Genomic DNA, 72089 nt, shown 5'->3' on the forward strand with positions numbered 1-72089 from the left:
TTTCCTGATCACCCAACCCATCATAGGACTACAATCATTAGTTTTTACATAACTTGTTTTATTTCCGTCATAGCTTTTACAACAATCTCAAAACATCCTAACTAGTGCTATTGTTTATTGTCTGTCTATTCCTGTAGTAAAATGTGAGCTCTAGGAGGGCAGACACTTCATCTCACTTGTCTTCCTATTGCTGTTTCCCCAGCGTTAGGAACAGTGCTCGTCACATGGTGGGAACTCAATATATTTTTTAGATAAAGGGCTATACAAAGTACCATGACTTGTTTTTGTAGTGAATGGAAATCAATTAAATTGCACAGAGTCATAGATCAATTAGCTGAAGGATCTTTATATCAATTTTCTAATAGAACTGACTTTTTAATAGAACTTACAGTCATACTTAAATACCAGGAGATTATATTTATTTCATTTTGCAAATGTGTATATTCTTTGTGAAGCCATATTTTTGAAGAGTTGGTTTAACATTACACTACTATGCTTTTTTAAAAATGTAGCTGTCTTCTACTAAAATGGCACACATACCAGTGCAATATCCAGGAACTAAAATCAACAGCTAAATTATTTATTTGGAAGATCATCCAGGAGTGCAGGCTAAATTAGAATAAGGTATATCTTATGCTTTATGTCTAAAGCACTGCCTTGATTTTACTATTCCCTGCTTCTCAACTCACAGTAGCAACTATTGCCAGCCTGCCTTTGTCAATGGTGCATACTATCTTTTATTCCTATTTACCAATTTTCTGTCAGTTTATATTCTGTCACCCCAAACAGACATTAAGCTTTTGGTATGCTGCACTGGAGAAGTAAGTTCTACCAAAATCAATTATTTAGAGACTTCTCTCAAACTACCGCACAATTGCACTCATCTCACACGCTAGTAAAGTAATGCTCAAAATTCTCCAAGCCAGGCTTCAGCAATACGTGAACTGTGAACTTCCAGATGTTCAAGCTGATTTTAGAAAAGGCAGAGGAACCAGAGATCAAATTGCCAACATCCGCTGGATCATCAAAAAAGCAAGAGAGTTCCAGAAAAACATCTATTTCTGCTTTATTGACTATGCCAAAGCCTTTGACTGTGTGGATCACAATAAATTGTGGGAAATTCTGAAAGAGATGGGAGAGCACCTGACCTGCCTCTTGAGAAACCTGTATGCAGGTCAGGAAGCAACAGTGAGAACTGGACATGGAACAACAGATCAGATCAGTCACTCAGTCATGTCTGAGGCTTTGCGACCCCATGAACCGCAGCACACCAGGCCTCCCTGTCCATCACCAACTCCTGGAGTTCACTGAGACTCACGTCCATCGAGTCAGTGATGCCATCCAGCCATCTTACCTCCGTCGTCCCCTTCTCCCCCTGCCCCCAATCCCTCCAAGCATCAGAGTCTTTTCCAATGAGTCAACTCTTCACATGAGGTGGCCAAAGTACTGGAGTTTCAGCTTTAGCATCATTCCTTCCAAAGAAATCCTAGGGCTGATCTCCTTCAGAATGGACTGGTTGGATCTCCTTGCAGTCCAAGGGACTCTCAAGAGTCTTCTCCAACACTACAGTTCAAAAGCATCAATTCTTCGGTGCTCAGTCTTCTTCACAGCCCAACTCTCACATCCATACATGACCACAGGAAAAACCATAGCCTTGACTAGACGAACCTTTGTTGGCAAAGTAATGTCTCTGCTTTTGAATATGCTATCTAAGTTGGTCATAACTTTCCTTCCAAGGAGTAAGCGTCTTTTAATTTCATGGCAGCACTCACCATCTGTAGTGATTTTGGAGCCCCGAAAAATAAAGTCTGACACTGTTTCCACTGTTTCCCCATCTATTTCCCATGAAGTGGTGGGACCGGATGCCATGATCTTCATTTTCTGAATGTTGAGTTTAAGCCAACTTTTTCACTCTCCTCTTCCACTTTCATCAAGAGGCTTTTGAGTTCCTCTTCACTTTCTGCCATAAGGGTGGTGTCATCTGTATATCTGAGGTTATTGATATTTCTCCTGGCAATCTTGATTCCAACTTGTGTTTCTCCCAGTCCAGCATTTCTCATGATGTACTCTGCATATAAGTTAAATCAGCAGGGTGACAATATACAGCCTTGACGTACTCCTTTTCCTATTTGGAACCAATCTGTTGTTCCATGTCCAGTTCTAACTGTTGCTTCCTGACCTGCATACAAATTTCTCAAGAGGCAGATCAGGTGGTCTGGTATTCCCATCTCTTTCAGAATTTTCCACAATTTATTGTGATCCACACAGTCAAAGGCTTTGGCATAGTCAATAAAGCAGAAATAGATGTTTTTCTGGAACTCTCTTGCTTTTTCGATGATCCAGCAGATGTTGGCAATTTGATCTCTGGTTCCTCTGCCTTTTCTAAAACCAGCTTGAACATCAGGAAGTTCATTGTTCACATATTGCTGAAGCCTGGCTTGGAGAATTTTGAGCATTACTTTACTAGCGTGTGAGATGAGTGCAATTGTGTGGTAGTTTGAGCATTCTGTGGCATTGGAATGAAAACTGACCTTTTCCAGTCCTGACTGGTTCCAAATAGTAAAAGGAGTACGTCAAGGCTGTATATTGTCACCCTGCTTATTTAACTTATATGCAGAGTACATCATGAGAAACGCTGGGCTGGAAGAAGCACAAGCTGGAATGAAGATTGCTGGAAGAAATATCAATAACCTCAGATATGCAGATGACACCACCCTTATGGCAGAAAGTGAAGAGGAACTGAAGAGCCTCTTGATGAAAATGAAAGAGGAGAGTGAAAAAGTTGGCTTAAAGCTCAACATTCAGAAAACGAAGGTCATGGCATCTGGTCCCACCACTTCATGGCAAATAGATGGGGAAACAGTGGAAACAGTGTCAGACTTTATTTTTCTAGGCTCCAAAATCACTGCAGATGGTGATTGCAGCCATGAAATTAAAAGACGCTCCTTGGAAGGAAAGTTATGATCAACCTAGATTGCATATTGAAAAGCAGAGACATTACTTTGCCAACAAAGGTTCGTCTAGTCAAGGCTATGGTTTTTCCAGTGGTCATGTATGGATGTGAAAGTTAGACTGTGAAGAAAGATGAGCACCAAAGAATTGATGCTTTTGAACTGTAGTGTTGGAGAAGACTCTGGAGAGTCCCTTGGACTGCAAGGAGATCCAACCAGTCCATTCTAAAGGAGATTGGTCCTGGGTGTTCTTTGGAAGGAATTATGCTAAAGCTCCAATACTTTGGCCACCTCATGCGAAGAGTTGACTCATTGGAAAAGACTCTGATGCTCAGATGGATTAGGGGCAGGAGGAGAAGGGGGCGACAGAGGACGAGATTGCTGGGTGGCATCACCAACTCAATGGACGTGAGTTTGGGTGAACTCTGGGAGTTGGTGATGGACAGGGAGAACTGGCGTGCTGCAATTCATGGGGTCACAAAGAGTGGGACAGGACTGAGCAACTGAACTAAACTGAACTGAACTGGTGGTCCAGTGGCTAAGATTTAGCCTTCCAAAGCAGGGAGTACAGGTTTGATCCCTGGTTGGCGAACTAAGACCCCACATGGCTTGTGGCCAAAAAACCAAAAACAATAGAAGCAATATTGTAACAAATTCAATAGACTTTAAAATGGTACACATCAAAAAAAATCTTAAAAGAAAAAACTAACAAAAAAAGTTACTTAATAGATATTGTAAAATATTATGATGACAGTCATTATAAATCTCTAAACTGAAATCTATCTTATCTTTAGTCCCAACACAATGTGAAAATTAAACTAAAAATGCCAAACAATTGATTTTGGCATTGCAATATTTTCAACTGTTTTTATATGTCTTCTTTATACTTTACACTTATTGACACATAATGAAAAAAAATTCTTTCTGTTCTTTACACATCTTGGAGCAATGATATGTAGAGTTGATCCTCACAGAAACTACTCAATGAATATTGTTGTTGTCGTGGAGTTGCTAAGTCGTGTCTGACTCTTTTGCTACCCCATGGACTGTAGATCACCAGGCTCCTCTGTCCACGGGATTTTCTAGGCAAGAGTACTGGAGTGGGTTCCCAACCCAAGGACCTAACCTCTGTCTCCTGCCTTGCAGGTGGATTCTTTATCACCAGCCACCTGGGAAGCTCAATGTATATTCAGTTCTGTTCAGTTCAGTCTCTCAGTTGTGTCTGACTCTTTGTGACCCCACAGACTGCAGCATGCCAGGCCTCCCTGTCCATCAATAACTCTCAAAGTTTACTCAAACTCATGTCCTCTGAGTCAGTGATGCCATCCAACCATCTCATCCTCTATCGTCCCCTTCTCCTCCCACCTTAAATCTTTCCCAGCATCAGGGTCTTTTCAAATGAGTCAGTTCTTCACATCAGATGGCCAAAGCATCTGGAAAATCAGTACCTACCTTTGTGTGTGCTTAGTCACTCAGCCGTGTCCGACTCTTTGCGACCCCATGGACTATAGTGCCCCAGGCTCCTCTGTCCATAGAATTCTCCAAGCAAGAGTACTGGAGAGGGTTGCCATGCCCTCCACCAGGAGATCTTCCCAACCCAGGAATTGTACCTAGGTTTCCTGCACTGCAGGCAGATTCTTTACCACCTGAGCCACCAGGGAAGCCCACCTACCCTTGAGACTTCCATTAACATAATCATGGTGAAACAAGTGCTTGTTAGGAACTGTAAACATTTGAAAATAAGGGGGTCATTCTAGGGAATTAGTTGCATCACAGGGAGAAAAATAGATAGTACTTCACTGCCTCCACTTAAAAATGCCGAGTGAGTGACATCTGGCCTTACCCCCAGGAGCAGCGGTCCATGGATGCCATGCCACCATGCGGTTTGCAGGCGTTGGGTCACCAAGGCAGACATGACTCACACAGACGCTCACTGTGTGAGTGTCTGTGGTGTGAGCACCACTTTCCTCACCTGGAGGAGGGGCAGAGCAAGGTCCACTTCAATAGTGAGCACCAGTCCCCCAGGCACACCCTTCTTGTGCTGCAGCAAAGTCTTCTTCCCTCCGTGTAGAGCAGAAATAGCAGTGGGCTGGCCAGATGCAGTATCATGCATCCCACTTAGGCAGAAAAAAAAAAAGTATACATTAGATCCAGAACAGGTCAAAGATTCCTGAACAAAGAGAAATGCCCAGCACAGGCTGAGAGAGTTCTTTATCTCTTTGTAATAAAATGTTTCAGGCCCAGGGCCCATCTTAGGCATCTGTGTAGGGATTGAAAGACTGCGCTCATGAGATTGTCTTTCCCAATATAAAATGTAATGACTGTCCTCAGTTTTTATAATAACTGAGGACCAGATAATTAACTGAAGTTTCTCTCTCAAACTCTACCCCCATGCCTATTTTCCCCATTGCTGGGCCCTTTCACCGTTTAGGAAGCAGAAACACCTTTCTGTACAGCTGTTCCTTAGGAGAAAGTTTAATATAGCTATGGGAGAAAAAAAGTTGGTTTCATGGTTTAAAATATGCTCTTAAGAGTTACATCAAAGAAAATAGTCTTAAATGACAAACTATATTCAGCCTGTATGAACCAGATGGTTAAGATAGAAAAGTTATTTTGTTTGTTGGTTTTACATTCCTGCAACTTGGTTTTCAACATGTAGAGACAAATGCTAAAATCAGTAAAATGCAAGGTTTTCCTAGAATAAAATATAAGTTTCTGTTATATTAGCTGTTATAACAAACTCCAAGTTCATATGGCTTAAGGCCAGGGACACTTTCTGACCTGGTGACTCAGGTTCTGGTGTCGTATCTTTTAGCCTTTTCACACTGCTTGTGGGGTTCTCATGGCAAGAATACTGGAGTGGTTTGCCATTGCCTCCTCCTCCTTCAGCCGATGCTGAAGCTCCAATACTGACGTGAAGAGCCGACTCATTGGAAAAGGCCCTGATTCTGGGAAAGATTGAAGGCAAAAGGGGAAGTGGGCAAGTAGAGGATGCAATAGTTAGATAGCATTGCTCAAAGGACATGAATTTGAGCAAACATTGGGAGACAGTGGAGGACAGAGGAGCCTGGAGTGCTGCCATTCATGGGACCACAAAGAGTTGGACATGACTTAGCGACTGAACAGCAACCACAGCAAAGGCCAGGGAAGTTTACTTTTTTGAACATCTAAAAGTATAGTGAGAGTGTTCCCGGTTGGTAACTGGAGGTGGCGCTATGCTCACCATAGTGGATCATGGATATCTGGCTGATAGAGGATTTGTCTTTTTAAACGTGTGTCTTTTTATATCACCATGGGTTTTGATATCTGGCCAAGAGTAAGGAGATGAAAATGTTGGGGTTGAGCCTCTTTAGGTATTTCTTAACTGCTTGGTCTGGGGGGAAAAAAAAGTGAATGTCCTCCATTTACTTATATGGCAGGTTGGCCCCAGCCAGATGGAATAGGAGCTGGTAATAATTCTTTTCTCTGGAAGAGAAATAAGGTGGGAAGTCCACAAACTGATTCGATTCTTAGCAATGAAACTGCAGTAGAGAAGCCCAAAAGAAACAAATACATGGATTGGGGGTTTGGAGAGCTGAAGAGCTTTGTGCTCAAATCCTGTATGAGGTGGTGACATCAGAGGAGGTGAAATCATCTCCTGAAGCCTTCAGTGATAGCACGGTGTGAGGGGCACAAGTGGGGTGGAAGCGGTGGCAAATTAGTTCTAATCAGATACAAAGCTTGAAATAATCCCATCCTCAATCTACCAGCGGCCCTTATGAAGCAGGAAAGCACCTGCTCCATACTGATGGCAAGTCCCACTCCATACTGATGGCAAGGCAGGCTCCTGTGGCTGCCCCACCATGAAAACCAGGACACAGAATAATCAGCATGAACTGTGACTGGAGAATGGGGTGCAGCTTAGACATGAACAGGTCTCAGCAGAGATGTCTACTGACAACCAAGGTTGTGCTTCTGTGGGTGGGTTTAGATTTTTCTCTCCTGAGAAAGTAGCTCATTTAAATAGAGGTGTGTGCATGCTTCAGTTGTGTCCAACTCTTTGCAATCCCATGGACTGCAGCCCACCAGGCTTCTCTGTCCATAGGGTTCTCCAGGCAAGAATACAGGCGTGGGTTGCCATGACCTCCTCCAGGGGATCTTCACGACCCAGTGATTGAAGCTGGTCTCTTATGTCTCCTGCATTGGCAGGCGGCTTCTTTACCACTAGCACTACCTGGAAGCCCTTAAATAGAGGTACAGAGAAAAGTGAAAAAAAAAAAAAGTCATTTGTATGTACAGTAGAGTTTTGGTGACTTGAAATGTAATACCTTCCACATCTTGATTCTGAATAATGCTGCATTAGTAACTGTCTCAGAAACTCTCAGTTTAAAAAAATTTTTTTTTCCATCAAAACTTGACAGTTGGAAAAGAATATGGTTTTAGGTTCACCTTTCCATTTCAGAATTTTATTTAGTAAGACTCTTTAGCCATTAAATCAATACTAGTTTCTGCAGCATAATCAAGTTGAGGCTCACATATATGAGATGACTGTTTTCTGTTCTCTTCCATGACACATTTAATACATTTGCAATTTTTCTCCCAGTTGGCAGCCAAGTACTATTTTCACCCATAAGACATTACTTTTAGCTGATTATGAAAAAGGATTCCTTTCATGGGTGGTGGCCATTTGGGCCTGTCACTCAACTGCCACGTCAGTGGCTCTCAAAGATGTCCGCCTTTAAGTACCCAAAACTTTTTTTTTTCTTAAATTTGGCTTTGTTGGGTCTTAGTCGCAGCATCTGGAATCTTCATTGCTAAATGCTGGATCTTCGCTGCAGCCTGTGAGATCTTGAGTTGTATCATCTAGTTCCCTGACCAGGGAAAGAAACCAAGTCTCCTACAATATGAGCATGGAATCTTAACCACCAGACCACCAAGGAGGTCCCAAGTGCCCACACCTTTCTCAGATGTTTTTGAGAGACTTACCACTCCCTTTTCACCTTCAAATTGACCGCCTTTGAATCTGTCCATGAAGTTGCCTTTTTCTAAGTGCCTCCAAACAGTTGTCTCTGATGTATTATTACCATAGCACTTCTAAACTGTATACTTTAAACAGTTTTTAAGTCAGACCATCACATATAGACACAACAAAGTTGGTAAAAATACATCTGGGTATTTTTCCATGATGGCCAAATAGATAAGAATTTAACAATTTCTGGGTAAATTCACTCAAGCTAATAACCATGTAGCCCATTCCATATGTGTGTGTTGATAACTTTGGATCTTTTCTCTTCCCATTACCCCTTCAACATCAAACCTTTCTATTCCAAGTAATATGTTTCATTCCAAAGCAGATTTCTCTTTTATATACCTTTTTTATTGTGTGTATAAGAAATACCATTTAATTGACTTTGTCATTTCTCTGGGAATTAATTATAAATCGTTACTAAAGATTCTTCAGAGCAAGAGTCATTTTTTATTACTTTAAATCTTTCTAACAGTGCTAAATTGATATCATCTTGCAGACTAATCCGGCCACACAAAAGAATAAAATTGAATGTGGCATTAGCCAGTATGTTACTACTAGCTCCTTTTGAAGGATAAGGATGGATCTATAAAATAGAAGCACATGACTCATCAATATAATTATGACATTTTGAGGCTTTGTGCAAAGCAGTCCTGCTATCAGAATCTGAATTAGTCTTTATTAAATATCTAACTAAGCACATTTTTTGATAAGAGAAAACAAAAACCCATGATCTCAAATGTCATAATTTTTCACTGTAATATAAGTCTAGTGTGAAGAAAAGAGTGATGCAGTATTGAGCTTTTACTCACTCTGCAGGGAGTAGGACTTGAAACTTTCATAGCTCCTTACCCCCCTAAAAAAGATGCTCTTGGCCACAATTTAGTTTCTACATGAAGACTGTTGACAGTAACTTCATAGTACTTGCCTAGGTAATCACCTGCCTTGTAAAAGGAGATGTCTTTTCTTCTAGAGTTTATATTGAGTTCAAAATTTCATATAAACGCCACTAAGACATTGCTTCTCACACACACACAAATTTTTAATGAGCTCGTTCCTCAGTTTATCAGCACCCTTGCTTCCTGACAACTTTCTGCCAGTTGTTACTTCAAAGGAATAGCACTTCTTTAAGGACAGATAGCTTGACACCAACTCAACCCCAAGATACTGACTCGAAAATACTTAACAAAACAGTGAAAACATACTTCTCTTTATTGAGATGTACATACTTAGAGAATAATAATTACAATCCAGATAGAATTAGGAACCATTTGGTGGCAAATGTCAAAATTCATTCCAAACTCCTTAGGTAAAAGGAGAATTTACTGGGTTTATTAATTGTAGGAAGGGAACAGGTAAAAGTTTAATGGCACCAGAACTGAGAGATCAAGGCAAACTGGACACCATTTCCAATTCTCATCTCTGCTTCTTCCTATATGTTGTCTTCATTCTTTCTGATCAGCTTCACCACAAAAGAATGATTGCTGAGGAACACTTTGGCATCAAATTGAAAATTTCTAACTAAGGGCTCTCATTGACATCCCATGGATCAAATACTCACCTGTTGGTGACCAGTGATGACTGGAATAGTAGCAGTTTGTTAATGAAGCCTCTGTCATAAGTAAATGATTAGAGTTGGAATAGGGTTAAGTGAATCTTATTTGGCATAGCAGGTAATAGATGATCACTGTCAGAACTTACACAAACTTGAACTCAGTAATACAAGAACATGTGCATACTCACACTAATAATAAATTGTATCTTCATTTTTGGCTTAGTATTCAAAAAATTAATTGAGTGACACATGTTTGTAATTAACTAATACAGAAAACAGGTATGAAAGAAGATCACTTCAAAGCTGTATGGTGTGATGACCTCATTGCTTAAGTTTTCTGTCTTTGTCCTGTAAAGCCACTGATCGTAACTGTTTAAAAATATGTTTAAATATTAGAATAAAAGATTACCTACAATTTTGTCTATCAAAAAAATGTTGAGCTTAGTAAAGAATTCATATCCTTTGTTAAAAAGATAATGTAAAACAGAAGTGGGCTCTCATTTTCATAGCTATTTAGGAGCTCAGTAAAACAAAGATCTAATCTAAGTAAAAAGTTAGCAGAAAATAATACTCATATTACAATTCACTGAGGTTTCAGTTGTTTCAAAATGATTTTTCTGTTAAGGTCAGGACACACATCTACATGAATAATTATAAACAGAGTATCTTGAAATATCAGTATGGATCATGAATGTAAGAGAAAGTATTTGTCATTTGACACTATATTTTTCTCCTTCGCCTAACCGGAAGGAGACATATTTTCTCATGAAAATTTTCATCAGTGTTTTCCAGGTTGTCTTCTCAACCAACAAATGCCACCTTATTCACAACTGCAGACTATGCAGATTTGCAGATGTTTACTTTTAGAAAGTAAAGCACACTTTAGTGAGCAACTTTTTTAAAATAAAATATAGTTTGATTAACCTTCCTTCAGAAGATTCATTCATCTAGAAATATTGCTGCATTCTTAACATGTACTGCCCTGTCCCAGCTAGAGGTAGAGGGTTGAATATGAAACAGTCGATCAAGATAAAGAGTGTTGGACTTCTCTGGTGGCTCAATGGTAAAGAATCTGCCTGAAATGCAGGGGACGGGGGTTCGATCCCTGGTCCAGGAAGATGCCACATGCCATGGAGCAACTCAGCTTACATGCCACAACACTGAGGCCCGTGCTCTAGAGCCTGTGCCCTGCAACAAGAGAAGCCACCACAATGAGAAGCCCGTGCACCACAACTGGAGAGGAGCCCCTGCTCACCACAACTAGAGAAAGCTCATGCACAGCAATGAAGATCCAGTGCGACCAAAAGAAAAACAATAAATAAACAGTGTTAAGAGAAAGAGAGTCCTTTAGCCTCATTCTGCCTCAAAACATCCCCATTAGCAGCGAGCCCTCTGTGTGATTCAGCTGGTTGGGGCCACAGGGGAGTAGCCAACAGAAGCCCCTCAATGGCTGCTCTAGTCTGATGCTTTGAGAGGTCTTGAATGGCACAGGGAAATACTTAACAAAAAGTGTGGACAATGAGGCTTACTGTTCTCCTCCATCAAATAAACAATCACCAAATCTCTCCTTTGATTTGTGTGAAACTCACATGTAGTCATAGGACAGGCAGACCATTACAATGGGAGTTCAGAATCTGGGGTGCCCTCTTCCCAATTTTGCCAGACTTAGAGTGTGTCTCTAGAAAGACTCATCAGCCAATACTCATTTTTGAGAACTTTTGCTGTCAAGGGCAAGGACAGATATGGAGTAAGACCTGGTGGGAGGGAATATTGAATTTAGATCTATATTTTTTTCTTTTGCTTTTGTTTTGCTTTCTTTCTAAGATGAGAGATCTGACAGCATGTTTGCAGGATTCATGGAAATAATCCATGAGAGAGGAAGAGAGTAATAATGCTGGTGAGGAAATGGAAAACTTCAGGAGCAAATCTCTGAAAAGGTGAAAAAGATTCTGAAGCACATGTGAGAGGTGGGATGTATAGGAGGAGGGGATCACTCCCCTCTGAACAGGGAGGGAGCAACAGGGCAGAGATTGGTACAACTCTCAGCCTCTCAACATGGTAATGGGGAGAGCTGGAAGTGCCCATTCAACAGCTTTTATTTTCTTGTTCAGTGAGGTATAAGACAGCTAGAACTTCTGCAAGATTATGAGTAGGATAAGGGAGGTTTTAGAAGTGAGAAGAAGGCATGCAATAACCAATTAGGACAGTGTTTCTCAAATTATTTGATAAAAGATCATTTATTTATCTTTAAAAATCTCTTATATACTTTTTTTCAAATTCTCTTATTTTTAGTTTTTGTTGGAATATAATTGCTTTACAATATTGTATTAGCATATACTGTCAGTTCAGTTCAGTTCAGTCGCTCAGTCGTGTCCGACTCTTTGCGACCCCATGAATCACAGCACGCCAGGCCTCCCTGTCCATCACCAACTCCCGGAGTTCACTCAGACTCACGTACATCGAGTCAGTGATGCCATCCAGCCATCTCAACCTCTGTCGTCCCCTTCTCCTCCTTCCCCCAATCCCTCCAAGCATCAGAGTCTTTTCCAATGAGTCAACTCTTCACATGAGGTGGCCAAAGTACTGGAGTTTCAGTTTAGCATCATTCCTTCCAAAGAAATCCCAGGGTTGATCTCCTTCAGAATGGACTGGTTGGATCTCCTTGCAGTCCAAGGGACTCTCAAGAGTCTTCTCCAACACCACAGTTCAAAAGCATCAATTCTTCGGCGCTCAGCCTTCTTCACAGTCCAACTCTCACATCCATACATGACCACAGGAAAAACCATAGCCCTGACTAGACAGACCTTTGTTGGCAAAGTAATGTCTCTGCTTTTGAACATGCTACCTAGGTTGGTCATAACTTTCCTTCCAAGGAGTGAGCGTCTTTTAATTTCATGGCTGCAGTCACCATCTGCAGTGATTTTGGAGCCCCCCAAAATAAAGTCTGACACTGTTTCCACTGTTTCCCCATCTATTTCCCATGAAGTGATAGGACCAGATGCCATGATCTTCGTTTTCTGAATGTTGAGCTTTCAGCCAACTTTTTCACTCTCCACTTTCACCTTCATCAAGAGGCTTTTTAGTTCCTCTTCACTTTCTGCCATAAGGGTGGTGTCATCTGCATATCTGAGGTTATTGATATTTCTCCCGGCAATCTTGATTCCAGTTTGTGTTTCTTCCAGTCCAGCGTTTCTCATGATGTACTCTGCATATAAGTTAAATAAACAGGGTGACAATATACAGCCTTGATGTACTCCTTTTCCTATTTGGAACCAGTCTGTTGTTCCATGTCCAGTTCTAACTGAGGTAAATCAGCTATATGTATACATAGATCCCCTCCCAGGTCATCCCATCCATCATCACAGAGTGCCAGGCTGAGCTTCCTATGCTTTCGGCAGGTTCCCACTAGAAGAAACCCTGAGAAAACCATAAATCAAAAGGACACATGTACACCATGGTTCATTGCAGCACTATTTACAATATCCAGGACATGGAAATACCCTAAATGTCTAATGACAGATGAATGGAAAAAGAAGATATGGTATGCATACACAGTGGAATATTCTGTGCTGTGCTATTCTCAGTCATGTCCAACTCTTTGTGACCCTATAGACTGTAGCCTGCCAGGCTTCTCTCTGTCCATGGACTTTTCCAGGAGCTGTTTGCCATGTCCCACGTCGGGAGATATTCCCAACCCAGGGGTCAAACCCAAGTCCCCCATGTCTCCTGCATTGGCAGGTGGATTCTTTACCACTGTGCCACACAGGAAGCCCAGTGGAATATTACTCAGTCACTAAAAGGAATGAAATAGACTCTGTAGAAATGTGGATGGATCTAGGTTCTGTCATACAGTGTGAACTAAGTCAGAAAAAGAAAAACAAATGTATATTAACACATATATGTATGTGTAATCTAGAAGAACTGGTACAGATGAACCTATTTCCAGGGCAGGAGTAGAGACACAGACCAGAGGTAGAGAAAGGACTTGGGGACATAGAGAAGTTGGGAGAAGGGGAAGGAGGGACAATTTGGGAGTATATATATATATATATATATATATATACTACCATATGTAAAAGAGGTCATTTATTTTACTTTCCAGCCCTATACTTTCAAAAAATATAATAAAAATAAAACACTGAATTAAGTTTTTAAAAAGTCAGACAAAATACGAACAAAATTATTTTAACTTCAGATTCAAGGAATTAGACTTATTCCTTAAAATTACTTTAAAAGTTTTCAAACCCTTTTTATCAGTTTCTAAACTTCAATTGTCATTAACACTAAAAAATTGTTCACAAATAAGCTCATGTTTGTACCCTAAGGAGCAGGGATCTAGGAGAGAGAGACTCAGAGCTTACTAGGAATACATTAGAATCTCTTGGTAGTGTTACACAAGTATTTGTTTTGTTATTATGAACTCAAAATAAAGCCAGTTATTCCAATTATGTGATTTTTCTCTGCAGAATTTAGCTGTTTGGGATGTGGACAGGAGCGAAGTGAGTGATTGGATTCAGCAGGCACTGAACTGTTTCAGGTGGGGGACCTCAGAGATCAAAGGTGATAAGCACTTTTGCAAGAGCAAAATAGACCATGGAATATAAATTGAGTGAACAGTGGAATAAAGTTAGAAGAGGGATGGTGAATAGTAAGAAAATTATAGAATTAGTGGACCAGCAGTTTCAATGACATTGAGGACTCATATCAGTGGGACTGATTGGTGAGAGATGTTGGAAAGAGAGTGAAATGTTTGAAGTCATGCTTTCAGAGCTTCTAGGGAAGCAATGGCTAAGATGTGACTATTTTAGCAGCTAACATAAATGAGAGAAACACCACTGCAGAGACATTAATGCCAAGGTGGACAAAGGGTCTTCCTCATGGAGGTGAAGTTTGTCATGAATGACAATGGGAGTAAGATAGAGAAAATGACTTTGAGTCAAGAACTATACAATGAAGAGAAATTCACAGAGAAATGGAAGAGATGACAGTAAGTATTATCATGAGTATCAAAAGAATAGCAAAGTTTTGGCAAGATAGAATAGAAATTATCTGGAATCGGCAATATGAAGAAAAAACGAAACCAACTCCATTTTCTAATCAGAGGTACTTGGAGTGTCAAAACAAAACTAAACTAAACTAAAAAACAAGGCTTCATTCTACAGAGAAAGCAGAGTCCTTAAAACCTTATTAAACAAAGAGCAAGAGTCCCAGAGGGTGTAATGAAAAGTTTTCTATGTGTTTAATTCCAGTCATGATCAGCTAGTTCCACAGTCATGGTCCCTTCCATCCCCCCACCAATGGAACCAGAAATAAAGCAAAACATACTGCTAAAATGTATGTTTAAAAAAAAGGTAAAGTCATGGTTTATGACACTATTCTTCAATAATAACACATTCTGATAAAATAAAATGCTTGAATGCTAAGAGACTAAAGATATTTTATAGTCTAATTTCAATAACAAAGTGACTGAAAAAGATTAATCACATGAATTATGGTGGATAGTTGACATAAGAATTATATATGCACTCAAATAAATAGAGTTTCAGCTAAATAAAGTGTGGTGCTTATGCTGACAAAATGATAAAAAGAATCTTAACTATGTAATTAGTTTTTTCTGTTTACTATTTTACAGATGTTTTGCATTAAAAATAAAATATGATAAATATGATGTTCTTTGTTTTATTATTTTGGTCATTATTTCCCCATCAAACTATAGAAATAAAGCAGAATAATATATATTCATAAAAATGTTACCGAAGTTTTATAAATGTGCCTATAAAATTTAGCAGTGATCAATCCTAAACTCAATATGGAAAGTTAAAACAATTTTCCAATTATAAGTTGAAGGAGAGTAGCTCCCTAATCTGTAAAGTGAGATAATAAAAGGATCAAATTTATAAGATTAGAAAGAGGTTTAAGTGAATAGTCATTGTTACCTACTGAATGTTTGTGATCCCCCCTCAAATTCATTCATTGAAATCCTAATCCCTAATGTGGTCATATTTGGAGGTGGGTTCTTTGGTAGGTAATTAGGTTTCAGTTCAGTTGAGTTCAGTTGCTCAGTTGTGTCCGACTCTTTGCGACCCCATGGACTGCAGCACGCCAGGCCTCCCTGTCCATCACCAACTCCTGGAGTTTACTCAAACTCATGTCCATTGAGTCAGTGATGCCATCCAGCCATCTCATCCTCTGTCATCCCCTTCTCCTCCCGCCTTCAATCCTCTCTTCGCATCAGTAGCCAAAGTATTGGAGTTTCAGCTTCAGCATCAGTCCTTCCAATGAATATTCAGGACTGATTTCCTTTAGGATGGACTGGTTGGATCTCCTTGCAGTCCAAGGGACTCTCCAGAGTCTTCTCCAACACCGCAGTTCAAAAGCATCAGTTCTTCAGCACTCAGCTTTCTTTATAGTCCAACTCTCACATCTATACATGACTACTGGAAAAACCATAGCCTTAACTAGACGGACCTTTGTTGGCAAAGTAATTAGGTTTAGATGAGGTCATAAGATTGGAGTTCCCACGATGAGATTAGAGTCCTTATAGGAAGAGGAAAGGGGCTTCCCCAGTGGAAAGAATCCAGTAAAGAATCCACCTGCAATGTGATCCCCAAGTTGGGAAGATCCCCTGGAGGAGGGCATGTCAGTCCATTCCAGTATTCTTGCCTGGAGAATCCTATGGACTGAGGAACTTGACGGACTGCAATCTGTAGAGTTACAAAGAGTTGGACATGATTGAACTGACTGAGCATGCATGCATGCGGCCAGATATCTCAGTATCTTAGTATTTCTGGCTGTGTATCTTTTTCATGTAAGGAAACAGTAAAAACAGCTATCTAGCCAGGAAGAGGGCCCACACCAGCAAACAAATCTCAGCACCTAAATCGGACTTCCCAGCTTCCAAAACTGTAAGAAATAAATGTGTATCATTTAAGCCACTCAGTCTATAATACTTTGTTATGGCAGCACAAGCCAGTTAAGATAGATATGTAAAGAATGCAATGATATAACTAACATATATCTGTCTATAAAATGTTACCATTGTCGAAAAATTCAAAACTTGAGAAAATACCATAAACCCAATTATTTGCACTATATAATAATAATAATAATAATAAGGGGATTATTTTACACTAGGCATTTTTAGAATAACCATAAAATGATAATAAAAGTAAAAATACTAATAACATTGGCAATTACATACCCACTTAGCAAATGTCAGGCACCATTCTGATTACTTAACTCCTAAAAGCAGTTACTCTCAGAACACCTCTATAAAATGGTATTATGATTATTATCCTTGTTTTATGGAAGAGGAAATCAAGGAATAGAGTTTCTAAGAGTTTTACATGTAGTAGGCATTTAAAACTTTGCTAACAATACTGAGAGATGAATAGTATTATTGCCATTATTTTACAAATGACAGAAGTAAAAAAGGGTTAAGAAAATTGCCCCATATTTTTCAGCTGAAAAATGGTGAAGCTGGGAAATGAACTCAAGGTGTCTGGGTCAGACTTCTGTGTCTAATTACTATGCTGCATCATCAAGGGGCTAATAGTCTGTTATGTCTCTTACAAAAAAAAAAAAAAAAAGAGGAAATTAACACTTCTGTGGAAATGGGCAATGGACCTGAACAGATAATTCATAAGGGCACATCTCTCTTCTCTTCTTTGAAATGCTCATTATATCTACAGTCGATTGCCTGGATAGTTACTTGTACAAAAGTGTAAGTCATTAGGTACAGCAATATTAGTAAAAATAGTAATCCCCAAAGTGGGCTAAAATATTAATGTGAATGTTACAATGTCAGATTACTTATCAAACTGAATGGAAATTTTAATTTATTAAGAACACAAAACATTTATGTTTGTTTTTATTCTTTTAAAATCATTGTTTATTGTATGATCAAATTAATTTCAATCACTTTAAAATGACTATGAAGGTCACTAAGCAGGTGACTGGTTGAAACTGATTGAAATGGAGAAATTTAAATCTATATTTTCCATCATTTTATCCAGGGCATCGATTTCCATTATGCTTGTATTATAAATGATCAGTCTAAAAGGAGATCATCGAATAGTTGACATAAAGTAAAAGATAACATTTAAAAGTTATCTTTTTAATATCATTCCTCTGAATTATTACTTTGTAATTACTAAAATGGACACTCACTTCTATTACTATCATTAAACATAGCAAATTACAAGCTTATGTTTCTTCTTTCATTACCTTCAAAGATATCTTTTATTGATTGGGGACTATGAAATGTAGTAATTAGACGCACAGCAATATAAAAATATTTTTAAATACAGTGAAATTTTACTTATGCCATATGCTGGAAAAGTAGGGAGTAAATAGGGAAAACATTTTAATCCCTGTTTAAATATTATTAACTAATTTCTAGTCAATTATAGAGTAGAAAAAAAGAGATAGTTATGATATGAATTACATAAAATAAATATCTCTTAGAAGAAAAAATATCAAAGTTTATTTTCAGGTAATAATTTGCTGATTTGAATTGGAAGTACCTTGCTGCTGCTGCTGCTAAGTTGCTTCAGTCGTGTCCGACTCTGTGCGACCCCATAGACAGAAGCCCACGAGGTTCCCCCCGTCCTTGGGATTCTCCAGGCAAGAATACTGGAGTGGGTTGCCATTTCCTTCTCCAATGCATGAAAGTGAAAAGTGAAAGGGAAGTTGCTCAGTCATATCCGACTCCTAGTGACCCCATGGGCTGCAGCCTTAGTTTACTGTTTAACAGTAGAAAGAAATCAAGAATTTAGTATGTAACAAATCATTTGTCTATCATTGCACATTCACATATTTATTGAAAAATTTTATTTTTTCAATGTGTTCCTGGTGTTGTTTGACAACATCTGGCTTCCCTGATAGCTCAGTTGACAAAGAATTTGCCTGCAATGCAGGAGAAGGGATTCTCCTGGAGAAGAGATATCCTCCAGATATCTGCTAGAGAAGGCTACCCACTCCAGTGTTCTTGGGCTTCCCTGTGGCTCAGCTGGTTAAGAATCTGCCTACAATGTGGGAGACCTGGATTCAATCCATGAGTTGGGAAGATTTCCTGGAGAAGGGAAAGGCTACCCACTCCAGTATTCTGGGCTGGAGAATTCCATGGACTGTATAGTCCATAGGGTGAAATGACTGAGCGACTTTCACTTGCATTTTCACTATTGTGAGGTAGAAATACACAAGCTAATTGAAAGTAGTTTATCCAGGCATAAAATATATGAGTAAGTGAAATCTTCAAGAAATGTTCCATCTATTTAAATTAAGAGGTTTTCTTAATCTTCAACTATGCCTAAAATTCAGGTTAGTTTTTTTACACAAATCAACACATTTCACTTTCAAAGGCATTGCGTCTTCTTTTTGCTAACAATGAAAAAGAAACAACAAATATTGGGGGGGAAATGGAAATACATTAACTGGACAATCAGCTTCTGAATAGTTGACTCTAATTGACATTTTTGGGCTCTAGTGGAGGTTCACAGCTGGAGGTGGCCTAGTGGTAAAGAATCCACCAGCAATCCAAGAGACACCGGTTTCATCCCTCGTGGGGAAGATCCCCTGAAGAAGGAAATGGCAACCCAGTCCAGTATTCTTGCCTGGGAAATCCCATGAAAAGGAGCCTGTAGCCCACCAAGCTACTCTGTCCATGGGGATTCTCCAGGCAAGAATACTGGAGTGGGTTGCCATGCCCTCCTCCAGGGGATCTTCCCCACCCAAGGGTTGAACCCAGGTATCCTGCATTGCAGGGGGATTCTTTACCATCTGAGCCACCAGGGAAGCCCATTTCAGTGTATTATTCACTAACCTACTGTATATAGACATTTATTAAGACATAATTTCCAAAATAAAACATAATTAAATTGGTACTAAGACATTCAGATAGTTATCCCAATCAAAAATTCTATTGACAGAATCATTTCAATAATATGTTTAACATCTGTTTCACAGTCCATAGCTAGTTCTTAATACCAGCAATTGACTAATAAATCAGTATAACAATAAATAAACTCACTTCAGTCATGTCTGACTCTGTGCCACCCCATAGACAGCAGCCCACCAGGCTTCCCCATCCCTGGGAATCTCCAGGCAAGAACACTGGAGTGGGTTGCCATTTCCTTCTCCAATGCAGGAAAGTGAAAAGTGAAAGTGAAGTCGCTCAGTCATGTCTGACTCTTAGCGATCCCATGGACTGCAGCCCACCAGGCTCCTCCGTCCATGGGATTTTCCAGGCAAGAGTACTGGAGTGGGGTGCCATTGCCGTATAACAATAGTCCCTCTCCTTTCACAACTGAGACAAAAAAAAAAATACTATTTTACAAAGTTGGTACTTTTATAGTCAATTGTCAATGAAAAAGCTCATTTTCCTATAAAATGCCTATACAATCCTATGAGTTACAGTAAACCTCAAGGAAATGACTACCTTCCTTCTTTTCTATCGACTGATCCCATTTTTTTTAAATAGAGACTTATCATTTAAAGTACCGCAGTGAGCATTTTTCCAATTCATTTCTCCTTGGAGAAAAGCTAACATTTTACAGCCAAAAATTTATGTGCCTTTAGTTTTACTTTAAAATATATTTCTTTTCTTCTTGGCAAGGAAATTTTATTAGCTGCCTTATTTTAAAAGTATGTATTACAAATTTTTTTTATCTCATTCAAGGGTTATGTGCTTTATTTATTTTAAAAAACTGAGTAATTCTAAAATGTATCTTTAACTCTTTCAACTCTATTTCTCTGAACCCAATTTCTAGCGCCTGGTAATATGTGCTGCTGTAAATTTACTTAGTACCTTGTGCTTATTTGCTTCAACTGCTTTCTTCAGCCTTTAAGCCCATAACATACACCAATCTCTCTTTCAAATGCTGCCGACATGCTACTAAATATATTATGAGTTGCACAAACCATCTGACTTTATTGACTATGGAGTGCCACAAAGATGGATATTTGGAAATTATTTATACTATCAATTAAACTACATTGCCTGATGTTTGTGTCCCACAACTAGCAAAAATGACATGGCTAGAAATGAAATTTGACTGTTCTATTACTTAATAAGTGTGGTTGGTCATCTATTTGACGTCTCTATATTTTGGATTTGGATATCTGGTCTTCCCTGGTGGCCTAGATGGTAAAGAATCTTCCTGCAGTTAAGGAGATCCAGGTTCAATCCCTGGGTCTGGAAGATCTCCTACAGAAGGAAATGGCTACCCACTCCAGTATTCTCACCTGGAGAATTTCATGGTCAGAGGAGCCTGGCAGGCTACAGTCGATGGGGTCAGAAAGAGTTGAACACAACAGAGCGACTAACACTTTCACTTCACTTTCACCGATGCTTAAGTGTGACAGGTATAAAAGCACTTGACAGACATTCTATAAACAGTCTGGATTTATAAGTGTAGACTCAAGTATATGTAGAAAAAAACACTTTCCAGTATCTCTGTTTACCTGTTCAAGAGAATAACACAGAATAGTCAGCAAGAATTAGTGAAAAAAAAAAACCCACAAAATTAGAACAACAAAGCCTATGTTCTAGGGTCTTCTTTGACTTTAAAGAATGGATTCGTTTTGGCAAATCACATGTTTCTCTGAGATTTTCTTTTTTCCATTTCTAGGTAACAAGGTATCCGTGAAAACATAAACACTCTGAGGTCCCTGTAAATTTAAATTATATATTCAGTTCAGTTCAGTTCAGTTGCTCAGTATGTCTGACTCTTTGCAACCCCATGAACCACAGCACGCCAGGCCTCCCTGTCCATCACCAACTCCTGGAGTCCACCCAAACTCGTGCCCATTGAGTGGGTGATGCCATCCAGCCATCTTATCCTCTGTCGTCCCCTTCTCCTCCTGCCCCCAAATCCTCCCAATATCAGGGTCTTTTCCAATGAGTCAGCTCTTCGCATCAGTAGCCAAAGTATTGGAGTTTTAGCTTCAGCATTAGTCCTTCCAATGAACACCCAGGACTGATCTCCTTTAGGATGGACTGGTTGGATCTCCTTGCAGTCCAAGGGACTCTCCAGAGTCTTCTCCACACCACAGTTCAAAAGCATCAATTCTTTGGTGCTCAGCTTTCTTTACAGTCCAACTCTCACATCCATACATGACCACTGGAAAAACCATAACTTTGACTAGACGGACCTTTGTTGGCCTTTTGAATATGCTATCTAGGTTGGTCATAACTTTCCTTTCAAGGAGTAAGTGTATTTTAATTTCATGGCTGCAATCACCATCTGCAGTGATTTTGGAGCCCCCAAAAATAAAGTCTGACACTGTTTCCACTGTTTCCCCATCTATTTCCCATGAAGTGATGGGACCAGATGCCATGATCTTCGTTTTCTGAATGTTGAGCTTTAAGCCAACTTTTTCACTCTCCTTTTTCACTTTCATCAAGAGGCTTTTTAGTTCCTCTTCACTTTCTGCCATAGAGTGGTGTCATCTGCATATCTGAGGTTATTGATATTTCTCCTGGCAATCTTGATTCCAGCTTGTGTTCTTCCAGCCCAGGGTTTCTCATGATGTACTCTGCATATAAGTAAATAAGCAGGGTGACAATACATAGCCTTGATGTACTTCTTTTCCTATTTGGAACCAGTCTGTTGTTCCATATCCAGTTGCTTCTTGACCTGCATATAGGTTTCTCCAGAGGCAGGTCAGGTGGTCTGGTATTCCCATCTCTTTCAGAATTTTCCACAGTTTATTGTGATCCACACAGTCAAAGGCTTTGGCATAGTCAATACAGCAGAAATAGATGTTTTCCTGGAACTCTCTTGCTTTTTCCATGATCCAGCAGATGTTGGCAATTTGATCTCTGGTTCCTCTGCCTTTTCTAAAAACAGCTTGAACATCTGGAAGTTCGCGGTTCACGTATTGCTGAAGCCTGGCTTGGAGAATTTTGAGCATTACTTTACTAGCGTGTTAGATGAGTGCAATTGTGCAGTAGTTTGAGCATTTTTGGCATTGCCTTTCTTAGGGACTGGAATGAAAACTGACCTTTTCCAGTCCCGTGGCCACTGCTGAGCTTTCCAAATTTGCTGGCATATTGAGTGCAGCACTTTCACAGCATCATCTTTCAGGATTTGAAATAGCTCAACTAGAATTCCATCACCTCCACAAGCTTTGTTTGTAGTGATGCTTTCTAAGGCCCACTTGACTTCACATTCCAGGATGTCTGGCTGTAGGTGAGTGATCACACCATCGTGCTTATCTTGGTCATGAAGATCTTTTTTGTACAGTTCTTCTGTGTATTCTTGCCACCTCTTCTTAATATCTTCTGCTTCTGTTAGGTCCATACCATTTCTGTCCTTTATCGTGCCCATCTTTGCATGAAATGTTCCCTTGGTATCTCTAATTTTCTTGAAGAGATCTCTAGTCTTTCCCATGCTGTTGTTCTCCTCTATTTCTTTGCATTGATTGCTGAGGAAGGCTTTCTTATCTCTCCTTGCTATTCTTTGGAACTCTGCATTCAGATGTTTATATCTTTCCTTTTCTCCTTTGCTTTTCACTTCTCTTCTTTTCACAGCTATTTGTAAGACCCCCTTATACAGCCATTTTGCTTTTTTGCATTTCTTTTTCTTGGGGATGGTCTTGATCCCTGTCTCCTGTACAATGTCATGAAACTCCACCCATAGTTCATCAGGCACTTTGTCTATGAGAGATAGTCCCTTAAATCTATTCCTCACTTCCACTGTATAATCATAAGGGATTTGATTTAGGCCATACCTGAATGGTCTAGTGGTTTTCCCTACTTTCTTCAATTTAAGTGTGAATTTGGCAATAAGGAGTTCATGATCTGAGCCACAGTCAGCTCCTGGTCTTGTTTTTGCTAACTGTATAGAGCTTCTCCATCTTTGGCTGCAAAGAATATAAGCAATCTGATTTCGGTGTTGATCATCTGGTGACGTCCATGTGTATGTAGAGTCTTCTCTTGTGTTGTTGGAAGATTGTGTTTGTTATGACCAGTGTGTTTTCCTGGCAAAACTCTATTACCTTTGCCCTGCTTCATTCTGTACTCCAAGGCCAAATTTTCCTGTTACTCCAGGTGTTTCCTGATTTCCTACTTTTGCATTCCAGTCCCCTATAATGAAAAGGACATCTTTTTTGGGTGTCAGTTCTAGCAGGCCTTGTACATCTTCACAGAACCATTCAACTTCAGCTTGTCTCAGTAGATGCAGAAAAGTTTTTGAAAAAATTTGTGGGGCCACTTAAGACGGACGAGTCATGGTGGAGAGGTCTGACAGAATGTGGTCCACTGGAGAAGGGAATGTCAAACCACTTCAGTATTCTTGCCTTGAGAACCTCATGAACAGTATGAAAAGGAAAAATGATAGGATACTGAAAGAGGAACTACCCAGGTTGGTAAGTCCCCAATATGCTACTGGAGATCAGTGGAGAAATACTCCAGAAAGAATTAAGGGATGGAGCCAAAGCAAAAACAATACCCAGTTGTGGATGTGACCAGTGATAGAAGCAAGGTCCAATGCTGTAAAGAGCAATATTGCATAGGAACCTGGAATGTCAGGTCCATGAATCAAGGCAAATTGGAAGTGGTCAAACAAGAGATGGCAAGAGTGAACGTTGATATTCTAGGAATCAGCGAACTAAAATGGACTGGAATGGGTGAGTTTAACTCAGATGACCATTATATCTACTACTGTGGGCAGGAATCCCTTAGAAGAAATGCAGTAGCCATCATGGTCAACAAAAGAGTCTGAAATGCAGTACTTGGATGCAATCTCAAAAACCACAGAATGATCTCTGTTCATTTCCAAGACAAACCATTCAATATCACGGTAATCCAAGCTTATGCCCCAACCAGTAATGCTGAAGAAGCTGAAGTTGAACGGTTCTATGAAGACCTACAAGACCTTTTTATAACTAACACACACACACACACAAAATTATATATCACACAGTGTTAAATGGATTAGACTGAGGAGGCTCTAACTCCACCAACTCGATTAACGTGAGTTTGAGCAAGCTCCAGGAATTGGTGATGGACAGGGAAGCCTGGTGTGCTGCAGTCCAGGGGGTGGCAAAGAGTCAGACACGACTGAGTGACTGAACTGAGCTGAACCCCATAGCGGACTACATAAGCAAAACAAAATCTAAGCCTGGAAATGCCTCAAGTTTACAAAATCAGAAACTGAAGGATAATCAACAAAAGCCAACTGACTTTAAGCTATGGCCAATCTAATCATTTCCTTTTTTTGTTTGAGAACTTTCTCTACAGAAGTCTCTCCTCCACTCCTGTCACCAAGCCACTTGCAATTTAGTACTGTCATAGTCCAATTTTTGCTCAAATCACTCTTTAAAAGTTTCAGTATTCCTTAGATTACAGTGAATCAGATGATAAAGAATCCACCTGCAATGCAGGAGCCACAGGGGGTACAGGTCTGATCCCTGAGCTGGGAAGATCCCCTGGAGAAGGAAATGGCAACCCACTTTAGTATTCTTGCCTGAAGAATTCCACAGACAGAGGAGTCTGGTGGTCTACAGTCCATGGTGTCTCAGACAGTTGGACACGACTGAGAGACTAAGACACAAACACACAGGTTATCTTTTAACATTTCAATGTCTCCACAAATTAAAGTGGAAATTTTCAGTTGTTTTCCAAGCTAGAAACATAAAGAAGAACTACAATAAATCTTAGAACAATACAAGTTTCTGCATTCCTGAATAAGAATAATGAACTGGCCTTCCAAAAGAGTGTCGTCTAAGGGATGAATTTCTCTCCAAAGACCCAGCATATGAAGAAAATTAGATGTCTGAATTTTTGTTTACCTGGTAAAATAAATGAGCTGTTAAGAGGCTTAGAATTTTAGTCAGACAATAATATACACAATTGGTATAAAAGCTTTTTTACACAGTGGTTTAGGAGCATTTCTATTCTTCAAAGGACCAAACAAAAACAGTTGGCTCATACCCAATTTTCCCATGGTGCCCAGGGTAAGGTTTCAGTTTGAGAAAAATAGTGACCTTAATAAAGAGAGTTCATTTATTTCTCTTCTAGAGTAATAATAAAGACTAATTCATTTCTATTTATAAATATGTTTGTATCTTTTTAAACAAAAAAGTCTTGATTATTTGTGATGTACTATCAATTTATATTCATGTTATATTAATTGAGTATATTTTCTTAACTAATCAAGTTGCTAACAACTGTTAAGTGTGTTCTGCTTGCTATATATCTCTCCTAAAAAAAACTTCAGGTAGAATAGATGAAGGTCTGAGTATAGTGTCAAATATCACTTTGCTTCTTGATCTGGAACACACAAGTAGATATCAATGGATGTGTGTGTATATTTTGTTAATGGGTGTATCTTCAAGTGGAACGATCACAGGCTTTCTTTTCAGTCATGTTTGGATTTGAATATACCATTCTTTATTTAAGTATGGTTAATTTACAATACTGTGTTAGTTAAATTATTCCAAAATTACATTCAGTTCAGTTCAGTTCAGTCGCTCAGTCGTGTCCGACTCTTTGCAACCCCATGAATCGCAGCACGCCAGGCCTCCCTGTCCATCACCAATTCCCGGAGTTCACTCAACCTCACGTCCATCCAGTCAGTGATGCCATCCAGCCATCTCATCCTCTGTTGTCCCCTTCTCCTCCTGCCCCTAATCCCTCCCAGCATCAGAGTCTTTTCCAATGAGTCAGCTCTTTGCATGAGGTGGCCAAAGTTCTGGAGTTTCAGCTTTAGCATCATTCCTTCCAAAGAACACCCAGGACAGATCTCGTTTAGAATGGACTGGTTGGATCTCCCTGCAGTCCAAGGGACTCTCAAGAGTCTTCTCCATCACAATTATTCCATTACACACACACATACACACACACACACACACACACATATGTATGTTAGTTTTAGGATTTTTTTCCATTATAGGTTACCATAAGATATTAAATATAGTTCCTGTGCTATATAGTAGGTCTTGCTATTCATCTATTTTATATATAGTTGTGTGTATATGTTAATCTTAAATTCGTAATTTATCTCTCCCCAACCCATGCTCTCCTCTTTGGTAATCATAAGCTTGTTTTCTAAGTCTATGAGTCTATTTCTATTTTGTATCATTTTTTAGATTCCACATTTAAGTGAAACCATATGAAATTTGTCCTTGTCTAACTTACTTCACTTAGTATAATAATCTCTAGGTCCATCCATTTTGCTGCAAATGACATTATTTCATTTTTCATGGTTGAGTAATATTCCATCATATATATGTACCCCCTCTTCTTTATCCATTTATCCATCAATGAATACTTATCGCTGAACCTGGAAGTTTGCTTCCAGGTCTTGGCTATTGTAAATAGTGCTGCTATGAACACAGGGGTAAAAACAACCTTTCTTGGCTTGGTAATTAAATAAGTTATCAGGCTCTTGAAAGTTTGATTTTTTAATCAGTAAAGAAAGGAAATACAGTTCATCTTAAGTCGAAATTCCAAAGATTAAAGTTCATCCTAACCTCCCTTTCTTCTGTATATCTTCTATTTCTCTCTCAACACCTCTTCCTCCTTACCATGTTCACGCACTCCCCTTGCCTATTGCATATCATTTCTATTTTTCATGTGCCAAAGCCTGAAAAGACCTTTCACCACAAAATAAAACTCTGTTTCACTATTAAGCATCCAGCTTAACTAAACTTCATAGCCTCCCTGGAATTTAGGTGCAGCCATTTGACTGAGTTCTGGTCAATGGCAGATGGGCAGAAGTGAAAAAATACTCCTTCTAGGTCTGTCCATGGAAGACTTGCTGTCATTCTGCATTCCCTTTCCTCACTCACTAATACAAGACCCAGAGGACCTGGAGGAAGATGAATTCAAAGCTATAAGGTGAAAGAACCCTGAGTCCTGAACACCTGCGAATACTGGCATTGAATTCTTATGCAACCGAGGATAAAGTTCCTTTGTATAAAGCCTCTGAGAATCAAGGATTATGTTTACATAAGCTCACATAACTTCATCTCTAGCAGAAATTGGTACCCTGAAGTGAAATGCTCTGGTTGCTATTAAGTCAGGTGGCTAGTGGCAAGAAAACTGCTAAGGAAGCAGGAAACCCACTGTGGTAAGACATTTGGCCAAAACACCACCTGCACTGAAATACAGGGAAACCATGAGCTTGTGGCACCAGGGAAAGAAACTGGAAAAGAAGATGACAGCTTTTAATAGTGATTTTTACTGGCTATGCTTCGCAGTACAAATGGAAGAGATAGCCTTAGGCAAATAGTATTCTGCAAGTTAAAAAAAAAGAAAGGACAGAGTGAGTCAAGAAATCTAAAATCTTACAGAGTTGGAAAAAACAACTTCTTTTACTCCTCAATATGAAATAACACCAAGAAGGATTTTGAGCACCAAAATCACAGTAAAACACAGCCTTGCAGCAAAATACACACTAATACTTCCCTACCCAAGCACATTGTGTCAGAGAGCCCTGAGGTACCACTATTAACTATATAGAAAGATTAAAAAAAAAAGAAGAGTAATCGGTCTTAAGAATTATTCTAAGGAAAGAATTTTGTATGTAGTTACTGGCAAATAGCATAGAGAACATTTCTATTGTAGTTGTTCAGTTGCTAAGTCGTGTCTGACTCTTTGTAACGCTATGGACTGCAGCACACCAGGCTCTTCTGTCCTCCACTGTCTCTAGGAGTTTGATCAAATTCAAGTCCATTGAGTTGGTGATGCTATCAAACCATCTCATCCTCTGCCACCCTCTTCTCCTTTTGCCTTCAGTCTTTCTCAGAATCAGGGTTTTTTTCCAATGAGTCAGCTCTTTGCATCAGGTGGCCAAAGTATTGGAGCTTCAGCTTCAGAATCAATCTTTCCAAAGAATATTCAGGGCTGTTTTCCTTTAGGATTGACTGGTTTGATCTCATTGCTGTCCAAGGGACTCTCAAGAGTCTTCTCCAGCACCACAGTTCAAAAGCATCAATTCTTCAGTGCTCAGGCTTCTTTATGGCCCAACTCTCCCATTCATACATGCTGCTGCTGCTGCCGCCAAGTCACTTCAATTGTGTCTGATTCTGTGCGACCCCATAGACAGCAGCCCACCAGGCTCCACTGTCCCCAAGATTCTCCAGGCAAGAACACTGGAGTGGGTTGCCATTTCCTTCTCCAATGCATGAAAGTGAAAAGTGAAAGGGAAGTTGCTCAGTCATGTCCGACTCTTTGCATCCCCATGGACTGCAGCCCACCAGGCTCCTCCATCCATGGGATTTTCCAGGCAAGAGTACTGGAGTGGGTTGCCATTGTCTTCTCCATTCATACATGACTACTGGAAAAATCATAGCTTTGACAAATGGACTTTTGTTGACAAAGTGATGTCTCTGCTTTTTCAAACACTGTCCAGGTTTGTCATAGCTTTTCTTCCAAGGAGCAAGCATTTTTAAAATTTTGTGGTTGTAGTCATATCCATAGTGATTTTGAAGCCAAAGAAGAGAAAATCTTTAAAATCAATTATATAATCAGACTACATAGGAGTTTTTGAAGAAATTTCATTGCTTAAGAAAACATAAGCCTGGAGGAAATAAACAAATGAAGATAAATATGGCTATTTTGACATTAAAGCAACATTCAGGTCCACAAAATGTTATGACCAAGAAATGGGCTATTAAAGTTCCAAAACCATGAAATGTTTCAGATTTGGCCAAGAAAAAGAATAAACCAACAGATCCTCTCAGAACCCTAGATGAGGGAGGGATGCCCCCAGCAAGCAGAAGCAAGGTGAAGTGAAAGTCGCTCAGTCGTGTCCAACTCATTGCAACCTCAGGGACTATACAGTCCATGGAATTCTCCAGGCTGGAACACTGGAGTGGGTAGACTTTCCCTTCGCCAGGGGATCTTCCCAACCCAGGGATTGAACCCAGGTCTCCCGCATTGCAGGTGGATTCTTTACCAGCTGAGATATCAAGGAATCCCAGCAAGCAGAATCAGGGTCTAATCAGGGATGCTTAGAAGGGACTATACAGACAAAAATCCTTTGGGTAAAGCCAAAGGATTATGGAAGGCTGAGACTTGAACTCATGAGGTTACCTGCTGAATATCTTCAATAAACAGTTACATGAACAAGAAATAAAAAATTATTCTCAAATTTAGTGCATATCAGCAAGCCCCGGACAGCTTGTTAAAAAGAAGATTGCAGTATCCCATCACCTTTGTTCTGATTCAGGAGTTCTAGGTGGGGTTCCAAAATTTGCATGCCTAACAAGTCCCTGGTGGCTCAGCAAGTAAAGACTCTGCCTGCAATGCCGGAGACCCGGGTTCCATCCCTGGATTGGGAAGATCCCCTGGAGAAGCAAATGGCAACCCACTCCAGTATTCTTGGCTGGAAAATCCCAGGGACAGAGTTGCCTGCCAGGCTACAGTCCACGGGGTCGCAAAGACTCAGACAAGACTGCGCAACTTTCACATAACAGGTTCCCAGGTGCTGCTGATGGTGGCGGTCTGGAGACATTTTGCAAATCACTGATGTAGAGGCAGGTTTTTGAGATTTCAGAGTTCTCAGTCATAGTAGCTAGTCTCTGGTTAACCAGTATACAACATATATTTTGTATTCCTTCAAATCCTCTTTCTCCTCAAATTTAGTATTTCCCTCCTATTTTTGCCTCTGTTACCCATTTCCTGTTGTATGCATCCTCTCTATAGTTTTTTGTGTCCACTCCTAACTTATCCTCCTTTCTTAGAAAGATTCTAAACAAGCTGAATTAAAATATTGATATATGCCTTAAACTAAAATTGCCAGAAATCTGGAAGAGTCTTGATTTTAAATACCCTTCTTGAAGGACAGCGGTCGCTAGCTACTTTAGCGGCTATCAACAATTTTAAGCTTTTTCAGAGATTATTCTTTAAGGAATCATCTAATGCTTGCTACTCAAATACCAAAAACTCAGTTTTCTCGGAGGAAGCTAGGATAAGCTCGCAAATGTAAAATGAACCTTAAATAAATTTTCCCAGGAAATGATAGAGGCCCTTGTAATCATCTCTCTTGAAAATGATAGGAGCCCTTGTACTATCTTGTCTTGAAAATAATAGGACTATAAAAGACATTTTTTAAGCTGTATATTGGAACACATATCACTTTCAAAATACTTCCTCTCTGAGGGTCCAAGTAGATGTGTTTAGCAATAAATTATTGCTAAATAATAAATGAGAAAATAATTAGTGTACATGTAAAGGTTTATCTTGTATTCTCCCCAAACCTCTTCTGCTTCAGTAAAGACACAATCTTTTTATTCTGTTTTCTGTGAATATGTAGATCAGCAGGTTAGTGTTTTCTCTAGATATTTTTCAAATATATAAAGACAATGTATACCTGTGGCAGATTCATTTTGATATTTGGCAAAACTAATACAATTATGTAAAGTTTAAAAATAAAATAAAATTTAAAAAAAAGCCAATACATTATACACTTAAAAAAAAAAAGACAATACTTCTGAAGTATATTTTTAAATTATCTCATGCTCAAAATATTAAATCTTACAAAGTTCTACACTGTAATAATTTTCAAAGCTTTTAAACAAAGCCATTAAAGGCCAAAATTATTCATCCCACAATGAGCATTTAACTGAAATTTTAAGGACTAAAACTATTAAGCTCTGAAATGTGTGGTCACTGTTGGAGCTATTTTGATATGTTTTTCACAGTTTCATTTTAATTTCAAACTTCTCATTGTATAGTTCCTTAACCCACATAGGAAAATAAAAGCTCGTTCCAGACCTTGTATGTGAAGCATCTATTATATTGTATGTTAGTTTACTAGAATGATCTATATCTCACTCAACCAAGGCTTAGTGTGTCAGGTCTACATTTCTCTGAATCTCTGTCCAACAGCTCAGATCCCACTTAACAGTCCTGAGACCTCATATCTTGTACTTAACCCTCAGAACACCTTCATTCCATCCAAGCTACTCAGTCATTTCATCTCAAAGTCTTTCTATATTCCTTTCTATGCTATATGTCCTTTTTTGGAACGTCAGCCCAATTTCTTTCTACTAGATTAATGGGAATTTTATTTCAAGAGCAAATTTGTATCTTCTCTAAATAACCCTAGCAATAATTTGTGAGTCAGGCCTGGGTTAAAACTGGGGGTTCTCCCCATATTTTCTAAAAAGGTGATAGTTACAAAAGTGTTAGCTAAATAAGATTTATGGAAACCCACTAAGATGAGTTCTTGAACATCAGGTATTTTACCATGTTTTCCTTGGTATCACTGATGCCTGGCATAGTATAAATGCTTCATTAAATATTAAAACCTTCTTTTTCTTAATTTGGCACAAATATATTGAATCTATACCATAAATTGCTTCCTTTGAATCTCATTTCAACAAAATAATGACTGTATATTTGTTACATTAGATACTCTACCAGCCACTCGCATAGAAGGAAAACAAAAATATAGACCCTGTATTCAAGGAATGTGCCCTGGCAATAACAATACAGTGCCATTAGGATTATGAGCAAAAAGGTAAAGGTTTTTATGAGAGTATTTGAGAGTGATAACCTTAGTTTTTAGGCTGGGGTTGCGGAAGACAAGGAGGCATTTACAATCAAAGAGAAAGGGATATTGCTTCTGGAAACAAAATAGCATGTACAAAAATAAGAGGCAAATAAAGGAGCAAGGTGTGGGTAACAGCAAGTAGTTTAATATGCCAGCCTTCAGCACATGAAGCCAGTAATAATGAGAGGTAAGCACAGAGAGCAAGGCCACTTCACATCAAAAGCTCCAACAGCCATGAAAGAGAGTTCATGCTTTCCATCTTGAGGGTATTTGGAATGTTTGTAAAACTGAAAATGGGATGACATTATCAGATTTCAATCCCTGACACATCAGTCTTTTCTAAGGGCACAGAGTAAGCGCATCCCATGAGAATGTGGAGAATGGAGGGAGCATATTGTATTGACTGATTCAGAGGTGGGCTATATGCATGTTGACTGAATCCTCACCTTAGCTGTGTTTTATTTTACTTATATGTGACCTTATCAATAAATTTTGCTATATGCCTTCCAAAGTAAGATGAAGAGTGGAGGGACTCTTGGTGAGAGTGGATAGGAAAAATAGAAAATGAGAGCCAGCAGAACAAGTAAAAAATTGCTGGGATGATTATAAACTCATGGCTGTGGGAAGGAGAAGTCAGACTCTAAGAGACTTTTTAATTAGTTGGATATTAGAATGAGGAAAAGAAATGAGTCACGGCTTCTAATATTTTAAAACTTAGACTCAGTAAATGGTTGCTTTTAGAGTATATTTAATCTTTACCAGGACTTTTGCAGTGACTCAGTGGGTAAAGAACCCACCTGCAATGTAGAAGAAGCAGGAGACTTGGGTTTGATCCCTGGGTCAGGAAGATCCTCTGGAGGAGGGCATGGCAATCCACTCCAGTCTTCTTGCCTGGAGAATCCTATGGACAGAGGAACCTGGAGGGCTGAAGTTCATGGGGTTGCAAAATGTCAGACACAACAGAAGCGACTGAGCATGCAGGCACGATCTTTACCAACTAAAGTGTAAGATCCTGGAGGTCAGGTATCATCTCTTTCCTGCTGACTGTATCTGGTACAGAACCTCCTAGATCAGGTTCTAGTGCATGACTGGTCATCTCCAGTTCAAGAGCAAGATTGTATTTAAAGTTCTCTGTGTGTTGCCTTCTTCCCTCAGAATTTGCACAGGTCAATGAGGACTATTCTGAAGCAAAACTTTAAAAAATGAACATGAACAGAAAATTGATTGAGAGAAAGAAAAGAGAATCCAGCATGTAAGAAATGAGCAGCATAACTTTCTCTGTCTATGATTGGGATCAGAGAAATGCAGAATGAGGTTTGGGTTACTTTATTAATTTATTAATGTATATTATCATTTATTTTGATATCCTGTCAAATCACTGCCCATATGAAAACTTTGGTTCCTGCTGAATTGTCTTATATATGAAAACTCCATTTTAGATATAATAGCAAAAAATTGGCCAAAAACTCTTCAGTGTAGGCAGTATTTACTCAAAAAAACACCAACATCCATGAGAAATATGTATAATTTTTTCAATGTAACATTATTAGAGGATAGTTTTGAGTGTATTTTGGGGAGGTGGTGTTCAGAACAAAATGACAAGTGCCACAGAAAAGGTGGTACAGAAGAAGTTGTCTTAACTGGCTCCATTTAACCAACCCACAAGATGAAGTTGTATTCTCCAACCTTTTTGTAAACCAAACTCACTAAAGCCTAGGACACCACCAATGCTTATGGCAATATGTAAATGCCTCAAATACCCACATTCTTCAGTTTCTATAAATAGAGATATTTGCTAGAGTTAATTACATTATTTCCTAAACCTGTTGATGTTAATCTTAATGATTTCATATCATTAAATTTTTTGATTGGTTTGCATTACTGATTAATATAATACAGTTACTAACATTTTGAAGAGATTTAATTAATTAACATTTTGTGCAGCAACTTTGAAAAATATTTCAAGATTATAAAAATAAATGAATATAGTTTCTGTGGCAGAGTTCACTGTGTGTGTGTATGCATGCGTGTGTGTGTGTGTGTGCGCGCTCAGTCATGCCTGACTCTTTGTGACCCCATGAACTGTAGCCCACCAGGCTCCTCTATTCATGGAATTTTCCAGGCAGAAATACTGGAGTGGGTTGTCATTTCCTCCTCCAAAGGGATCTTCCACACCCAGGGATCCAACCCACACCTTCTGCATCTATCTCTGGCATTGACAGGAGGATTCTTTACCTGATGAGCCACTTGGGAAGCCCAGCAGAGATGACTGACTTACACCAAATTTTAAACCCTGGCTCTTTTCACAGAAAGAGAGTCGAAGCTGGGAAAGTGGCATCAAAGCTGGAGATCACATTTCCCAGCCTTCTGCAACCTGCATGACTATCTGACTCCATTCTCTTTAAGGAAATGAGAGCAAAAATTATATACACGACTTCTGGGTCAGTTCCAAATTAAAAGTCAAGTTGGTGGTCCTGGACCCCTGTTCTCTTTCCTCTAGGCTGGAAAGCAGATTTTGGACATGGCATAGTGCTGATCACAAAGGTGAGGGCAGTGCCTGAACAAGAACAAGAAGGAGGAAGATTCCATGAGGCAGAGGTGACCTACTGGTTGGACTGTTTTCTGAAAAATAAAATTCTATTGTACTCAAGCCATTGTATTTGGGGGTTTTCTTTGTTATAGCAACTTAGCCTCTATCTTAGCTAAGACAAATTCTTAGCCAGCAATTCCTTTGATAGGAATATGTTCTGAAGGAATAAGTGTACATTGAAAACAGAAATTTTACTTTTGTGAAATTTTACTTTTCTGAGCCTGAAAAAGAGAATATAATATTTTAGTAAATTGAAAACAAAATTTGCAGTTCTGAAGAGGGCCTACCCTAGTAAACACAAGAAAAACTGAGAACATTGCTGTTTTGAATTCTCAAGGAGATTCCAAAGAACAAGACTTTATCACATTCCTGATAAGTTATCTTATGTTGTAAGTTAAGACATAAGTTATCTCTTTTTAGCTGCAGGTACCCTATAAAATTTCCCAGTTTTAACCAATAGTGAACATTGACAAACCAGCATGAGGAAATCTATCTGGAATTATGCAATATGAGAAAGAAAAAGAAAGAATGAGAACACATAGCTTTAAGAAGTTATGTATAACTTGATTATTGTTTAGTCACTAAGTCATATCTGACTCTTTTGCAACCGTATTGACTGTAGCCCACCAGGCTATTCAGTCCATGGGATTTCCCAGGCAAGATTAATGGAATGGGTTGCCATTTCCTTCTCCAGGGGATCTTCCCAATCCAGGGATAGAACATTTGTATCCTGCAATTGCAGGCAGTTTCTTTACCACCAAGTCATCAGGAAGCCCCATGCATACCTTGATTGATTTATCTAAATATATTAGAACTACCTAGTATGATGGGGCTTCCCTTATAGCTCAGTAGGTAAAGAATCTGCTTGCAATGCAGGAGACCAGAGTTCAATTCCGGGTCTGCAAAATCCTCTGGAGAAGGAAGTAGCAACCCATGCCAGTATTCTTGCCTGGAGAATCCCATGGACAGAGGAGCCTGGCAGGCCACAGTCCATGGGATCACACGAGTTGGACAAGACTTAGGGACTAAACCACCACCACCTAGTGTGATATGAATTAGATGTATCCTGAATAAATCAACAAAAGAAAGTCAGTGACTGGAAGCTAAAACAAAGCAAAACAAAGCCCCACAAATTTCAGCTCTACAAAAGGATTATTTCATCTAATGTGCTGGGTTTTACTAGAACGGAGAGCTAACTATCATTAGTGATATCCAGAAGGAGGCTGATTTAGCATTTGATAGAAAGTATTCAGATAGAAGGATGGTATCCAATGTCCCTTGTGGTCCTGAAAATCTGTAATTCTTTGTTGATATGACAGGCAGTTTTTCCTCACCAACATCAGTTTCCTGATTTGAAAATCTTGAATTGAAATTTTTCTTGTGGAATTGTTTCAGCTTCTTTAATCTCTCCTGGTGTCTCAGCTGGTAAAGAATCTGCCTGCAATGTAGGAGACCCAGGTTCAGTCCCTGGATAAGGAGGATCTCCTGGAGAAGGGAATGGCAACCCACTCCAGAATTCTTGCCTAGAGAATTTCATAGATGTAGGAGCCTTGTGCGCTTCAGTCCGTGAAGTTGCCAAGAGTCAGACACAACTCATTTTTTGTTTTGACTTCTTTGTATAGCCAAGAACACAAACTCCAGAGAAGGCTGCTTATTTCCAAATCCTAGATCCAATTTTTGAGAAAATTACTTAAGCTGTGTAATTCTTGGGTTTCCCACTTCCAAAATGAAGTTGATGATAATGTCTAGAGCTTAGGTTTTTAATTTGTGTTAAGTAGAAAAATTCAACTGTTTTGCACAGTTTTACATAAAGAAAAATTAATACCTTAATTAAATCTTTCTCTGTGTGATTGATTTACACATTCTAATAGTCTATCAAGACTATCCTCAAGAAAAAGAAATGCAAAAAGGCAAAATGGTTGTCTGAGGAGGCCTCATAAATAGCTGAGAAAAGAAGAGAAGCTAAAGGCAAAGGATAAAAGGAAAGATATACTTATCTGAATGCAGAGTTCTAAAGAATAGCAAGGAGAGATTTAAAAAAAAAAAAAAAAAAGGCTTTCTCAGTGATCAATGCCAACAAAGAGGGGAAAACAATAAATGGGAAAGGCTAGAGATCTCTTCAAGAAAATTAGAGATATCAAGGGAATATTTCATGCAAAGATGGGCACAGTAAAGGACAGAAATGGTATGGACCTAACAGAGGCAGAAAATACTAAGAAAAGGTGGCAAGAATACACAGAAGAACTATACAAAAAAGATCTTCATGGCCCAGATAACCATGATGGTGTGATCACTCCACCTAGAGGCAGATATCCTGGACTCTGAAGTCATATGGGCCTTAGGAAGCATCACTACAAACAAAGCTAGTGGAGGTGATGGAATTCCAGTTAAGCTATTTCAAATCCTAAAAGATGATGCTGTGAAAGTGCTGTGCTCAATATGTCAGCAATTTTGGAAAACTCAGCAGTGGCCACAGGGCTGGAAAAGGTCAGTTTTCATTCCAATCCCAAAGAAAGGGAATGCCAAAGAATGTTCAAATTACCACACAATTGCACTGATCTCACAGGCTAGCAAAGTAATGCTCAAAATTCGCCAATCAAGGCTTCAAAAGTACAGGAACCAAGAACTTCCAGATGTTCAAGCTGGATTTAGAAAAGGCAGAGGAACCAGAGATCAAATTGCCAACATCCATTGGATCATAGCAAAAGCAAAAGCGTTCCAGAAAAATATGTACTACTGCTTTATTGACTATGCCAAAGCCTTTGACTGTGTGGGCCACAACAAACTGCGGAAAATTCTTTAGGAGGTGGGGATACCAAATCACCTTACCTGCCTCCTGAGAAATCTGTATGCAGGTCAAGAACCAACAGCTAGAACCAGACATGTAAAAACGGACTGGTTCCAAATAGGAAAAGGAGTACGTCAAGGCTGTATATTGTCACCCTGCTTATTTAACTTATATTCAGAGTATATCATGTGAAATGCCAGGCTGGGAGAAGCATAAGCTGGAATTAAGATTGCCAAGAGAAATGTCAATAACCTCAGATAGGAAGATGATACCACCCTTATGGCAGAAAGCAAAGAGGAACTAGAGATCCTCTTGATGAAAGTGAAAGAGGAGAGTGAAAAAGTTGGCTTAAAACTCAACATTCAAACAACTAAGATCATGGCATCCAGTCCTATCACTTCATGCAAATAGATGGGTAAACAGTGGAAACCGTGACAGACTTTATTTTCTTGGGCTCAAAAATCACTGCAGCCATGAAATTAAAAGATGCTTGTTCCTTGGAAGAAAAGTTTTGACCAACCTAGACAGCATATTAAAAACCAGAGACATTACTTTGCCAACAAATGTCCATCTAGTCAGTGTTATGGTTTTTCCTGTAGTCATGTATGGATGTGAGAGTTGGACTATAAAGAAAGCTGAGCACTGAAGAATTGATACTTTTAAACTGTGGTGTTGGAGAAGACTCTTGAGAGTCCCTTGGACTGCAAGGAGAATCCTAAAGGAAATCAGTCCTGAATATTCATTGGAAGGACTGATGCTGAAGCTGAAGCTCCAATAAATTGGCCACCTGAGGAGAAGAATTGACTCACTGGAAAAGACCCTGATGCTGGGAAAGATTGAGGGTAGGAGGAGAAGGGGATGACAGAGGATGAGATGGTTGGATGACATCACCTACTCGGTGGACATGAGTTTGAGCAAGCCCTGGAATCTAGTGATGGACAGGGAGGCCTGGAATGCTGCGATTCATGGGGTCACAAAGAGTCAGACATGACTGAACAACTGAACTGAACTGAGTCTATTTGCAAAACAGCTAGCCATTTTTTAAGGCATTACTTTTTAGAGCAATGTTTGGTTTACAGCAAAATTGAAGGAAAGTACTGAGATTTCCCATAAAGCCCCTGTCCCTACACATGCATGCTGCTGTTGCTAAGGTGCATCAGTCGCGTCCAACTCTGTGCTGGACATAGACAGCAGCCCACCAGACTCCACCGTCCCTGGGATTCTCCAGGCAAGAACCTTGGAGTGGGTTGCCATTTCCTTCTCCAGTGCATGAAAGTGAAAAGTGAAAGTGAAGTCTGACTCTTCGCGATCCCAGGGACTGTAGCCTACCAGGCTCCTCCATCCTTGGGATTTTCCAGGCAAGAGTACTGGAGTGGGGTGCCATCACCTTCTCCACACATGCATAGCCTCTCCCATTTCAACATCCTCCACCAGGGTTGTTCACCTGTTACAACTGATAAACCTACTTTGGCACATTAGTATCACTCAAAGACCATAGGGTTCACTCTTAGTGTGGTACATTCTAAGTGTTTAAACAAATGTAATGACATATACCCATCATTATAAAATCATATAGAGTATTTCCACTGCCCTAAAAATCCTTTTTGCTCCACTTATTCATTTCTGTCTTCCTCCAAACCCTGGCAGTCATAGACCTTTTTATTGTCTTCATACCTTTTCTTTTTCCAGAAGGTCATATAGTTGGAATCATACTTTGTAACCTTTCAGATTGGACTTATTTTACTTAGTAACTTGCATTTAACATAGGTTCCTCTATGCCTTTTCATAGCTTGTTTTTTTTTTTTTTCATGGCTTGTTAACAAATCATTTTTAGTGCTGATTAATAATCCATTGTCTGGATATTCCACAGTTTGTTTACCCACTCACCTGCTGACGGTCATCTTGGTTGCTTTCAAATTTTGGCAGTTATGAATAAATCAGCTATAAGCAACCACTTTTTCCAATTGTAAGAGTCATGCTATTTCCTCTTTACTCTTACTCCTATTCTCCATTATGGTCACAGAGCAAAGCATAAGACTATAGTTACCTTTTTATGGTCATTCATCTACTCCATTTTTTCTTGTCCCTTAGCTCCAAGACAACAAACGAGCTGCTTAGCTTCTCAGCTTCTATAGGAAAAACAAAAAAAAGAATAAAAGCCACTCTTTTTTTTGTTGTTAATTGACAAAGTGAGGTGAAAGCAGCCACAAATGCCAGGTTTTCCTCACTTTATTTCTTCAATTTCAGTGATCGTCACTTTTATTTTCTCCCCAGTGCTTTGGGGCAGAATTTTTTAAATGTAAAATTTGTCCAGATTTTCTTTTTGTCCCCATTAGGAGAATGGGCTTGAGTAATCTGGTCTCCTTTGCAAGACATTGCAACTGAGGAACACATATTTTTATTGCAAGGTCACACAGCTTAATAAACTTAGAAGTACTTTGATAGAAAGTGAAAGGAAAATGAAGTCACTCAGTCGTGTCCGACTCTTTGTGACCCCGTGGACTGTAGCCCACCAGGCTCCTCTGTCCATGGAATTCTCCAGGCAAGAATACTGGAGTGGGTTGCCATTTCCTTCTCCAGGGGATTTTCCCAACCCAGGGATTGAACCCGGGTCTCCCACATTGCAGGCAGACGCTTTAGCCTCTGAGCCACCAGGGAACTCAGTCTTAATTGCCAATGGAATTTCCCCTCAACTGCTTCCAGTTTATCCATGAACAACAGAAAAGACCAACTGAAAACAAGCAAACAAAAAAACAGGGAGAGAAGAACAAGATGGTGGAGGAGTAGGTGGATGTGGAGTACATCTCTCTCCACGGATACATCAGGAACACAGTTTCAGACACAAAAGTGCATGCAGAACACCAGCTGAGAGCAGACAGGAGTACCTGGCCAGCAGAACCTGACACAAAACTTGGAGGACAAAGGAATTATGGGGAAAAACAGGAGTGTTAGTAGGACTGGACCTGACCTTGGTAGGTGGGGGAACTGAATCAGGGATCCAAATCCCCTCATGGGGGCAATTGTCTGAGTCAGAGTTCAGTTCAGTTCAGTTCAGTCACTCAGTCGTGTTTCTTTGTGACCCCATGAACTGCAGCACTCCAGGCCTCCCTGCCCATCACCATCTCCTGGAGTTTAACTCAAACTCACATCCATCGAGTTGGTGATGCCATCCAGCCATCTCATCCTCTGTTGTCCCCTTCTCCTCCTGCCTCTAATCCCTCCCAGCATCAGTCTTTTCCAATGAGTCAACTTTTTGCATGAGGTGGCGAAAGTACCAGAGCTTCAGCTTTAGCATCATTCCTTCCAAAGAAATCCCAGGGCTGATCTCCTTCAGAATGGACTGGTTGGATCTCCTTGCAGTCCAAGGGACTCTCCAGAGTCTTCTCCAACACCACAGTTCAAAAGCATCAATTCTTTGGCACTCAGCATTCTTCACAGTCCAAATCTTACATCCATACATGACCACTGGAAAAACCATAGCCCTGACTAGACGGACCTTTGTTGGGAAAGTAATGTCTCTGCTTTTGAATATGCTATCTAAGTTGGTCATAACTTTCCTTCCAAGGAGTACGTGTCTTTTAATTTCATGGCTACAGTCACCATCTGCAGTGATTTTGGAGCCCTGAAAAATAAAGTCAGCCACTATTTATACTGTTTCCCCATCTATTTCCCATGAAGTGATGGGACCAGATGCCATGATATTTGTTTTCTGAATGTTGAGCTTTAAGCCAACCTATTCACTCTCCTCTTTCACTTTCAAAAGAGGCTTTTTAGTTCCTCTTTACTTCCTGCTGTAAGGGTGGTGAGGTTATTGATATTTGAGGTTATTGCATATCTGAGGTTATTGATATTTCTGAGTCAGAGTAGAAACATTTAAGGCTGAGAGTGAAACAGCTAATCTGTGGCAGCCTAAATGGAATGAGAATCAGACAGTCCTTTCCACAGCCATACATACCCCAGGCAGGTACGCAGGTCCCCTGGAAGGTGCAGTGGCTGGAGCTGAAGTTTAGGGAATGTGGAGCAGTGTCTGGGCGAGAGCTGCTGCTGACTGCAGAGAGACAGATCGAGGGGATTGGAGGGAGGAGACTATGGTGAGAAATGCATGTGGAGGAAAGCCAGGCAGCCATGGAAGCAAGGAGATACTGCTGAGTCATGCGTATGGGGTGGAGCCATCACCACAGCTTCTCTCTCCACACATCACCATTGGCAGCTGAACAATAGAGAGGCTGGCCCTTCAAACACCTGAGGCACTGAACTACAGAGTAGGACCCCAGCCATGGGGGCCCCTCTATGTGCCTGATGCACCAAACAACAGAGAAGGACCCCAGGCAAGGGAGCCCTCTAAGTACTTGAATGGGCGGAGCTACGGAGAAAGATTAGCCAAAGAGGCCTTTTGATTGCCAGCTACAAGAGGCTCGACAAAAGACTCTAAGAGAGCCATAACTCCTGGGGTGGAGGCAGTCCTTGTCCCTGCACACTTGGCGCTACCAGGGTCCCCACAAGCTAAGCAGCTGCGCCACCTGCATGCTCAACTCTCACTGTGCCAGTGCTGCCGCAGGCAAAAAAGTCTTGAACCTATGCATGCAGGGTCATTTCGGTAGTGACTGACTCTTTGAGACTCTGTAGACTGAGGCCTGCCAAGATTCTCTGTCAGGGCGGCGGGTTCTCCAGGCAAGAATACTGGAGTGTATGGGCCAATACTGGTTGCCATACCCTCGTAGCACACTATATTTCCTGCTGCCCTAGCCCCCAGCTCCCCTGAGTACCTGGTGCCACCGGAGCCCCTGGGACTCAAGCAGCTGCACCACCTCCACACCTCACAGGGGCCAACCCAAGTCCTCCAGGGCAGCCTCAGGAGAAAACCCCAGTGGATGACCCACGTGCAGAGGTGGAAATAAACCCACAATTGAAACCCAGAGGCAATGTGACTAAGGAGGAAGACCCAAAACTCTCCCATAAGCTGTACATGCTGCAGATTAAATCCACACAATCAACTAGGCAGCCTCTGTGTCTGTGGAGTATATAAAAGGTCATTGAGAGCTTCCACAAAAGAAAACGCATTAGTTATGATAATTATGGACATTGGAGGCAAGAACACAGAGGAGTAGGACCAGATTAGAATCTGAGCTGCCCCCACAGCAAGTCCAGAGATCAGAACAGTGTTAGCTGGCATCCTATGGAGGTGAGGTGGACTGTAACTCCCAGCGAGGGAAAGGAATATGACAACAGGGACTCAAGAAAAATATTTATTTTTCTTATGTTTTGACTTGTTCTGTAGATTCTTTTGGCTTTTGTTTCTTTTTTCTTTCTCTCTTCCCCACCTCTGTTGTAGTTGTCAATTTTATTGGCACTATGAAATCTAATTAAGCTTTTGAGCTTTTTTTTTTTCTTTTTTTTCATCAGTCACATTTTTTATTATTACTATAAACCTCTGCCTCTACATTGGGCTTTTGCAGTTCTGGCAAATTTTCCTTTTCTTTTTTTTTCTCTTTTTTTAAATTTTATTTTTAATTTTTTAAACCTGTTATTTTTTTCTACATTTATTCCTTTGTTTGCTTTTCCTACTGTTCTTTTCCCCTTGCAGTTAATCTTTAATGTATATAAATCTTCTTTATCTACCTCTATTTAACTTTGTATATCTATTCTTTCTTTCCTTTACTTCTCAACATTTTTGTTTCATTGCTTTATTCCACACTTGGCACCATGCTTTAGTTTTGCTTTCTAGTTTGTGTTTTAGTCAGTTTTGTTCTTGACTAGTAAATAAAATTTTTGATTTCCTTTGTAAGGTCAATCAATTGTACTTTATTTTTGTTGGACCATTTTGACTTTGCTCCTGGGTGTATATGTATATGCATATACATATACACCTGGGTGTATATGTATATGTGTATATACCATTATTTTAATTATTGGCCTGATTTTGTAACTGACATTTGTCTGGGGTTAATCTTTGGTTTCTCATTTTTAGTTATTGGTTTTAATCTCACTTAATACCATAACAAATCACTTGTGGAATCTTCATTCCTGACCAGAGATCAAGCCCTGAGCCTTTGGAGTGGGAATACTGACTCCAAGACCCTAGAATACTAGGGAACTAACCCTGCTGCTGCTGCTGCTGCTAAGTTGCTTCAGTCCTGTCTGACTCTGTGCGACCCCATAGACAGCAGCCCACCAGGCTCCCCATCCCTGGGATTCTCCAGGCAAGAACACTGGAGTGGGTTGCCATTTCCTTCTCCGATGCATGAAAGTGAAAAGTGAAAGCAAAGTCGCTCAGTCATGTCTGACCCTTAACCCTTGGGAGTATCAAATAGTGAGAACTCACACAAAGGAAACCACTTGAATACAAGATCTGGCATCATCCAACCACCAGTCGCACCCTGTGAAATATACCTCATCCAAACAACAAACAAAACAAAAATACAAACCCAATCATCAGCAGATAAGATTACCACCTCACTCAGCCTTGCCCATCAGAGGAAAAACAAGCAAACAAACAAAAGCTCAGCATAAATTTCACCCTATAGGAAGCTTACACAAACCACTGGATCAATCTTAGGAGGGCAGAGACCAAAAGGAAGAAAGAATTTAACTTTGAAGCCTGGGAAAAGATCTCAAACACAATAAGTTTTAAAAAACAATGAAAAGGCAGATAAATACTACCCAAATGAAGGAACAAACTAGAAACACAGAAGTCCAAATAAATGAAGAGGAAATAGGTAAACTACCTGAAAAAGAATTCAGAATAATGATAGTAAAGATGATCAAAAACCTTGAAAACAAAATGGAGAAAAGACAAGAATCAATTAACAAAGACATAGAAGAATTAATGAATAAACATACAGAGACAAACAGCACAATTTATGAAATTCTAAATACTCTAGAAGGAATCAATAGCAGAATATCTGAGGCAGAAGAACGAGTCAATGAGCTGGAAGATAAAACAGTGGAAATAGCTTCTGAAAAGCAAAATAAAGTAAAAAGAGTGAAAAGAACTAAGGATAGTCTCAGAGACCTCTGGGACAATATCAAATGCACCAACATTCAAAATATAGGGGTCCCAGAAGAAAAAGAGAAAGGGTATGAGAAAAAATTTGAAGATTATAGTTGAAAATTTCCCCAACATGGAAAAGGAAATAGTCAATCAAGTCCAAGAGGCACAAAGAGTCCAATACAGGATAAACCCAAGGAGAAATACACCAAGACACATACTGATCAAACTAACCAAGACTAAACACAAAGAATATTAAAAGCAGCAAGGGAGAATCAAAAAGTAACATACAAGGGAAACTCCATTTGCTTAACAGCTGATCTTTCAGCAGGAACTCTGCAGGCCAGAAGGGAATGGCAGGATACAGTTAAAGCACTGAAAGGGAAAAATCTACAACCAAGATTACTGTATCCAGCAAGGATCTCATTCAAAATTGATGGGGAAATAAAAATCTTCTCAGACAAGCAAAAGTTAAGATAATTCAGTATCATCAAACCAGCTTTACAACAAATATTAAACGGACTTATATAGTCAAGAAATGCAAGAGAAGAAAATAAAGATCTACAAAATCAACCCCAAACAATTAAGAAAATGGCAATAGGAACATACATATCAATAATTACTTTAAATGTAAATGAATTAAAATGCTCCAACCAAAAGACACAGACTGGCTAAATGGATGCAAAAACAAAACCAATATATATGCTGTTTATAAGAATCCATTTCAGACCTAAAGACACATATAGACTGAAAATGAGAGGATGGAAAAATATATTCCATGCAGATGGGAAGCAAAAGAAAGCTGGAGTAGCAATCCTCATATCAGACAAAATAGACCTTAAAATAAAGCAGATTACAAGAGATAAGAAAGGACACTACATAATGATCAAGAGATCCATCCAAGAGGAAGACATAACAATTGTAAATACCTATGCACCCAACATAGGAGCACCTCAATACATAAGGCAAACACTAACAGACATAAAAGGATAAATTTACAGTAGCACAATAACAGTAGGAGACTTTACCACTCCACTCACACCAATGGACAGATCATCAAAACAGAAAATCAATAAGGAAACATAAGGCTTAAATGAGACATTAGATGACATGGATTTCATTCATATCTTCAGGACATTCCATCCAAGTGCAGAAAAATACACCTTCTTCTCAAGTGCACGTGGAACATTCTTCAGGAGATACAACATCTTGGGTCACAAATCAAACTTCTATAAATTTAAGAAAATTGAAATCACACCATGCATCTTCTCCAACCACAACGCTATGAGGCTAGATAACAATTACAAGAAAAAAACTGTAAAAAGGCACAAACACATGGAGATTAAACAGCACATTTCTAAGTAACCAACACTTTACTGAAGAAAACAAAAGAGAAATCAAAAAATTTCCAGAAAAAAAATGAGAGTGAAAACACAACTCAAAACCTATGGGATGCAGCAAAAGCAGTCCTAAGAGTGAAGTTTATAATAATACAGTCCTACCTCAAGAAACAAGAAAAACATGGAATAGACAACCTAACTTTACACCTAAAACAACTGGACAAAGAAAAACAAAAAATCCCCAAAATTAGTAGAAGGAAAGAAATCATAAATATCCAAGCAGAAATAAGTGAAAAAGAAATGAAAGAAACAAGAGTAAAGATTAATAAAACTAAAAGCTGGTTCTTTGAGAAGATAAATAAAATTGACAAACCTTTAGCCAGACTCATCAAGAAAAAAACGAGAGAATAATCAAATCAACAAAATTAGAAATGGAAAAGGAGAGGTTACAAGAGACAATGCAGAAATACAAAGGATTTTAAGAGACTACTATGAACAACTATATGGCCACAAAATGGATAACCGGAAAGAAATGGATAGATTCTTAGAAAAGTTCAATCTTCCAAGACTGAACCAGGAAGAAATAGAAATCATGAACAACCCAATTACAAGGACTGAAATTGAAGCTGTGATCAAAAATCTCCCAAAAAACAGAAGTCCAGATCCAGATGGTTTCACGGGAGAATTCTATCATGTAGAGAACACCTAATGCCTATCCTTCTAAAACTCTTACAAAAAATTGCAGAGGAAGGAACACTTCCAAACCCATACTATGAGGCCACCATCACCCTGATACCAAAACCAGACAAACACAACACACACACACACACACACACAAACCACAGGCCAATATCACTGATGAACATAGATGCAAAAACCCTCAACAAAATTTTAGTGAACAGAATTCAGCAACACACCAAAAAGCTCACACACCATGATCAAGTTGGGTTTATTCCAGGAATGCAAGGATTCCTCAATATATGCAAATAAAACAATGCAATACACCATATTAACAAATTGAAAGATAAAAACCATATGATAATCTCAATAGATGCAGAAGAAGCCTTTGATAAAATTCAGCACTTTTTTAAATTTAAATTTATTTATTTTAATTAGAGGCTAATTACTTTACAATATTGTATTGGTTTTGCCATACATCAACATGAATCTGCCACGTGTACACAAGTGTTCCCAATCCTGAACCCCCTCCCACCTCCCTCCCCATACCATCCCTCTGGGTCATCCCAGTGCACCAGCCCCAAGCTTCCTGTATCCTTCATCGAACCTGGACTGGCGATCAGCAGATGAATGGATAAGAAAGCTGTGGTACATATACACAATTCAGCAGCTTTTATGATTAAAACTCTTCAAAAAATGGGCACAGAAGGAACCTACCTAAACATAGTAAAGGCTACATATGTAAGCCTATACAAACGTTATTCTCAATGGTGAAAAACTGAAAGCATTTCCCCTAAGATCAGGAACAAGACAAGGGTGTTCACTTTTACCTCTATTATTCAACATAGTTATAGAAGTCCTAGCTACAGCAATCAGAGAAGAAAAAGAAGTAAAATGAATTCAGATTGGAAAAGAAGAAGTAAAACTCTCACTGTTTGCAGATGACATGATGCTGTACATAGAAAACCCTAAAGATAGTATCAGAAATTTACTAGAGCTAATCAGTGAATTTAGGAAAGTTGCAGGATACAAAATCAATACAGAAAAATCACTTGCATTTCTCTATACTAACAGTGAAAAATTAGAAAGAGAAATTAGGGAATCAATCCCATTCACCATTGCAACAAAAAAAATTAAATATCTAGGAATAAACTGAGGGGATAAAAGAACTGTACACAGAAAATTATAAGACACTGACGAAAGAAATAAAAAATGACATAAACAAATGGAGAGATATTCCATGTTCCTGGTAGGAAGAATCAATATTGTGAAAATGACTATACTCCCAAATACAATCTATGGATTCAGTGTGATCCCTATCAAATTACCAATGGCATTTTTCACAGAACTGGAACAAAAAATTTCACAATGCATATGGAAACACAAAAGACCCCAAATAGCCAAATAGTCTTGAGAAAGAAGAATGGAGCTGGAGGAATCAAACTTCCTGACTTCAGATTATACTACAAAGCTACAGTCTTCATATAGACGAATAGAACAAGATAGAAAGCCCAGAAATAAACCCATGCAACTATAGTTACCTTATTTTTGACAAAGGAGGCAAGACTATACAATGGGGCAAAGACAGCCTCTTCAATAAATGGTGCTTGGAAAACTGGACAGCTACATGTAAAAGAATGAAGTTAGAACACTTCCTAACACCATACACAAAGATAAACTCAAAATGGATTAAAGACCTAAATATAAGCCCAGAAACTATAAAATTTTTAGAGGAAAACATAGGCGGAACACTTGATGACATAAATCAAAGCAAGGTCTTCTATGACCCACCTCCTACAGTAACAGAAATAAGAACAAAAATAAACAAGTGGGACATGATTAAACTTAAAAGCTTTTGCACAGCAAAGGGAACTCTAAGCAAGGTGAAAAGACAACCCTCAGAATGGGAGAAAATAATAGCAAATGAAACAATGGACAAAGGATTCATTTCCAAAATATACAAGCAGCTCATACAACTGAATACCAGAAAAACAAACAACCCAATCAAAATTGGGAAAAAGACCTAAACAGACATTTGTCCAAAGAAGACATACAGATGGCCAACAAACACATGAAAAGATGCTCAACATCACTCATTGCTGCTGCTGCTGCTAAGTTGCATTACTAGAGAAACGCAAATCAAAACTACAATGAAATATCACCTCACACCAGTCAGAATAGCCATCATCAAAAAGTCTGCAAGCCATCATCAACAGTGCAAGCTCTTGCACTGTTGGTGGGAATGTGAATTGATACAGCCACTATGGAAGATGGTATGGCAATTCCTTAAAAAAACTAGGAGTAAAACCACCATATGACCCAGAAATCCCACTACTAGGCATATAGCCTGAGGAAACCTGGATTAAAAAAAAAAAAAACAAAAAAACACATGTATCCCATTGTTCCTTGCAGCACTATTTACAATAACTAGAACATGGAAGCCACCTAGATGGCCATTGACAGATGAATGGATAAAGACATTGTGGTATATATACACAATGGAATATTACTCAGCCATAAAAGGAATGCATTTGAGTCAGTTCTGATGAGGTGGATGAACCTAGAACCTATTATACAGAGTGAAGCGAGTCAGAAAGAGAAAGATAAATATTGTATTCTAATGCACATATATGGAATCTATAAAAATGGTACTGAAGAATTTATTTACAGGGCAGCAATGGAGAAACAGACATAGAGAATAGACTTATGGACATGGGGAGAGGGGAGGAGAGGGTGAGATGCATGGAAAGAGTAACATGGAAACTTTCACTACCATATGTAAAATAGATAGCCAAGGGGAATTTGCTGTATGGCTCAGGAAACTCAAACAGGGGCTGTGTATCAACCTAGAGGGTTGTGATGGGAAGGGAGATGGGAGGGAGCTTCAAAAGGTAGGGATATATGTATATCTGTGGCTGATTCCCATGGAGGTTTGACAGAAAACCACAAAATTCTATAAAGCAATTATCCTTCAATAAAATTTTTTTTTAAAAAATCAGAAAGAAAAAAGTGATAACCACCTTCCATATGGGTATTTTTGAAACATCTATCCTCTTTGCTACAATTATAAAAGCAATTATATCTACCTACAAGTATTTTAGCATATTTTATTCAGTAAATGTACCCTTATATTTCACTTAATGAATTGTTAACAGCAGAGTTACTACTTGCAAAGGAATAAACCAAATGCTTCTTGCAGATTAAATTGTAAAAATGAATGCCTATTAAATTACTTTAATACAACCTATTTTTAGAAATCTAGTCTCTTAATATAGATAGAATTCATGATAGAACTCTATAGTGTACAGTTCATAGTAGATATTTTATAAAGTACATGTGAGGAAGGAGGTGGAAATTAAAATTTACTTCAATTTTGCAATCTGTAAAAATACCATTAACATTCACATGTCTTTTCTGATAGAAGTAGCTAGAAATATGATCATTGGTCAGTTGCTTTATAGTGTCCAATTCTTTGTGACCTGATGGAATGCAGCACGCCAGGCTTCCCTGTCCTTCACTGTCTCCTGGAGTTTGCTCAGATTCATGTCCACTGAGTTGGTGATGTTATTTAACCATCTCATTCCCTGCTGCCTTCTTCTCCTTTTGCCGTCAATCTTTCCTAGCATCAGGGTCTTTTCCAATGAGTCATCTTTTTGAATCAGTTGCCAAAGTATTGGCACTTCAGCTTCAAAATAACATGATAATAATAGTTAATACTTACTGAACAAGGTTCTAGGCACCGTTCTGAATATTTCAATCACATAAGCATATATTATAATCTTCCCATATGCACTAGGGAAGATAGTATTAGCATTCCCATTTGGCATATGAGAAAATGCAGGCATATCCTGTGTGTTTTTTTTTTAATTTCATTTTAATTGGAGGATGATTGCTTTACAGTGTTGTATTGGCTTCTACTGTACATCAACATGAATCAGCCTTAAGTATTCATATGTCCCCACCTTCATGAACCTCCCTCCCACCTCCCATATCCTGCTTTATAAATTAATTTGCTCAAGTGACACAGCTAACCAATGATATAGCTAGGATATAAACCCCAGCAGTCTGACTTTAATGACTAAACTTTTAACCATTATATTAAGACCCTACATATAGCTATTTAAAGAAATAAAAAAATGCTATAAATGTTGTTTCATGGCCTTGTCCTGTCATGTAACAATATATTTTGATCACATTTCCATAGCATTAAAGAACTCTTGTCATTATAATGTCTTTAATAGTTTTTTGAAAGAACCTCAGTACTTGCCCCAAGGATTTTGCACATGATATTCTCTGCTAGGAAAGCTGTTTTATACCCAGTTACAGAATGTAAATTGTCTGGCAAAGAGAAGAAGAATCATTTTGATCCAAAACTCAAAATTCTTTACTTCTTTGACTAAGCCAGTCAAGCTATTTATTAGTAACATGAAGGTAAATTGTACTCAAATAGCTTTTAGTGTGTAGATTTAGCAATATTATTTTATTTATCTAATCTTGATGAAACTATGTAAATGCCTGCTCTAGAAAAATGGAAATATCCCCATTCTCATCCATTCTTTCCACAATAGATAGAATAAATTTCTTTTTTAATCTTTTCAGCTCTTCAGCATCATAAACTAAAAGATGTTTGGTGTAAATGTTCTGATCTAAACCAAAGAGGAAAATTGTATAAAGCTAAACGTTAAATACTTGCAGCCTTTTTAAAGTATAGTGTTGCCTAAGAAAAAAACTGTATTTTATGTGATTACTATAAGATCTCATGTATCCTTGTGAGAACTCTGTGTCTTTTTAAATAAAACATGATTTCAATATTAAAATTAATATAGGAAATATTAGAAATATATTAATGATATTTCAATATTGCATTAAGAAATAAAATGCATTAATTTGGAAAATAATGTACCCCTGATATGTCTTGAAAAAATAAAATAGATGTAGAAAAATTGCAAGAGGTCCCTTTTTCATCACTAAGCCAAATTTAATGAACTCACTTTACATATATTGCTAGACGAATTGCTGATATCATGAGTGCTTTAGAACTACAAGGGACGGGACTGTTCCAGGATATAATATATTCATATATCCAGAGTTTAATTTAAACTTTGGTGTTTTAATGTATCAACTGTCTTTTACTAATAATTTCTACCTGAATAGTCTCTGTGCTTTGTTGCTCAGTCATGTCTGACTCTTTGTAATCCCACGGACCGAAGCCTACCAGGCTCCTATGTGCATAGGAATTCTCCAGACAATAATCCTGGAGTGGGTTACCATGCCCTCCTATAAATAGTCTAGGTTTTTTACTGATTTCAGTGTGGGTATTCTCCTCCTAGTCACCTGATGTGTAGGAATCACTTAGCTGTTTTCTGGATTTCCATCAGAGGAAATTACTTTATGTGTGGCTATACACACAGCACAGCCAGGGGAGCAAGGAAATTCAGGAGCTTCCTACATCATCATCTTGAACCAGAGTCAAGATGTGTGCTATCAACATTTGAAAAACCTGAAAAAAAATAGTCTAGGTTTTTCACATATGATATGAAACAAGTACTAACACCTCATTTACTATGGCTGCCATCTGAAAGTGGGGCCACCAAATCACCTAGTTCCAATAGCCATAGGTCTTGGATTCAATAGTCCAACAGGACTACAGTAAACAAAGCAGCAGTTCCTAAGAAGCAATCTCAGAAACTCTCTTTCCATGAATTACTACAGCTATCTTCCCAGGGTTTATTGCAGAGAAAGAAGACAAAAATGCCTGTCTCCTTGTCTTTACATGGAAGGGGTTAGACTGCATACTTTACAAGCTTTTACCTGAGTATCCAACTTCTAATGATCACACATCTAGATATTGATGCCGATGATCCTTGAGCCTGAAGGAGCCGGCAGGCACTTCCCACCTTCTCCTTCTGACTCTCTCTAATGATAAACCAAGTCACAAATATCTCCCTGTAAGGAACTGATACACACATCTGGCATGCCAACTTTTGCAGCTGTGTCATGAGAGATGGTCTGGCTCTGATCACCATAGACGATTGCATTCATGTCCCCACGTGACTGCAGTGGGAGAAAAACCAATTGTTAACAGGCTCATGATCCAGCACTTGCTATGGATAGCTCTCCAGACTAAGCACTGAAGGATCAGAAAAAAAAATATTCATTTTTGTCCAGTCTTTCCCTGGAAGGATTTGACAGCATATTTTAAAAGCTTCTGCTGGGTGGTCCAGCTTCTAGTTAGCATGCATCTAACTCTTGCCTGGAAACTCCCATGGATGGAGGAGCCTGGTGGGCTGCAGTCCATGGGGTCGCTAAGAGTCGGACATGACTGAACGACTTCACTTTCACTTTCCACTTTCATGCATTGGAGAAGGAAATGGTGACCCACTCCAGTGTTCTTGCCTGGAGAATCCCAGGGACGGAGGAGCCTGGTCGGCTGCCGTCTATGGGGTCGCACAGAGTCGGACACGACTGAAGTGACTTAGCTTAGCAAATGTTGACTGTATTCTTCCCTAGAGGTCAGAAGGACTGGTGGGCACTTCCCATGCTTTCCCTCCAGTTTGCCCAACAGTAAGACCAGGGGACCAGTTTCTCCCTGGAAGGAGCTTCTCCACACATCTACTGCCCCAAAATCTATAGCTGTGAAATGACAGACAGACCCCCAAGTCAATCAGCTCAGACAATTTATAGCTTTCATACATTAGGCCTTCAGGAAAAAGCAAGAATGGGCACAGGAGCACCCCCACACTGCTATATATTGTAGCTCAAAGGAAAGGGAGCAGGTGAAAATGTTTGAATTCCATTCTCCCTAGAAGTTTTACAACATACTATCCCCATTGCTTCCTGAAGGTCTGGGTTCTAGACAGCCTGCATTTAGGTGTTGACTACAATTCTCCCCTAGAAATACTGATAGATCTTGGCACACCTTCAAGCACATGAAGGCACTAACAACAAAGGTGGCAGCTTGGATTATCACAGAGATTTGAGACACAACCAGGAGTTCAAGGGAGCTAATTGAAGAAGTTTGTCTCCTACATAACTCTCTATAAGGTTAAATACTTATCTCTGTTTTATTAAGGTGAGTTTGTGGAGATTTATCTAGTTCTTTTCTTGGTACATATTCCTCTGTTTCTCCATTTTCCTTGACTTTCTTTGTTGGTTTCTGCACAGTAGATAAAATAACCACCTCTCTCAGGTTTTAAAAGAAAGGGCACTAATTGGTAATATGAATACATATGAAAGTATAAAACTCATTAATAAACCTATGGAGAGAGTTATATTCAGAATGTTCTAATATTGTAATGGTGTTGGATAAACCATTCATAACTATATTATAAGGATTTAAAACAAAAGTATTAAGTAATTATCAGTTCAGTCACTCAGTCGTGTCTGACTCTTTGAGACCCCATGGACTGCAGCAGGTCAGGGCTCTCTGTCCATCACCAACCCCTGGAGTTTACGCAAACTCATGTCCATTGAGTCAGTGATGCCATCTAACCATCTCATCCTCTGTCGTCCCCTTCTCCTCCTGCCTTCAATATTTCCCAGCATCAGGGTCTTTTCAAATGAGTTAGTTCTTCACATGAGGTGGCCAAAGTATTGGAGTTTCAGCTTCAACATCAGTCCTTCCAATGAACACTCAGGACTGATCTCCTTTAGGATGAACTGGTTGGATCTCCTTGCAGTCCAAGGGACTCTCAAGAGTCTTCTCCAATACCACAGCTCAAAAGCATCAATTCTTCGGCATTCAGCTTTCCTTAGAGTCCAACCCTCACATCCATACATGACCACTGGAAAAACCTTAGCCTTGACTAGATGGACCTTTGTTGGCAAAGTAATGTCTCTGCTTTTTAATATGCTGTCTTAGGTTGATCAAAACTTTTCTTCCAAAGAGTAAACATCTTTTTATTTCATGGCTGCAGTCACCATCTGCAGTGATTTTGGAGCCCCAAAAAATAAATTGAGTCAAAACATACCACTATAGAAAATCATCAAATCACAAAAAAAGGGAGGACGAATGAAAGAAGGGAACAAAGAAACTATAAAACAGCAGAATACAATGAAGAAAAAGGCAACAGTAAGTCTACATCTACCACTAATTACTTTCAATATAAATAAAATAATTTCTCCATTCAAAAGACACAGAGTGGCTGAAAGAATGAAAAAATAATACCCAACCGTATTCTGCTTACAAGAGACTTTCAAACTTTAAGGATATATATAGTCTAAAAGTGAATAGATAGAATAGAATATTGCATGCAACTGGAAATCAAAAGAAAGCTGGGTGACTTTTATCAGACAAAAGACTTTAAGTCAAAAATTGTAACAAGAAAAAAAGTAAAGGGATTGCTCTATCAAGAGGAAATAACAGCTGTAAATATCTACGCACCCAAAACTGAAGTGCCTAAAGACATAAAGCAAATACTAACAGATCTGAAGCAAGCAACAGACAGTAATTAATAAAAGTAAAGGACCTCAGTATCACACATTCAACAATGGACAGATCTTCCAAACAGAAAATAAGGAAATACAAGACTTAAACTACACACTGGACTAGATAGACTTAACAGACCTATACAGAACACTCCATCCAACACCAAAAGAACACACATTCTCTTCAAGACCACATGGAACATTCTCCAGGATAGATCATAGGCCACAAAACAAGTCTTAACAAATTTTTAAAAATTGAAATAGTCAAGCATCTTTTTTTTTTTAAACCACAGCAGTGTAAAAATAGAAATAAGGGACCCATGTACACCCATGGCTGATTCATGTCAATGTATGGCAAAAACCACTACAATATTGTAAAGTAATTAGCCTCCAATTAAAATAAATTAATTTAAAAATAAATTTAAAAAAAGAAATCAAATATAAGAAGAAAACTAGAAAATTCACAAATATGTGGGAATAATCAGCATACTTCTGAATAACCAGTGGATCACAGAAGAAAAGGAGACAAATCCAAAAGTATCTTGCGATGAATGAAAACAAAAACACAACATACAAAAATGTATCAGTTGCAGCAGTAGCAGGCCAAGAGAAATTTATAGCAATAAACACATTAGGATAAAACAAAGATCTCAAATGATTAATCTAACATCACACCACAAGTAACTAGTAAATGGACAAAATAAACCCAAAGTTAGTAAGGAGTACAGTAACAAAATATCAAAATAGAAATAAATTAAATAGAGGCCAAAAGAAAATAGAAAATATCAATAAAATTAAGATGTTTTTAACAAAAGAAAAATTGACAAATCTTTAACTAGACAAATGAAGAAGAAAAAAAGATTAAAATAAAACCAGAAATGAAAGAGAAGACATTACAACTTATAACTAAGAAATACTAAGGATCATGAGAAACTGCTATGAAAAATTTACACCAACAAATCAAATCACTTTAAAGAAATGGATGCATTCCTAAAAACACATAAATTACCAAGACTATAGCATGAAGAAATAGAAAATCTAAACAGATAATTCAGTAGTAAAAAGATTGAATTATCAGTGAAAAACCTCTAACAAAAAAAAAAATCCAGGACCAGATGACTTCACTGATGAATTCTACCAAACATTTAAAGAATCAAAACTAATCCTTTTCAAACCCTTCCAAAATACAGAAGAGGATAGAACAGTTTCAAATTCAACTTAGGAGGTCAGCATTACTCTGATACCAAAACCAGAAAAGGACATTGTAAGAAAGGAAAATTACAAGCCAATATTTCTGATGAACATGGATGCAAAGATGCTCAAAAATATCAGCAACCTAAATTCAACAATTCATTAAAGGGATCATACACCATTGTCAATTGGGATTTATCCCAGTGATGCAAGGAAGTTTCAGTATATGCAAATCCACAAATGTGACACATCACATAAACAAAATGAAGGGTAAAAAAATCACACAATCACCTCAATAGACTCAGGAAAAAAATCTGACAAAATCCAACATCTATACATGAATAAAACTCAATAACATAGGCCATATGTGACATCAGATCAGATCAGTCGCTCAGTCGTGTCCGACTCTTTGCGACCCCATGAATCACAGCATGCCAGGCCTCTCTGTCCATCACCAACTCCCGGAGTTCACTCAGGCTCACATCCATCGAGTCAGTGATGCCATCCAGCCATCTCATCCTCTGTCGTCCCCTTCTCCTCCTGCCCCCAATCCCTCCCAGCATCAGAGTCTTTTCCAATGAGTCAACTTTTCGCATGAGGTGGCCAAAGTACTGGAGTTTCAGCCTTAGCATCATTCCTTCCAAAGAAATCCCAGGGCTGATCTCCTTCAGAATGGACTGGTTGGATATGTGACATAATAACATAATAAAGATCATATATCACAAGACCACAGCTAACATCATCAGTTCACTTCAGTTGCTCAGTCATGTCCGACTCTTTGCAACCCCATGAATCACAGAACGTCAGGCCTCCCTGTCCATCACCAACTCCCGGACTTCACTCAAACTCAAGAGCATGGAGTCCATAATGCCATCCAGCCAACTCATCCTCTGTTGTCCCCTTGTCCTCCTGCTCCCAATCTCTCCCAGCATCAGGGTCTTTTCCAATGAGTCAACTCTTTGCATGAGGTGGCCAAAGTATTGGAGTTTCCGCCTGAACATCAGTCCTTCCATGAACACCCAGGGCAGGTCACATTTAGGATGGACTGGTTGGATTTCCTTGCCATCCAAGGGACTCGCAAGAGTCTTCTCAAGCGCTACAGTCCAAAAGCATCAAATCTTCAGCACTAAGCATTCTTCACAGTCCAACTCTCACATCCACATATGACCACTGGAAAACCTTAGCCTTGACTAGATGGACCTTTGTAGGCAAAGTAATGTCTCTGCTTTTGAGTATGCTATCTAGGTTGGTCATAACTTTCCTTGCAAGGAGTAAGCGTCTTTTAATTTCATGGCTACAGTCACCATTAGCAGTGATTTTGGAGCCCCCAAAAATAAAGTCTGACACTGTTTCAACTGTTTCCCCATCTATTTCCCATGAAGTGATGGGACCAGATGCCACGATCTTAGTTTTCTGAATGTTGAGTTCTAAGCCAACTTTTTCACTCTCCACTTTCACTTTCATTAAGAGGCTTTTTAGTTCCTCTTCACTTTCTGCCATAAGGGTGGTGTCATCTGCGTATCTGAGGTTATTGATATTTCTCCTGGCAATCTTGATTCCAGCTTGTGCTTCTTCCGGCCCAGCATTTCTCATGACGTATTCTGCATATAAATTAAATAAGCAGCTTCACAATATACAGTCTTGACGTACTCCTTTTCCTATTTGGAACCAGTCTGTTGTTCCATGTCCAGTTCTAACTGTTGCTTCCTGACTTGCATATAGGTTTCTCAAGAGGCAGATCAGGTGGTCTGGTATTCCCATCACTTTCAGAGTTTTCCACAGTTTATTGTGATCCACACAGTCAAAGGCTTTGGCATAGCCAATAAGGCAGAAATAGATGTTTTTCTGGAACTCTCTTGCTTTTTCCATGATCCAGTGAATGTTGGCAATTTGATCTCTGGTTCCTCTGCCTTTTCTAAAACCAGCTTGAGCATCTGGAAGTTCATGGTTCACGTATTGCTGAAGCCTGGCTTGGAGAATTTTGAGCATTACTCTACTAGCGTGTGAGATGAGTGCAATTGTGCGGTAGTTTGAGCATTCTTTGGCATTGCCTTTCTTTGGGATTGGAATGAAAACTGACCTTTTCCAGTCCTGTGGCCACTGCTGAGTTTTCCAAATTTGCTGGCATATTGAGTGCAGCACTTTCACAGCATCCTCTTTCAGGATTTGGAGTAGCTCAACTGGAATTCCATCACCTCCACTAGCTTTGTTCATAGTGATGCTTTCTAAGGCCCACTTGACTTCACATTCCAGGATGTCTGGCTCTAGGTCAGTGATCACACCATCATGATTATCTGGGTCGTGAAGATCTTTTTTGTACAGTTCTTCTGTGTATTCTTGCCATCTCTTCTTAATATCTGCTGCTTCTGTTAGCTCCATACCATTTCTGTCATTTATCGAGCCCATCTTCACATGAAATGTTCCATGGTATCTCTAACTTTCTTGAAGAAATCTCCAGTCTTTCCCATTCTATTGTTTTCCTCTATTTCTTTGCATTGATCGCTGAAGAAGGCTTTCTTATCTCTCCTTGCTGTTCTTTGGAACTCTGCATTCAGATGCTTATATCTTTCCTTTTCTCCTTTGCTTTTCACTTCTCTTCTTTTCACAGCTATTTGTAAGTCCTCCTCAGACAGCCATTTTGCTTTTTTTCATTTCTTTTCCATGGGATTGTCTTGATCCCTGTCTCCTGTACAATGTCATGAACCTCTGTCCATAGTTCATCATGCACTCTGTCTGTCAGATCTAGTCCCTTAAATCTATTTCTCACTTCCACTGTATAATCATAAGGGATTTGATTTAGGTCATACCTGAATGGTCTATTGGTTTTCCCTACTTTCTTCAATTTCAGTCTGAATTTGGCAATAATGATTTCATGATCTGAGCCACAGTCAGTTCTTAGTCTTGTTTTTGCTGACTGTATAGAGCTTCTCCATTTTTGGCTGCAAAGAATATAATCAATCTGGTTTCGGTGTTGACCATCTGGTGATGTCCATGTGTAGAATCTTCTCTTGTGTTGTTGGAAGAGGGTGTTTGCTATGACCAGTGCATTCTCTTGGCAAAACTCTATTCTCCTTTGCCATGCTTCATTCCATACTCCAAGGCCAAAATGCCTGTTACTCCAGGTGTTTCTTGACTTCCTACTTTTGCATTCCAGTCCCCTATAATGAAAAGGACATCTTTTTTGGGTGTTAGTTCTAAAAGGTCTTGTAGGTCTTCATAGAACCATTCAACTTCAGCTTCTTCAGCTTTACCATTTGGGGCATAGACTTGGATTACCTTGATATTAAATGGTTTGCCTTGGAAATGAACAGAGATCATTCTGTCATTTTTGAGATTGCATCCAAGTACTGCATTTTGGACTCCTTTGTTGACCATGATGGCTACTCCATTTCTTCTAAGGGATTCCTGCCCACAGTAGTAGATATAATGGTCATCTGAGTTAAATTCACCCATTCCGGTCCATTTTAATTTGCTGATTCCTAGAATGTTGATGTTCACTCTTGCCAGCTCCTGTTTGACCACTTCCAATTTGCCTTGATTTGTAGACCTAACATTCCAGATTCCTATGCAATATTCCTCTTTACAGCACTGGACCTTGCTTCTATCACTGGTCACATCCACAACTGGGTATTGTTTTTGCTTTCACCCCATCCCTTCATTCTTTCTGGAGTTATTTCTCCACTGATCTCCTGTAGCATATCGGGCACCTACCGACCTGGGGAGTTCCTCTTTCAGTATCCTATCATTTTTCCTTTTCATACTGTCTTGGGGTTCTCAAGGCAAGAATACTGAAGTGGTTTGCCATTCCCTTCTCCAGTGGACCACATTCTGTCAGACCTTTCCACCATGACCCATCCGTCTTGGGTGGCCCCCCATAGCATGGTTTAGTTTCATTGAGTTAGACAAGGCTGTGGTCCATGTGATCAGATTGGCTAGTTTTCTGTGATTATGGTTTCAGTGTGTCTGCCCTCTGATGCCCTTTTGCAACACCTACCATCTTACTTGGGTTTCTCTTACCTTGGATGTGGGGTATCTCTTCACAGCTGTTCCAGCAAAGTGCAGCCGCTGCTCCTTACCTTGGACTAGGTCGCCCTTCCTGACCTTGAACGTGGAGTAGCTCCTCTCAGCCCTCCTGCACCCGTGCAGCCACCACTCCTTGGATGTTGGGTGCTCCTCTCTGCCACTGCCCCTGACCTCAAACATAGTAAAAAGCTAAAAGTTTTTCCTCCAAGACCTGAAATAAGACCAAGCTGATCACTCTCTCTGCTTCTATTTACTATAATACTGGAAGTTACAGCCAGAGCAATTAGGGAAGAAAAATGAATGCACTTTATCCAAATTGAAAAAGAATAAGTAAAATAGTCTGTGCAGATGGCAAGATACCATGCATACACAAAGCCTAGAGATGCAACTATTAGAACTAATATAAGAATTCAGTAAAGTCACAGAATACAAAATCAGAATGCAAAAATCAGTTGTATTTCTATACACTAACAATAAACCACCAGAAAGTGAAATCAAGAAAACAATCCCATTTGCAACAGCATCTTAAAGAATAAAACACTTAGGAATCAAATCAAACAAGTAGGTTAAAAAATCTATACACTGAAAATTATAAGACACTCATGAAAGAAACTGAAAAAGACACAGTCCATGTCCACAGATTGGAATAGTTAATATTGTTAAAATGTTCATACTACCCAAAGCAATTTGGAGATTCAATGCAATCCCTATCAAAATTCCTCTGGCATTTTTCAGAGAAATAGAAAAAACAATCTACAATTTGTATGGAATCACAAGAGAACCTGCATAGCCAAAACAACCATCAGAGACAAGAATAATGTTGGAGGTACTCCAATTCCTCCTCCTTTTTTATAGCTTTCTCCATTTCAAGTAAACACAGCCTCTTGTTTCCAGTTACTCTTCAGGTCACAGGTCTTGGAGTCACACTTGCTCTTCTTTTGCTTCTGATCTCCAATCTTTCAATAATTACCATAAGTTCTATCTTCAAAATATTTCTAGAACCCACATTCTCACTGCTTCATTGTTGCTTCTATTAAAATATGTTTGATTTTTCCTGAATATTCATTAGAAAGACTGATGCTAAAGCTGAAGCTCCAATACTTTGGCCACCTGACGTGAAGTGTTAGAAAAGACCCTGATGCTAGGAAAGATCAAAGGCAGGAGGAGAAGGGAACGACAGAGGATGAGATGGTTGGATGGCATCACCGACTCAATGGACATGAGTTTGAGCAAGCTCCGGGAGATGGTGAAGGACAGAGAAGCCTGTCCATGGGATTGCAAAGAGCTGGAGATGACTGAGAGACTGAACAACAACTGCAGTAATCAAAACACTTCAATAGTTTATCATCTACACTGAGAAAACATCAGTCATTATAGGAATCTATACACTCTGCCTACTTTTACTCACAGTCTTTTAAAACTCCCAACTCCTCACCTCTGTGGCTTCATGTCCTACATTTTCCTCATTCTCACTCTGATCCTAACCTGGTGACAATCCATAAGCAATGGTCCCCGACAGAGTCCCCATGCTTACACTCTCCTCAGCCTGAATATCTTCTCCATAATGTCTGCATGTCATGCTTCAGGTCTTTACTCTTTGTGTCTCTTTTTCTGTCAGGACTCTTCTGACTGCATAAAATTGCTGTCTTCCCATTTCCTATCCCTCTATCTCTTTACACTCTAGCATTTTTTACTATCTAATATCCAATTTAAGCTTCTTTATTCAGTTTACAAGGATTTCTGGCCATTTTAACCCCCCAAATATTCCTAATGCAGAGGTTTTGGCACACTGTACATACACAGTAAATATTTGTTGAATAAAATGCCATATTATAAGTACTTAAGAGTAAGGAGGTTTTTATTTTTTAAAGTATGGAATCATACCTTGAAAACTTTAGAAAAGGCTTGAAGGGATGAGTTGCATTTGAACTGAGATTAGATGCCAAGTTAGATTTCGCTATGTGGACATGGAGGTGATGCTCTGCAAATGGAGATGATTGTGCATGCAGAATAAAAGATCTGGGAAAACAGAAGATGCAACAAGAGTGTTGTCACTAACTTAGCTAGAACATACAAGGCATGAAAAGAAGACCAAGGAGGTAATTTGAGGCATGCATGATAAGCCTGTTTGGGTTCTGAAGCGAGCAATGAAGCTCTCCCCTTCCCTGGACAAACAGGCAGATCTTTGCCAGGTCCCATTTAGATATGAAATTTATACTAAGAAGTTAAATGCAGAGGGTATAACAACTTTCTCTTCCAAAATTCTGCCAGTGACAGTTTTTCTGCCTATCTGGCTGGCTGAGGGAAAATTGAATCAATAAACCTCATTTCTTACTGAGGTGGACCAAGTAATTTTTCACACATATTTTGGGAATATAAATTTCAGGTCCAGAATTTTCAAACTATACACTATTTTAAATAAGCCAGCAAAGAATGATAATGACATAAAAGTAAAGTATTTTTCTGAAAGAGATTTTACATATAAATATTTCACTAAAATTGTTCTTCTATACTTAGGACCTGAATTTGAGCTTGGGAAAAGCAATCAGTCAACTAATATAATGCAATTTAAGCAGAAATATTCAAGCAAGAAATTCTCATCAGCAACAATCTTGCCTCTTTATTTCTGCTGGCTCTATAAGCAAAGTTCTAGCCTTAATTCTTTAGGACCTCTGAAGGCATTCCCTCTAACAAAATTATTTTTCCTTTGCGCTCATCTTTCTTAGCTGTTATGAACAGAGATCCTAGCTTCCATCACTTCCTGAATTTGATCTCTCTCACCATATTTTAAAGCTCAGAGATAAATACAGTCATAATGAATCATAAAACATAACCACTGTCAAAAGCAAACACTGGTAAGATGACCAAATAAAATGAGAATATCAAATGGCAGGTGCTTCACAATAGCACTTCAGAACTATATATGTGACTAGCTGAGTCTTTTATTTACTTGAAAATAAAATTCATCAAGAAGTAATTTATCTGGCATGTGTTGATCTATCATATACTGTAGATCATCTTTTTAGCATTAACTCCTATAGTTAAAGGCACAAAAGTGAAAGTCAACATGTTACTCAGTCGTGTCCAGTTCTTTGCGATCCCATGGACTATAGCCCACCAGGCTCCTCTGTCCATGGGATTCCCCAGGCAAGAATACTGCAGCAAGTAGCCATTCCCTTCTCCAGTGGATCTTTCCAACCCAGGGATCAAACCCAGGTCTCCTGCATTGCAGGCAGATTCTTAACCATCTGAGCCACTAGGGAAGCCCAAGTTAATGGTATAAATAATAATTACTGTTATAAAAATGAATTATTTATTAAGCACCTACTACATACCAGGCACTTTATATGAATTATCTGATGTAATCCCCACAATATCCCTCTGAGATAGGATATACTATAACCCTTAATTGATAGGTGAAGGAAAAGAGGCGAAGTGAATGTTAAGTTACTTACTCAAAATCACAAAGCAATTGAAGTGGCAGAACCAGAGTCCAAACAAAGGACATCTGATCAAAGCAATCTAATTGCAGATTATGTACTTTTAACCATTCCACAATTCTGCCTATTTTCTCTAACATATAGTTTCTTGGGTTATTGAAAAGCAAAAGTGGGAGCTAGCATTAATTAAGCATCTATATGTCAGATAGTGAGCATTATTCCCTCTAATCTTTGCAACAGTCATACAAATTCGATAGTCCTCAGAGAAGGGACGGAAGGCTTAGAGAGGTCATTTTACTTGTCCAGGGTCCTTCCCACTTCAAAGAATGGAGTCCTATTTTCCTTTAAAAAACTGGAATACTGTCATTCAATCATTAATATTTGGAAAGCATAATTCTACAAAATAAAAAAATTCATTTTATTTACTTAATGAAACCATGACCAAAGTAAGAAAGAGAAAAATAACAACACATTCAATTATCACTCTCATTTTACAGGTCCAGCTCAAATGCCAGTTCCCTCATGAAGTATTCCTCAATTCGCGGATTCCCAAACCTAACTTTTATTTCAATTCGATTAGAAAGAAACAAGTCTAACAGATTGGGGAACAGATGTGTGAATTGTTAAACCACCGTTGCTTGCACTGGGAGTCAGACCTATTACACCTGCTATTTGTAAAACCCCTAGCCCTTAAATTCCAATTCTCATGACACATATTCTGCTTAGTAGCAGCATTATCATTCTAGTTGCATTATCCTCTTTCCAGATGAAAAATTAAGAGCAAAGGCTGTTTTATTCTCATTTACTTTTATATCTTTTAGAGTATTTGGCAAGGTGTCTGGCATATTACACATGCTTGATAATGCTTATAATCTTGGTTCTAATGAGAAGTTCATTAACGTGATTAATATTTATTTAATTTAATAATCTTTGAATGCCTAAAATGAGTAACACCACTCTCCCAGTTTAGATAGCTGAGAATAATTTCTAGATAGTTTCAATGAGTTTCTCATGATCTCATGAAAGAAAAGGAAAAAAGCTTCAAAGATGAAGTAACAGAATTGCAAAATATTATGTATGTCATAGCCTGATGAAAGTGAAAGAGTGAAGTTGCTCAGTCGTGTCCGACTCTTTGTGACCCCATGGACTGTAGCCCACCAGGCTCCTCTCTCCATGGGATTCTCCAGGCAAGAGTACTGGAGTGGGTTGCCATTTCCTTCTCCAGCGGATCTTCCCGACCCAGGGATCGAACCCGGGTCTCCCGCATTGCAGGTAGATGCCTTAACCTCTGAGCCCCTGATGAAGGCATGAATTAAGCCCTTGTTCTAGAATTATCTGAGCAAAGATCATGGATGAGAACTAGCATAGCCTATTCTAGTGACAGTTGTGTGAATGAAGAGTACATGAGAAGGGGGGGCGAATAGAAGATGGTATCACTTGAGTCGGAGAAGACAATGGCAACCCACTCCACTACTCTTGCCTGGAACATCCTATGGATGGAGGAGCCTGGTAGGCTGCAGTCCATGGGGTCTCTAGGAGTCGGACACGACTAAGTGACTTCACTTTCCCTTTTCACTTTCATGCATTGGAGAAGGAAATGGCAACCCACTCCAGTGTTCTTGCCTGGAGAATCCCAGGGACGGGGGAGCCTGGTGGGCTGCCGTCTCTAGGGTCGCACAGAGTCGGACACGACTGAAGTGACTTAGCATAGCATAGAATAGCATCACTTGAGTGGTAGGATAAGGAGTGTGGAATTGATTCTAATTACAATAAGAAGCTGGAGAAAGCAATGGCACCCCACTCCAGTACTCTTGCCTGGAAAATCCCATGGATGGAGGAGCCTGGTAGGCTGCAGTCCATGGGGTCGCTAAGAATCGGACACGACTGAGCGACTTCACTTTCACTTTTTACTTTCATGCATTGGAGAAGGAAATAGCAACCCACTCCAGTGTTCTTGCCTGGAGAATCCCAGGGACAGGGGAGCCTGGTGGGCTGCCGTCTATGGGGTCGCACAGAGTCGGACATGGGTGAAGCGACTTAGCAGCAGCAGCAAGAAAAAGAAGTGGAAGGTTTATACTTTAAAAAGGATTTCAGCCTTAAAAAAGAAGAAAATTCTTCACTTTGTGATTATTGATGAACCTGGAGAACATTAAGCTAAGTGAAATAATCCAAACAGAGAGATAAATAGTGATCTTGAAGTTGAGCAGGACCCTATGGTCTTTGCCTCTCCTGTCTCTCAAGTAAGAAAATTCAGAAACAAAGCTAAACAGTCAAAAGGGGCCAAAAAATAATAGCTTAGTCATTAAGCATAGTTAAGGACCTTAAGTTCCTTCTCAAAAGCTATAGATAATATTTGGAGTGAAAGCCTGTGAGTCGTCTTGTAGATACTGAAACCCCTACCAGGTGGAAGAAGTTAACTACATGATGACCAAACTGTAGCCATGACATAAACTGCCAGAATTCCAAAAATTGGCCTCAAGGAAATGGAAAAAAACGACCTTGGAAATGAAGACTAACTGTACTTAAAAAAATCAAGGTGATGCTGATCAGACCACCACATGACCATTTCAAGATGACCCTCAGAACTGATTGTGCTGTTTCTGCATGTAGCCCCCTCCCTCCATCTATAAAAGCTCTTTCCCAGGTCAGGGGAAGGAATCAGCCTTCCTGCTCCCCCACCTCTGCCTCAGTTGCTGGCATCCAAATTGAAGCAAACTTTCCTTTTCACCAACCTTGCCTCTTTATTGGCTTTAGAGCCATGAGCACACAGACTACTTTTGGCAACAATTTCACTTATACATGGAATCTAAAATAGTTAAATTTATAGAAGCAGGGGACAGGGGCTGCTTGGGGCAGGGAGAGAAGGAAATAGAATCATCAAAGGGCAAAAAGCTTCAGTTATGCAAGAGGAATAAATTCTGGAGATCTAATGTAAAGCATGGTGACTATAGTTAACAAGAGTGTATTGTATACTTGAGATTTGATAAGGGGGGTAGATCTTAACTATTCTAGAAGTAAGAAAGGAAAGAAGAAGAAAGGAAGGATGAAATGGCAACTATGTGAGGTGAGTGAATTAAGTGGCTCAGTTGTGTCTGACTCTTTGTGACCCCATGGACTGCAGCATGCCAGGCCCCCCTGTCCTCGATTATAACTCAAGGGATGGTGAGATTCAGACTTGCCAGCGCATTTGCTGTGGGTGTGAGTGAAAAACATGAGATTTAGAGGCAGGTTTATCTTACTCTAAAGTTTACATTTTCACGTCTCCATATCCTCTCTGTGGGAGCTTTATTAACTTTTATAAAAAGGCAGGGTAAAACTTTTAAGCTTGGCATTTCTTCTAACTCCTTCATTGCTTTACAATTTACCATTCTTATCACTCTAAACACTAACTGCAGGTTTAGAGAATGTGATTATTCATTTAAAAAATAACAAGAGACAGCAAAAGAGACACTGATGTATAGAACAGTCTTATGGACTCTATGGGAGAGGGAGAGGGTGGAAAGATTTGGGAGAATGGCATTGAAACATGTAAAATATCATGTATGAAATGAGTTGCCAGTCCAGGTTCGATGCACGATACTGGATGCTTGGGGCTGGTGCACTGGGATGACCCAGAGGGATGGTATGGGGAGGGAGGAGGGAGGAGGGCTCAGGGTGGGGAACACATGTATACCTGTGGTGGATTCATTTTGATATTTGGCAAAACTAATACAATTATGTAAAGTTTAAAAATAAAATAAAATCAAAAACAGGTAAAAAAAACATAACAAGAGAATGCATGGGTGCATGGAAATTAACAGATGTATAAGAGAAAATAAATGATCTCTTTCGGATTTGACCTTGGCAATGTAAGTTTACATACAGAGTGAATGCGATTAAACAAGACAGAATGTATGCAACCTGTTTCTTTTCTTTGTACAAATAACTTGCAGGATTCCAGACTTCTCCCTCATTGCAAGTTAATATAACCACAAAATTGTTTTGAGTATCATTTCAAGGAACATTTGTTTGGCATCATTCTTTTCAAGAAATTATAATAAAGATAATGGCTAGAATAAATACTTCAGATATTTTATCTTTGAAAAAGAGTGCACACTTTAAACATTTATTGATGAGGCAATATGAACTTTATTCCAGCAAGTTGTGAATGGTAGCATTCCAGAAACTTGACTCATACTGGTAGAGACATACAAAGTACATTAATAATGTGAATTTATTAAACAGGAATTGTTATATTAAAGAAGAACTAGTGCCTGGACCCCACTTCCAGAGATTATGATTCAACTGGCCTGAGATGAAGCCCAAGCATCAGTACTTTAAATTGATTTCCTCAGATAATTGTAATGTACAAACAGGGTTGAAAACAGGGTCTCAAGAGGAAACAAAGTATTATTTCTTATTTGCCTGTAATATCTTAGAACAGAAACTCATCCCCCATTTTTCAAGTTAAAAGAATTCTCTTATTCTGGCAAAAGTCAGGAAGGAAGGGCCATACATGGAAAATAGAAAGGTTTTATCTGTGTGCGTGTGTGTGTATGTGTGTGTGTGTGTGTGTGTGTGTGTGTGTGAGAAAGAGAGACAGAGAGAGAGTGCAGCTCTGGTTTCCGTTAGGTAGGAATTTAGGCATGAACAACCATGTGTTCCCTAGCCAAAAAATGCTTCAACCTCATCTCTGAACCCCACCCTAGATCTGTCCGAGTGTGACCCATAAGAGCTCACAGATATGCTACAAACACACACACACACACACACACACACACAGACTTTTTCAGCTTCCACAGTCCCTAGGTTCACAATGACTACAAATTAAACATAGGGACCTCAACTCCAGCACATGAGCCCTTGATGCACAGCTGTGTCCTCAAGTGACCTTAGGCAGCCAGGCGCCTTGAAGATTCATAAATATTCTATATATACATACATCTTATTATTACAGAGTAAATTATGGGAAAGAAATACCCAATACAGCCTGTTGTTGTGTAACTTGCAACTGTCCATCAAAACTGTCAATCCACACCCACCTAGATGAATATGTAAAAGTCCTGTCTTAAAAATCCCCCTACCTCGTCTTTCCAGTACCAGTGCCTTTCTTGGCCTGACCCACCTCCCCCTTGAGATGTCTGTTCTTTCTTTAATAATCTTGTTTTTGCAGCATGTAAGACCTTAGATTCTTCTTTGTGTCCTTACCAAGAACTGAAGCCTATGAGGAAGGGTCCTCTTTGACTCTCCCTATTTGGTAACAGTTTCTATATTCTTGTTCAACTGAGTGGGGTGACCTGAAATTTAACTTGAAATAATATCTAATTAAATGAACCCACCCTTTCTAAGCTAGATAAATACTGCCTAGTATGGTAATATTTCTGCAAGACTATTCTACTCTTGAAGATACTGTCCTTGAAGAAATAGGCCTGGGCTATAGAGGAGAAAATGTTATGTTTAGAATACACTATTTTTCAGTCCAGTTTGTTTGCAAAAGAGGCAGAGAGTTGCGGCAAAAGCCATTCTCTAAAAGAACAAATTGAAAAGTACTACAGAATTCAAGTGGTGACTACATAGTGAACTAACTACTGAATTTTCAGACGTGTTTTTGCTTTGAAGATATACTAACATCAAGGTCCCTCGAAAGAATATAATCATCCTTTTGAAATCATTTTTAATATATCCTATGTAATACAGATGTGTCATCTTTCCAAGACATTTTATTTCTCTCTGAAGTTTCCACTGAAAATTGACCTGAGTCAGAATCCATGTCAAATTGTAAAAACGATTATATCTGACAGCCTTGGGCATGTTACAATTTGAAAAAAAAAAAAAAGTGAAAATTGGATAATTCTACTTTATTAAAAGTATAATATGCATTTTAGGATCTCTAAATGTTCACTCCAACAGTTCTAATTATGCTCTATCATCAACTGAATGGGCTACATGATTAAAACTGATCTACTAATGAACAGATTTGTCACTCAGAATTTAATATTTCAAGATTATGAAGATATTTTGAAAAAAGAATATCCCTTTCTTTTACCAGAAAGTAAAACTGTAATGGTATCATAAATGCAAGTTAAAAGTACTAGCTTCAATAATACAATAACAAAATCCTGAACCTCTGAACCTATTCTCACACTGTGCTAATTGTACAGCATTGATGTTTAGTTGCCTCTGTCTACACACCCCACCAAGACAATCAGGCAAAGAAACAACAAGGGAATAACAAAACAGAAATCCCACTTCTGCTCATAAGATGTTGAACTACATGTAGATAGTGGCTCATGCTTAGATCTACCAAAGGTCTTTCCATACTCAGACCGCTCATATATTGAGAGAATTGTACCGGAAAGGCTTTACCAAAAGTCCAGGGTCTTATTCAACTTATCCAAAAGAATTTGGGCAAGAAACACAAAACACCATGGAAAAATACACACACACACATGCACACACACACACACGCACGCACGCACACATGCACGCACACACGCACGCACATTGAGGCTGAGGGGCAAAGACAATAAACAAGCAGTTTATTCACGGCAGAAACAGCTTCCCAGGTGGCTCAATGGTAAAGAGTCTGCCTGCCAATACAGGAGACACTGGAGATATGGATTTGATCCCAGGGTTGGGAAGATCTCCTGAAGGGGGAAATGGCAACCCATTCCCGTATTCTTGCCTGGAAAATGCCATGGACAGAGGAGCCTGGTGGGCTATAGTCCATGGAGTCACAAAGAGTTGAACATGACTGAGCACAGCACACAATCTTTATCCATTCATCTGTCATTGGACATTAGACACTATAATCCAAACACTTTACCATCTTCCCCTTTCCTGATTGAATAATTTCTGGCTTATTGTTCTGTCTTCATATGGGAAATGTTTTGTCTGGGTCTTCTCCAACTGTATTATATTTGTATTTCTACTTTAGGGTGCAATGAACAGAGTTTTACAAAAGTGCACAGAGGTTTTGTTCAAAGAAACCCCAAATTCTTATTGAAAAGTTAAAGTGTAAAAATAAAGATGGTACAGTTTCTGTAATATGTTTTATTAGTCTTGGTTCTAGGGTAAATTACTATCTGGGGTGGCTTTAGGGCTGAAATGTTGACATAAATTAATTAAATGCTTAGGTTAAAATTTGTAGAGTTAATTCCATCTTTACATAAGACTGACCCTCCCGGATACGTCAAGATATTTCAAGATTTTTTTGATAGTTGATGCCCGTCGGGAAGATCCCCTGGAGAAGGAAATGGCAACCCACTGCAGTATTCTTGCCTGGAGAATCCCATGGACGGAGGAGCTTGGTGGGCTACAGTCCACGGGTCGCAAAGAGTTGGACACGACTGAGCGACTTCATTTTCACTTTTCACTTTTCACCACAAGAGTACTGAGAAATTATATTAGAAAATGAGAAGCAGTCATGCTGGACCACAGATCCTTGCTATGGCCTTTTGACTTAACCCTACCGGCAGTGGGGAGACACTGAAAATTTCTGTGCAAAGGAATACCTCGCTGATAATTGAGCTTCTAAAAGATGAACATTTAATCTGCCACCCTAACTGCCAGAAGAAGTGAGAGGCTAAAGAATAATGATAGTGGTGATAACAATTAAGAAAGCAAGTGTAAATATGATATATTTTTGATGTAGGGGAAGGGAGGGCATTTATATTAACTTTGGCAGAAAGTGAAGAGGAACTCAAAAGCCTCTTGATGAAAGTCAAAGTGGAGAGTGAAAAGGTTGGCTTAAAGCTCAACATTCAGAAAACGAAGATCATGGCATCTGGTCCCACCACTTCATGGGAAATAGATGGGGAAACAGTGGAAAGAGTGTCAGACTTTATTTTTCTGGGCTCCAAAATCACTACAGATGGTGACTGCAGCCATGAAATTAAAAGACACTTACTCCTTGGAAGGAAAGTTATGACCAACCTAGATAGCATATTCAAAAGCAGAGACATTACTTTGCCAACAAAGGTCCATCTAGTCAAGGCTATGGTTTTTCCTGTGGTCATATATGGATGTGAGAGTTGGACTGTGAAGAAGGCTGAGCTCTGAAGAATTGATGCTTTTGAACTGTGGTGTTGGAGAAGACTCTTGAGAGTCCTTTGGACTACAAGGAGATCCAACCAGTCCATTCTGAAGGAGATCAGCCCTGGGATTTCTTTGGAAGGAATGATGCTAAAGCTGAAACTTCAGTACTTTGGCCACCTCATGCGAAGAGTTGACTCATTGGAAAAGATTCTGATGCTGGGAGGGATTGGGGGCAGGAGGAGAAGGGGACGACAGAGGATGAGATGGCTGGATGGCATCACTGACTCAATGGACGTGAGTCTGAGTGGATTCCAGGAATTGGTGATGGACAGGGAGGCCTGGCGTGCTGCGATTCATGGGGTCGCAAAGAGTCGGACATGACTGAGCAACTGATCTGATCTGATCTGATCTGAGATTTTAAGCCTGAATGACTGGAGGTTTAATAAGCCATTGAAACCAATAGGAAACATAAGAGGAGAAAGAAAAACAGGTTCCAAAGGGCAGAGAATGTAATTCAATTTGTAACACATTGGTGAGAGGGTTAATTCTTAGGTAAAGTTGATAAGAAATCTAGGGTCCCCAAGGAGGA

Source organism: Bubalus kerabau, chromosome 9 (genome assembly GCF_029407905.1).
Source record: "Bubalus kerabau isolate K-KA32 ecotype Philippines breed swamp buffalo chromosome 9, PCC_UOA_SB_1v2, whole genome shotgun sequence".
Lineage (NCBI taxonomy): Eukaryota > Metazoa > Chordata > Mammalia > Artiodactyla > Bovidae > Bubalus > Bubalus kerabau.